The sequence below is a fragment of the Camelus ferus genome, chromosome 14 (assembly GCF_009834535.1).
Source record: "Camelus ferus isolate YT-003-E chromosome 14, BCGSAC_Cfer_1.0, whole genome shotgun sequence".
Lineage (NCBI taxonomy): Eukaryota > Metazoa > Chordata > Mammalia > Artiodactyla > Camelidae > Camelus > Camelus ferus.
Window position 1 is genome coordinate 51,825,914 of NC_045709.1, and position 72,089 is coordinate 51,898,002.

General features: G+C 36.5%; 1 long non-coding RNA gene across 1 annotated transcript; it reads left to right on the forward strand.

Moving 5' to 3' along the window:
* Nucleotides 1-8,667: 8,667 nt before the first annotated feature.
* On the forward strand, nucleotides 8,668-35,110 carry LOC116668710. The gene is made up of 3 exons (XR_004325943.1): nucleotides 8,668-8,811; nucleotides 24,764-24,770; nucleotides 35,101-35,110. It is a non-coding gene; the product is annotated as an uncharacterized LOC116668710 (long non-coding RNA).
* Nucleotides 35,111-72,089: the final 36,979 nt, after the last annotated feature.

The following is a 72,089-nucleotide window of genomic DNA, read 5'->3' on the forward strand; positions in this document are numbered from 1 at the left end:
CCTTGTCTTAGTTATTTATCTGGGACTTCCTGGCAAATACTCTGTACTTCATGTGAGTGTCACATCAGGTACACAAAGTGATCATTTAACTTGGGAATGGGGAGATTATTTGCTTTCCATTTGTTTTGCCAACAGCTATAATTGTATCTTAAAGTCACAGTTAACCATCAATAAGATCAATCACATGTTTCGAAGGATTAAAATCTCATTCTCTGTATGTACTTAAATGGACAACATAATAATGTTTATTCCCTTTGTAAGGACAGACCATTTTTTGAAAATTATTTTTTCTACCTTTTCTGGTAGTAAATATCACACATAATCATTGTAAAAAAGTTTTAAATATGGAAGTGTAAAAGAAAAATGTGAAACAATGTGAATTATCACGTGAAATGGGTGAAAGAGTAAATCAATAGCCACTTGGGAAAACAGTTTGGCATCTTTTAGTAGAACTGGAGACACATATTCCTGTTGACCTGACAATTCACTTCTAGGTATATGCCCCAGAGAAACCCTTACATACTGGGTACCAGGGGATACATGAAACAATCTTCTTAGCAGCACCACTTATAAATAGCTTGAAATTGTTAACAAACAGGATTTCCACTAAAAGTAGAATAAATTGTTGAATGCTCACACGTGGAATACTGTACAGCAAAGAAAACAGTGAACTGCTGCTACACACTACATGGACCAGTGTATAGAAATGTAAGTAAATGAACTACAGCAACACGCTGTGTGGAATACTGTACAGAAAAATGAGTAAATGATCTGCTCCTATATGCTATAGGAAAGCATTGCATACAAGTGGGAAATAACAAAGCTTCATGCTCCATGGAATAATATGCAGCAAAAACTCCAGCTGCATGATATTTTAATGTGGAATGTTGTGTATGTTTAAATGGATCAATCTCACAGACATACTGTTGAAAAAGGTGCAATTCACAGAAAAATATTCTAATTTATGACATTCAAAAGAACAAAACTCAACTATATGTGATTTAAAGATAAATACACAGGGTCTAAAGCTACAAAACAAGGGAACGGTTATTTTGAATCAGGCAGGATAATCTCGTCTTGTCAGTTTGGGAGGCTGTAACAAAAAAAATACCATAGACTGGTGGCTTAAACAACAAACTTTTTTTCCCCCTCCCAGTTCTGGAAGCCAAGAAGTCTAAGATCAAGGTGCCAACAGATCTCATTTCTGAGAGCCTGCTTCCTGGCTTATAGAGAGCCACCTTTTCCCTGTATCTTTACATGGCCAAGAGATGGCCTTTTTATAAGGGCACTAATCCCATTCTTAAGGGTTCCATCTCTCATAGTCTAATTACCTTTCAAAGTCTCTGCCCCAAATGCCATCATGTTGGGGATTAGGCATTAACTTATGACTTTTGGAAGGACACATTCAGTCCATAGCATCTTTAGACAGAAAGTCACATAAAGATTGTTTTAACTCAAAAAATGAGATATTGATAGAGTTGTGCTTGATATATGATATCTACCTAACTAATCATAGCATTTACCTCTAAATTTATTATCACAACATCTACTCAGACATAAATGAGAAAGGATACAAGGTTTTCTATGTCATGATAACATCATTTGAGAGACACTTAGAAAACAAAAGATGTATCAGTTAAACACCATACTCATCTATAAGTGACAGAAAATATGACTAACAGTGGCTCATCCTACACAACAAGAAATTTGGGTTAGCAGTCAAGTCTGGCACAGTGGCTCCATGATGCCACCAAGGACCAGGCCCTTGTTTTGTTCTGCCCCACTGTCTTCCGTAACACTTTTTTCTTCATGGTAACAAAATGGCTGCTCAGTTGCCAGGCATCATGGCCGCAATCTGGGCAACAGAAGGATGAAAAAACAATATAGCGTCTGAGTCTGTTTCAACGGGTGCCTGGAATTACAGCTGCTGTCTGGCTACCAGGAACACACAAGTCCAGCAATGAAGACAGCGGACAAGGGAAAAAGGATAAGATGAAATATCTGCACCCTCCTCTTTCAGAGGATGTGTTTAGAAAGGGATACAAAGAATCTTTTATATGGAAATAAAGTATCTTGATTTTTTAAAATGAGTGTTAGGACAAATATGGAACCCATTATCTGGATTAAAGTAACTGCAACCAATAATAATTTTTTTCTGCTCTCATTTTAATTTCCAGCTTTGATTCTTCATGTAGCCAGTGAACTTATACCCTTATAACCATTGAGAGGGCTGTGAGCAGCTGAAAGATTAGTCAGTTTCTCTTGGTGTAATCTCTGTCTCTCTCACTCTCTCGCCCCCTTTTTATTCCTATACTTTCTGGTTCCACAAACAAGTAGATGATGAGGTAATCGGCATATTCGGCTTGGGTAGGTAAGACTGGCAAAGAGGAAATGAGTACATCCAGAGTCTAGCTGTACCACCAGAATCCAGTTCTTGTTCCCAACAAACCAGTCACTCAATCCAGTTTCTACAACGTGATTAATATCCTATGAACCCAGATATTTCATCTACATAGTGGTCTTCGAGACTTCTCCTGTACCTTACTTTATAAAATAGTGATCTGCAGATGCACAAATTCCTTCTTGAAGGAACATGTATTGTAATTTCCACACTAATCACATCTCCTCTTCCAGGATACAAATACTCCTACTGGAAATGTACAGAACCCTTGAAATACTGGCAGTGCATACTTTAGATTTATCTGGATTCCTCCTCCTTTCATAAAGATTTAAAGGCATTATGACATGGTAAGGCAAATAAGGGATGTGGAGACAAACCCATTTTAAGTTCTAATGCTGTCATTTACCAATTGTATAAATTTCTGGAACTTTTTCCTCATCTTCTAAATCAGGACATTAAAGCCTATTCCATAGGGTGATTATGAGGATTACATTAAAAAATACGTCTCATGCTTCTCAAATTTCCGCAGAGAACTTTGCTCTGAGCCAGAAAAAATTTATGGTGCAGCCTCCTGGAACATAAATTTTATTCTAAGATTGAGGAGTGAGCGGAGTTCAAGTAATGTGACCCTTAAATAATGTAAAACATTGATTAGATAGTAAAACAAGCCTATATCACAGAGTTCAAATTCACATGAACATCTAAATTAAACAGAAAACTTCAAATAAATCTGCCTTTCAGCCATCTGCCCCAACTTTCATGCTGTTCTTCTGTTAGATATATTTTGGTGACAATTTTTAGAAGCCATGTATGCACGCCTCGTGCATTGTCAAACACTTAATAGTTGTTCAACAGCAGTAAAGATAAAATCTCATCTAGGTAAAATTCCTTTTTTTTTCAGTGGACATTCCTCATGAAGTTAGCATTGCCCATCACACCACCTGTAGTACATCCACAGGGAGGAGCAAATAAGTGATAATCCACAGACAATAAAGCAAGCATCTATGTGACACAACCAATAACCCTTTGAACCTGAAAGACTAGGAAAAGAAGGTCATTCTGGGGTATTAAGAATTTTTTGGAGAGTTGGTAACCTGAGGCAAGGCCAGGGCTAATTGTCCCATGCAGTCATTAGCTTTCTGAAACAGCTACCCATAATCGCCTTACCAAAATGATGTGCACACACACTGGTGATGCAGAGAGACAGAGAGCCTTGCTAGTAAACTCCTCACCTGGCAACTTGGTGCATAAGGAGGAGGAGAAATGAACACCCTTCTCTTTTCATCATCTTCACCCATATACCAAATAGCCCTAGGTGAGTCTCAGTTCTGGCAATAGCTGTAGAAATCATAACATTAGAAAGTTATAAAAATTTTAGCTGGATCAACTCATCATTTTTTTTTTTATTAAACAGAATGAAGCATTTTAATGAAGCAGAAAATAAAGGAAAACACCAGAGAGTTTTGTAGTTAGTGAGAGTAAACATTGTTTCTAGAAACTTTTGTTCCAATCACCTGTGAACTGGTTCCCTATGGGTGTACAGGCAGGTCCCCAAGTAAAAGGAATTTTGTATTGTGGGCTGCAGACAAAAAGGCTCAAAAGCCCTTGATGGAAAGTACTCTTTGATTTTATAGACAATGGAACTAAAGCACCAAGCATTTATAGGCTTTGCACAAGCAGATCATGAATTTTTGTTAACGTTAGGCCTCAGGGTAGCACTCAGGTCTCCTGATTCATTCCAAGTTGATTTTTCTGTTTTTGCTAAATCTTTCTGCCTTGCCAAGGGATCAAAAGCCTTGAAAACCTGTATTTTATTCCTTTAAGAGATACCTAATGATATGTAAATAAATAGCCAAAATTGTCCTGTTAAAGTACCTACATTTGTAAAAAAAAAAAATATATATATATAAGGGACTATGTTTGTCCCCAGCATGTTTGTCCCTTTCTCCAAAGAAGTTGTGGTAGGCAGCCTCTGAGACAGCCCCCAATGTTCCCTACCTCCTGGCATGTATGCCCTTGTGTCATCTCCTCCCCTTCAGTGTGAGCTCAACCAAGTGACTCCCAATGAACAGAACTGGGCAAAAGTGATGAGATGTTACTCCCTAAACTGGATGTAAAGAGAATGTGCTTCCATCTCGTTTGCTATTTCTTTCACTCTGATGAAGCCAGCTGCCATCTTGGAAACTGCCCTATGGAAAGGCCCATGTGGGAAGGAACTGAGGGAACCTTTGTCAGCAACCAATCCAACTACTGGTGAGGACCTGAACCCCAATAACAACTGCCTGGGTGAGTTTGGGATCATCCTGCCCCGTGAAGCTTGAGTGGAGATGGCAGCTCTGGCTCACACCTGGATTCCACTCTTGTGAGATCCTCTGAGTTTAAGGACTCAGTTGCCTAGGAATTCTGGACCCACAGAAGCCATAGATAACACAAGTTTGTAGTTTTAAGCTGCTAATTTTGGAACGTCACTTATTATGGAGCAATAGATAACTAATATACCATTTTTACCTATGGGGATATTAAAAAAATAGGAAAAAAAACCCCACCATGATGAGTTTTCCTCACTAATAAAAGGAATGGTTACAGTCACTCTTAACACAAATACCCTTAGGGGCCTGGTAAGAAGGAAAATGGAGAAAAGTGAGATAAATATATAGGAGCCTAAAATGTTAATACAGAGTTGACAATAAATTACTCAAGGCAATGGGATGTTATTTTCAATTTAAAAAAATATAAACAGTGTTAACAAAGATATGGAGATATTGGAAAACCTCATACATTGCTGATGAGAATGTAGAATGGTACAGCCACTATAGAAAAGGGTTTAAAGTTTCCTCAAAGAGTTAAACATAGAATTTTCATTTGGTCCCAGCAATTCCACTCCTGGGTATATATACCCAAGAGAATTAAAAACACATATCCACACAAATATTTGTATAGGAATGTTCATAACAGCATTATTAATAATAGTCAAAATGTAGAAGCAACCCAAGTACCTATTAATGAATGAAATAAAATGTGGCATATCCATACAATGGATTCTTATTCAGCCATAAAAAATAATGAAGTATTGATATATGCTACAACATGGGTGAACCTTGAGAACACTATGCTAAGTCAAAGAAGCCAATACCAACGGCCACACATTTTATGATTCAATGTACGTGAAATGTCCAAAACAGACAAATCCATAGAGACAACGTAGACTACTGGGAGTTAGGAGTAGAGCAGACGGGGACCATGGCATAACTGCGTAATGGGCCGGAGGTTTCTTGAAAATATTCTGGAATTAGTGGTGAGGGTTATACAACACTGAATATACTGAACATACTGAACTGCACACTTTAAAATAGTTAAAATTGTGAATTTGATGTTATGTCAATTTTATTTCGATTTTTTTAAAAAGGCAAAAGAGATGAGGGAATGACAGAGATGAGGGAATGAAACAAAACTGATAGAAAGGACTCTACCATTTATTTGTTCTCCAAAGGAGCTGCCCTGTTGGCTGGGGCAGTCACTGGTCTAGTAAGTGAGGACCAGCAGTGCCATACAAGCTGATATTATGAGAATTAACCCATCTAATTCATCATACTACCACAGCAGTAACTGCTTCCACATAGTAATATATCCTTTAATATAACCTCATTAAAGAGCGAACCCACTTCTTACTAAGTCGTCAGAACATTTATTCAACTTTAGAGTACATTAAGGCCAGAGACTTATCTCCTTACATTTCTTTCCATGTAGAATTTTATAGGGGTCAAACATTTCATTCTTTTCAAATTATTCCCCAGTGAGATTCTGTATATAACCACCTATATAGGAAATTCTTTGAAATGTTCAAGGAAAAATTACAAGTCTATCATAAGGTCATAAAAGGAGAAAAGAACATTCCTTGAGTGGGATTATCTAATCAGGATCTAAGAAGAAAATTTGTGTGTGATGTGAGTAATTTTGATATTTTTTAGGAAGGAGTACTCTGAGGCTAAAAAGGAATTTATTAAGTTCACAAACTTTAATATGAAAATATGTAGATTATAAACTTTCCCATGTCTAGCTCTGGGTTTCTTCTCAAACCCCATATCTGAACTATCTCTGAAACCATTTCTCTTGTTATAATTATAATGGCAATTCTTCTAAATTCTCAATCTAAACATTCACCATTTCCTGCCTAGGATTTAAAAAAAATAACCCTTCAACCTGACTCTGGACCTCAAGTCTGTCTGCTAGGGTTATTTTGTTCTAATCCTTACCCTCAAGTCCAGAGTGATTCTTCTAAAACATAAGTATGATAGGTCATTTCAAATATCCTATTTCATTACAGGCAGTGATCTCTTCCTGGGTCAATAAAACAATTTAGGGGATCTTGAACAAGACTTTACAATGAAGTATAGAAAACACTAGGAGATAATAAAAAGGAAAGAGGAGGGAATAAAGAAATAGGAAAAAAAGAAAGACAGTATTAATGGGAAAGACTTGTTTCCAGAAACTTTTGTTTCAATTACAATTTAAACTGTTGTTTAATTACAGTTAGTTAAGAATTTCTTACTGTCGGGCTCAAAAGCTTGACATCTACTGAACAAGGGAAAAGCAAGTTTTAGCCTGATTTACAAAACCTGTTTTTACCTGGCTTTTTTCTGCCTCTCCAGCCCTTTCTTTTTCCCATCCAGCCAGCTTTTTTTTTTTCTACTCCTGTGCCTTTGAAACTCTAAGAAATTCTTCCCCACCTTCTCTAGCAAATGTTTGCTTATCCTTCAAGAGACAATTCAAATGTTTTCTCCATAGAGAACTGCTCCACTCTTAGGCAGAAAGCAACACTACCTTTTTTTCCAGGTGGCCCTCAACCCTATTAAAAGATCTGTTATTACGTTGTAATCATCTGTGGATATTCTTGTCTAAGGCTTCTAAAAGGCAGAATTCTGAGAAAACACATATCTGACTTGCACTAAGTATTCAATAAATGAATATAAAATGTATGAATACACAGAGGTTAAATATTCTTCATATGTTTACATGCAATTATACTACGTTTTAAAAATTATTCCTGCAGAGCTTTTGCCACGTATGCCATAAGAATTAACAATTGCTTGGGAGCACTATTATCCATCACTAATTATGCAAGTTTCGTCTGCTCTTCACCCTATGGCTTACTCCAGAGTTTAGCATCGGTGTAGGAAATGTTCGGCACTGGTTCCACATCCAAGCACCCACGTTCAAAGCCAAGTTCCACCACTTCCTAGCTGTGACTTCAGGCACGTTACACAGCCAGCTTTTTGCTTCAGGCATCTCATCTGCTGATAATAATAGTAAGGTTTAAATTATTTAATGCCTATAAAGACCATAGAACTGTCCCCAGCACATAGTAAGAGGTCAATAAATATTAGCTATAGTTATTGCCCAAGTAAGAAGCAGAAAATCAATGTCTATAATTCAAGCTTCTGTGCTAATGACTTTCAATTTGAAAATCACTATTTAATTTACCTGATAACCCTATTTGTTCTCTCTGTCCTCAGCTACTTGATCTGTATGGTAGATTTTTCTACTATAGTCACATGGACCTCTTGTATCTCAGAGTCAGCTACTCTGGTTGCTAAACACTTACTTCTTTGAGTTGCTCGGGTTATCAGTGAGTCTACATTTTTTCCCCCCACTGTTTAAGGAATTTTTATTAAAGCAAGAATTTTATAATCCAAATTACGTTTCCTTGCTCAGTTTTCAATTCAGTTATTTAAAACAGAAGTGACATTCTGAGCTATTCCACAGTAAAGAATTACAAAATTAAAGAAAGGAATGCTTTACATTTTTGTACTTTGAAAATTCTTTTTCCCAGGGTCTGTAAAACATTAATTTGTTTTTATATTTTGCTATTTTTTTGTAGTTTTTTTGTTGTTTTTAAATCAATATATAATCTAGGACTACATTATGTTTTCTAGATCCAGCATTTGCTTGGTACATAAGGTTCAAAGTTTCCTTTCCTTTTTTTATTTTATATTTTGTAGTGTTTTTTTTCCCCCCATAATATTTAAGTTTTTGGATGTTTGGGTATTTTTCTTCGGTGAAGCACGAGTTTCTTTTTGTGGTCCCTGGTCAGTTTTAAGCAGCTGGACCACCAGTGGCTCTGTTAACTGCTTTCTGGGCAGCCTCTTTAGCTTGGTGGGCTTGTGGCACAGCTACAGCTTCATGAACTTTTGAACGGAGAGACTAGTGACTGGAGCATATGAAGAAGTTCTGAATTATCAATCTCCAACAACATGTCAGTGATTTTACCAGCAAGAGTAGGGTGCATGGCTTGAATTAGAGGGAAGAGCCGTTTACCCAGCATTTGCTTCTCCTCTTGTGGAGGGACACATGCCAACATGGAAGCAGTCAAAAGGCTCCTGACCTTGGACATGAACAGCAGGCTGTGTATGGTAACCTGTGGCTGTGCATTAAGATGCTGTTGAGGTTGGCAAACTCAGCAGCATATTTATACTGCAGAACGGTGCAAACAGCAGGAGTAGCCTGCAGCAGCAGCCGCTGCAGGACATGGACCCACCGTCCGTGTTGTCTACATTTTAAGACAAACCAGGTTAAACATAGTTCTCAGATATCAAGAAAAAAAATTTAGTTTTTTCACATGATGAGAAACAGACTCAAATTTCTTTCTTTCTTTTTCTTTTTCTTTTTTTTTTTTTTTTGTAAAAATGTCACCTTTTTGTTTTAGGACTAATGCTCATTGCCAGACTGTCATATTTATCAATCTGCAGGTGTTAATCATATTCTATTCTGTAGCCTGGGTGTTTATATATAGGTGTGTTACTTTGTGAGAATTCATTACTCTGAGCCCTTACAACTTGTGAATGTTATCCTTTAATAACAGTTTATTTTAGAAAAAAATGAATTTATTTATTCAAAATGATTAAAGCCCTTTAATGTTTGTCTTCTATGTCAGAGCTGTCCTGCCTGTGCCACAGTATTTCCAGTGAGAGAGCATTTATCTCTGTCCTCTCTGCTGAAACTCTTTCCCTTCATTAGCCAACCACACACTACTATCCACTCAATTCCCCAAACCAAAACCACAGACTAAAAATTGATTCCCCATCTCCTTTATCACCATGAATGTGCAATCAATCATCAAGTCTCATTAATTCCACTTCTAAAATATCTCTCAAAGCCCATAAAATGCCTTGTCATTCCCAAGGTCAGTACCCTAACCGTGGCTCTCAGCATTTTTCACATGGATTACTGCAAATGCCTACTGACTTAATCCTTGGCTCATGGTTGCCTCTAACACTTCCTCCACAATTCTGCCAGAGTGGCCTTTCTATGAATCATACCTAATCATGCAGTTTATATGCTTAAATGCAATGGATGTTTTCCCATTACCTACAAAATGAAGTGTAAACCTTTCGATAGGGTATATTCAAGTCTTCCCCAAATTACTCCATCCTACGTTTCCAAGGTCACCTCCAGCCATCCCCCACTCATTCACCACAGGTTCCTGTTACCTGCACATCTCTGACCATTTCCCAAGACTCCAGTGGAAGTTCACACTTTTTGGGCAATCATTTCTTCACTTCTCTGCTTAGCAAAATCCTGCTCAACTTCAAGGTTGAGTTCAAATGTCATCCCTTCTGAAGGTTTCCCTTACCTGCCTGTCCTGCATTTCCACAAGAGCATAATAACTTTTTGAGTATTCTCACTTCTCTAACACTCCCTTCACACTTTCAGTATAGTATTACCATGCAATACTGTAGCCAGTTGTTTACATATTCATTTATGCAAAAAGGGGGGGTGTTGATCATCTATTATGTGCCAGGGTCTCTGCTGATTCCTTGGAATTATCAGAAGGATAGGTAAGGAGTCTGTCCTGTTTTGCATTCTGTTTTGCTCTGAAGTTGGATAACATATCCTATGTATCTTTGCATGCTTAGGTTAGATTAGAGCCTAACATCTAACTATTAAATTTTCAACCGAATGTATGCTCTCTCAGGAATAGAGACTTGTACCATTGATGCCTAGAATAGAATTTGGCTCATAGCAGATTTATAATTAATGCAAGCATTAGAAAAGATTTAACTCAACCAATTTATTGATTTTGTTTTCCATCCCAATGTAGGTGCCTTAATCCAGATTCTGGATTATTTTCCAAATAATATCGAATAGTACCTTGCTAAATGAACTTAGCTTCTGATAATTCTGCCATTGAATTGAATGAGTGTTCTAAGAAAATTAAAGACTTGAAATATTCCTAACTGACATAAATCTTCTTGAGTTAAAAAGTACCTTGTTGAATTTCCAAAATTAAGGATAGCAAATAATCCTGATGATCAGACTTCTTAATGGGAGCCTCTGCCTTTTTTTCCCCTCAACAAGCATCACTGATCTCCTATGTTTGTAGACTCAGACCTACCCAGTTTTCAAAACAATCCACCTTAGACTAAAGCAATTCATCAGCAGCCTCTCCTAAATACCTGTGCTCTAATATGACTTGGATGGCCTCTGGTTGGTTACCTGTTTGGCCACTGGGTCACTGTTTCCATGTTCCTAGGCTATCCTATAATACTCCAGTAACCCAGTTATCAGTTGTGACTGAAACCTTGACTTGAAACAACTGGCATCATCTAAAACTCAGTTCCTTTCTTACAATTTACAGTTTAGGGACCAACTCTGCAGCAGAATCTGTAGTTTATCTCAGCATCCTATCCTGCTTAGTTCTAACTTCTACCCTATCTCTACCAGTTTATATTTCAAAGTTCTCATCAAGCTTTATGATGAAAATAAGACAAGTAACACTAAACTCGTCTAGTGTGATCTAACCACAGCCTCTATCACCCACTTCCTTCCAGTTGAAACTGTGCTATTGTTTAAAAATTAGACATCCATGTGCTTTACGGAATGCTTCTCAAACCACAGAGTAATTGAATATTAATTACTCCAAGGCAATTATAGCAGTTCCATTCCCACTGGCATCCCTAGCCAATGAGACAATCTGTTGGAAGGCTTCAAGGAAAGCATCCCTTCAGGGCCACATGAGGGACTTGCACCTCTCTGACTTTGAAAGATGCCATAGAAGACATAATGCCTGAAGCTGCAACAGTCATCTTCCCACCATGAAAAAAGAAAGAAAATTTCCCCAATTCTGAGCTGGGGTCTCACTGAATTAACCAAATCTGTAAGCTTCTACTTCACCTTCTTAATTTTTCCTCATTGTATAAGTCAATTTTAGTTGGGTATTCGCTATATTTACATATTTACAGGAATATTTCTCCCTGTTCCTCCCCACTCAGTGCAATGATAAACCCTAGAAAAAAATACAGAAGGCAACCAAAAGATGTGTCTGAAGTCTGGTAACGAGAACTCAAACTGACTTAGGACTTCAAGACCAAAGGAACAAAACAGCAGTCAGGTATGTTATTTCTCCCCTCCAATAGAAGAAGATTGCCCAGACTCAGAATTTCTTTCCATCATCCTAGCAGTGAAGGCAGCTCAGGTAGACCCATCCTCTCTCAGACTCATCAGGATCCCCATAGAAATAGCAGACAATCCCTCATCACCCACAAGAATCCATGGGGAGCCCTTTGTAACATTTAGTGACTAGGGCAAAAACTTGGATGACTCTCCAGAAAACTATAATGAGTGAGAATAAAAGCCAGTTTCCAAAAGTAACATATAATATGGTTCATGTATATAACATTTTTGAAATATAATTTTAGAAATGATTAAACAGATTAGTGGTTGCCGAGAGTTTGAGGGGGAGGGAGAACTGGGGGAGGTGGGTGTAGGGGTCCTTGTGATGATGGAACTTTTTAATATCTTGACTCTGGTGGTGGATACATGAGCCTACATGTGTGATAAAACTACAGAACTACATATACATCTACAGATGAGTGCAGGCTAAACTGTAGAAATATGGATCAGATCAGTGGACTGTATCCATCCCAGTATCCTGGTTATGATTCTATACTAGCTTTGTAAAATGTCACCATCAGGGAGAACCTGGTAAAGGATCCAGGGGTTCTCTCTGTATTATTCTTTACAATTTCTCATAAGCCTACAATAATCTTAAACGTCCATGTTACAAAATTACACGAGGACCAAATAAAACACGGTGGAACCCTGTTCTTCAGTTTGTCACCCTCCTTAACAGAATCTCTGGATGGTCAGACTAGTTCCAGAAATACCTAAGAAACACACGACCTCTCTAGTTTCAGACCCTCGATAAACCACTCAACCCATCTCTTCACAACAAATGTCTAGAAAGGTCTAGTAAACTCTGAGGAACCTGTTGTTTCAAACTTTTTTATTTTCTTTTTGTCCATCTGTATTTGGCCTTCACTTGCAACATACAAACCAACCCTGGTTCCTAAGGATGGCAAGGCTATACTGACAGTGTATCATCTTCCAAATTCTAGGTATTTTGGGAAGCAAAATTTACTTCTGGGAGAGGGGAAAAAAAGCCAGGGGGATAAAGTGATAATGAAGGGAGTTTTCAGTGAACACTACAGTCATGAATAAAACCATAAGGTGCTGTGCTAACTAGGTGAAGGAGTTGCCAAGAAGTCCTTACAAAGATGATACTGTGGATCAAGCCACATGCAGCTTATTCAACAGCTACTCGTGTTATAAAACATTCTTCATCTTCCACTTGCAGGGACATTAGTCATACCCACGTCAATCAAAGTTAATACTGAAAGTCATCAATGCATGGAGTTGCAGAGAGATGTGTAAGTATTTCGCTTTTCTAAATATTTTCAATTCTGTAACTCTTCTCCATTCCTTTGACATGTTTCCCTCATACCTCACATGGTTTGAAGGATAATGGAGTAGAACACACCAAAGAGCTCAGTGTCAGCGACCTCTTGTATGAATTCATTTCTCCCTCATTCCTGGAAGTTCAGGGGAAGATAGCCCTCATACTTCAGGAGAGAAATTGAACAGATAGGATTTGGTTCTCCCCAAAGTTCATATATTGAATTGCAGCATGAAGAACGTTATTCCCTGATATTACAGGTCCATGACAATAACTTTACAAATAATGGTTTTCTTTATGAAAAGTTATATCATAAGGCCTACTTTGTTATTCTGTAGCTAAAATACTTAATTTTATTTTTTGCTCATTATTTGATCCATTTATTTTCCTAAAGAATCTGTTTGCTTTTGCAAGTTGCAATAGAAATAAATAAGGCAGCAACCTGGATAAACCTAGAACAGTAAACTTTTGTTGCCCTTGCCTATGTGGTCACCTTAATATTTTACTTTTTTGTTACTACACAGTGCATGGGCCCAATGGTGATTTAAAAGATCAGGGAAGAATCACATTGGAAGCAAAGAGGACAATTTTCACTTGGAACCATGTTTTTGACTGAGAAGAAAATACAAAAGAAGAACTGTTTAATTCTGCTTAGAATTGTACATAGGTCATACTGCCCCTTAGACCCCTAAACCTAAGTCCCTGTGGTTATTCAATTTATGACTTTTTGTCAATCTTTCTCTCAGTTTATTCCTAAGCCACTATTGACATCAGATCCCAAAACTGGATTTATGAAAAAACCCAAAGGGCGTGTTGATACCTGTTCCAGGCTGTCAATGAAAGCCACCTTTATGAATATATTATACCCATGGCAGAAATTCATTTAGAAAGGATAATATGGAACCAAAAAAAAATCCAAAAGTGATGTAATTTATTTATGAATTCAGCTAAAAGACCCATAAAACCAAACTACTCTACCTAGTAATTTTCTGTCTTTGTATTGTTTATTATAACTTTCTGGTTCACTAGTGCTGCAATATGCCACCATTACTTAAGCTATATCTTTAATTAAGCATTAATAAAATATGAGTTGGATAATTATTCCAGCAATTTTATTACATAATTAGTGAACAAGTGAACATGAAATTGCACTATGAGACGTTATATAAAGTTTAGTATGTGCATATGAGTAGCTTAATTCAATGACTGAAACAATCCTCACAGCAAAAATAAGGATTTTTCTGGGAGTTTTCTTATTTCTAGAAATAATTCCCAAGAAGGGAATGTTTCAAAGACTTGGCTTAGAAATTCTAGAAATGAAAATAAGTATGTCTGTCTGTGGTTTTCATTCTGCCCTACTGTCCAGGGTCTTCTGATCATCCCCCTCCCTCTAAGAGCCACCATACACAGCACAACAGGTCAGAGTACACCTTTGTTACAGAGTAGGCACCGAATTCAAAGCTACAGGTGATTTAAACTACATGCCCAGCCATCCCTTTTTGGTGCTGAGGCTGGCTCCGCAGCGTCCAATTAATCCAGTCCCCCCTTTCCTGTTTACCTCACTTTCTGTGCATTAGAAAACATGAATACTTTAATGATGTGATAAGAAAATACTCATTAAGCTAATTGCTGAGGGAATTGAAATCAGTGTTAAAGGGAACATCACTTTTAAAAGCAATGACCAGGACACACAACAAAGTGAGTGAGAGGAAAACAATCAAGTGAAACATAATATATGGACAAGCCCAGAGTAAATCAGGTGGGGACTGCCTGGGTATTCCTTCTCTCACTGATTTGACTTTGTTAAAAATTGTTATGTTTGGTTCTCTTTCTAGAACACCAAGTCCTGGTCTATTCGCATATATCTATCTTTTCTACAGGATAAAAACAAATTTTAATTAATTAATTTAGCATTATGATTATTTCTGTTGGTCCCTTCTCATTATTTTCCTTTTTGGAGGCTTTTATAGTTAGTCTTACTGTTCAGTTTTCCAAATAAAATTTGTATAATTTTCTCATGTTTGTTTTAATTTTGAGGTTTATTTTAGCTTCATTTAATTTATAAATAAAATTGAGAATTGCTTTTATAAAATTTTATAGTTTGGGGCTTCTCTAAGAACAAGGTATAGCTTTCCAATTTTTAAATACATGAGTAGATGTTTCAGGTTCTCTTTATTTAGAACTTAAACTTTTACTGTTCAGTTTATTTTTAGGTATTTTTATTGAAATCTGGTTTATATATATTACATATAGTGTGGATGTAATACATGTGTGTGTTTGTAGCTAGAACTATTATTATATTTTATTCTCTTGTTTCTAATAGGTTTTCAGTTGATACTTTTCAAGTATTTAGACACAATACTTGCATATAATGATGTTTTTAACTTCTAACATTTTTACTTATTTCTCTTAGGTCCCATTGCATCAGCTCATAAGTCTAGAGAAATAAAAATTTGTAGAAGAATTAAAACATATTTTACTTCTTATAATTTCATAGGGATGTCTCCTGTTAACCATTAAGCATAATGGCTTTGTTTGATCTATATATACCCAGAATTATAGAAAGGTATATACACACACATTTGTGACTGTGTGTATATATACATATATACATGTATACACACACACACATATATACTTATGATATGTATACATATGGTATATATAACTGTCACTTAATTTATAATAAACACATCAGGGAGGAGTATCTACTCCTATAGGTTTTAGATAAGATAGAAATTGTTTCATCATATACTTTTGGGAGAATCTATTGAGGTGAATATATGATTTTTTATTGATTAATATGGTTAATTATATTAGTGTAACTTCTAATACTATTGTATCTTGATCCAAACTCCATTTTTTTGTGCTTCATTATTCTTTTACAGTATGATGAATTCTATACTGAAAATTATTCTGTAGTATGGCTACTTTGGAAAACAGAACAGAGGTTCTTCAAAAACTTAAAAATAGAACTTCCATATGATCTAGCAGTTTTACTTTTGGGTATAGCTCTGAAGGAAATGAAATCACTATCTTGAGATCATCTGTACCAACATGTTCATTGCAGCATTATTTACAATAGCCATATGAGCACACAAGAAGTTGGCTGTCTGCAACCCAGTAGACGGCCCTTTTACTAGAACTCGACCATGCTGACTCCCTGATCTTGGACTTACAGCCTCCAGAACTGTGAGAAGTCGATTTCCGTTGTTGATAAGCCACCCATTTTATGAAATTTTGCCATAGCAGCCTGAACTGACTAAGATATTAGATAAATTCCCATTTCTTATCTTGGTCAAACCTCTGTGGCATTTAGGCAATAACTATCAAGGTAAAAATGGGTACCTTTTTGACCTTAAGCTTCATTTGGGGGAATTTATTACAGATAAGACTAAATGTGCTATAAAAATATTTATGAGGCTATTTTATGAAGTTGTTCACAGTAAAAAGATTTGAAACAATGAGTTTTTACTGGGAGTTAAACTTTTGTTCTTAGAAAATTGGGAGTAAGATGAATATAACCAAGTTGGAAGAGAGATTTAATGTTTATGTAATCATCATCTCCAAACTCTGTAACACAAAGACGACCTGAATTGTAGCTTCCTGCATGTAAAACTGACTTTGACTTCCTCTTGTGAAATCTCTGACCTTGGGCAAGCTACTCCCATTCTCTGGGCTTCAACTTCCTTGTCCCAGAAATGGAACACAGTCTCAGTTAACCCCAAACATCCCTCTTTTTCTAAAATTTTATGTAAACCCTTTATTAGATTAGCTGATTTCCTTCTGAGCATAAAGGAAATTGGTGACCCAGTGAATCCCACAGGAAACAGCAGCTGCATACACACTGGGTGGATGAGATGGGAGCTGGCTTGCAGAGGCTACCAAGAAAGCAACCAGCACAGAAGGAAGCACCAGAATGAGGGCCTGGTCAGTTAGAAAACAGCTAGGACCTCAATGAGTTAAATGAGGGCAGAAAACCCAGGGTGGTACTCATCAAGATGTGGGAGACACCAGAAGAAAAAGGGCAGACAGAATTGATCCATTTGCTAATAAAGAACTGGGATCAGAATGACTTAGTAATTCCCACACATGCACACACACATATGTAAGTATCAGATAACAATAGAATCAGAATGATATCTGTATTTGTCAAGCAGCTGCCAAGTGTGTGCTTAAAAACAAAAAACAATTTTAGGTGCTAATTCGCTCCAGAAGAACACCATCATCAGGATCTTTAACATTTTGCTTTGGTTCCAGCAAAACTGAACTGATGAGGCATCCAGGTATTTAAATGAAATCATGGCTCTAATTGATTAAAAGCAGAAGAGGAAATGATGCTATATAAATACACTTACAGTATAATGACATGTGAATTAACATAAAATAGGGAAGACTCCATATTCCCAGTCACAGATACCCAAGCTCTGTAGGAAGCACTGAGGAAAGTGCTTTCTACACAGATGCCCCTCTCCCCCATCACCACCAGGACAGGCACAGACTGGTTAGATACCTCCATTGTTATTCAAAACTGGTTACCAGGAACAGTTGAACCTCTAAATGAAGCTCACAGCAAGTACAAACTATAAAAAGCATTCGCTTGTCACTAAAAGAATAGGAACAAGTTTAGCACATCTACTTTTCCACACTTCAAGTTTTCAAATGAGACTGTAAGGCGATTATCAGGGGATTTTGCAAGAAGATAATGTTCCCTCTAAATCTTTTCATCCAGGCATGATATACAAATGTGCACTATATCTTTTCTGTAATTAAGTAAACTGTTCTCTTGCTTCATAGATATTCAGCAACAAATGACACCTACATGATCTTTCTGGGGGGGGGTAAATTAGGATTTATCTATTACCAAGTACATTCTTGGAAAAATGGACATTTTAATTGATCTTTCTGGTAGTAGAATAATTGAGAAAATAGTTTATCATATTTTTTTTTACAGATCCCTTTTATCATTGTTTTGAACTCTAGCTATACTGCCAAAAGGTGACATTACATTTTGCTACTTTGTCATCTTGCCTCAAGAGAAAACATCTGCCTGTTTAGTCAAAAAGGAATGTGAAGTGTCCGAAGGAAAAAAAATGCTAAATATACATATATATATGTATACACACATATATACATATATATACATATACACACACACACATACACACATGCTCCTTTAGTAATGCTACCACTAAAAGATACCAGTTCTGATAATATTTTCAAATGTAATATAAGATAACTAAAATAAGATAGAAAATTGTCATATATAACCATAACAGTTCTGTTGGCAATCAGCTTCTGAGAACGTATCATCTGCCAGTGCTGACTTTGAAACTGGGGCACAAATATCATTCCTGCCATCAGTGAGACCCTAATCTAATAGTGAGGATAGGTGTGTAGATTAAGAAAAATTTTAGTAGACTATGAGATTGACAAAAATACTCTACATATGTGTAAATGATTCATGCCTATTGGTATATGATAAGTGAACAGAATATTGTTTTAAAAGGATCTAATGGAGTTCACCAGGACAGAAGGGAGAGAGAGAGAAGGTAATTCCTGGCGGTCAGAACCTCATACACAAAATCATGAAGGTGTGATCACAGTCATGCTTTCGAGGACCTAGATCTTTGCCAAAAGGTAAAATTTGGAAGTAGTGATAGGAGATCAGGGCTGGTCAAATGAAGCCAAACCTTGAATCTTAATGTAATTAGGAACTTGGATTTTGTCTTGAGAGAAATGAAGCACTTGTAAAGCGTTTTCAGCAGAGGAACAGTAAGATCAAGTTTGCTACCAAGAGGCAAATTAGTTGCAACTAAGTAAGTGCCTCTGATTAGAGGCCAGAAGGGTAATGAGCAGTCACATTGTAGCTTCTGAGCTAGATTTCTCCCATCTTACCTGTGTCTTACTTCTGTTTTTAAAATACGTTTGGTTCAAACTGCAAAAATGATAGACTAAAAAACATAAATACAAAACAGAAACAGACTCATAGACATAGAATACAAACTTGTGGTTGCCAAGGGGGCGGGAGGTGGGAAGGGACAGACTGGGATTTCAAAATGTAGAATAGATAAACAAGATTATACTGTATAGCACAGGGAAATATATACAAGATCTTGTGGTAGCTCACAGCGAAAAAAAAAATGTGACAATGAATATATGTATGTTCATGTATAACTGAAAAATTGTGTTCTACACTGGAATTTGACACAACATTGTAAAATGACTATACCTCAATTAAGAAATGTTAAAAAATAATGATAGACTAAAAGGGTATATGACAAAATTTCCTAGGCAGTTTTGTCTGTAAGCCACCCAGGGTCCCTCCCTGCAGGTAACTGACAGGACTATTTTTTGCCTGTTCTTCCAGAGATATTTGTGCACAAATACTTTATTCCCCTGCCCCATTCAATTTTGCACAAACAGCTGCATAGTCAACATGCTGTTCTGCATTTTCCTCACTTAATATCCCAGAGATATTGCTTTATTCATACATAAAAAGCACCCTCAATTTTTAACCACTGCATATATTTTCCTATGTGTGTTTGTGTGTGTGTGTGTGTGTGTGTGTGTGTGTGTGTGTATACACACACACCATAATTTAACTGGTTACCTCTTGAAAGATAGATTGCTCCACTGTTACAATAGATACAGTTGCATATGTTTTATTTTGTACATGAATAATTACATCTAAAGGATTCTGTTGGCATCGTCTATTGCTGTGTAATAAACTACCTAAAAACTTAGTAGCCTTAGCCAATAATCATTGCTATATCTCACAATTGTGGGTCAGGAATTGGAAAGCTCGGTCTGGGAGATTCTTCTGTTCTATAATGCATCATAAGTGGTCACTTTTTCCTATTCAGCCTGTTGGATAGGTTGGTTGGATGGTCCAACATGGCTCAACCACATAGTTAGCACCTCGGCAGTGATAGTTGGAAGGCTGCACTCAACTGGAGTAACTGCCTAGAGTTTAATGTGACCTCTCCAGCATGGCCAGTTCAGTTATTGAACTTCTTACATGGTGTCTTGAGGCTTCCAAAAAACAAAGTTAACTCACCTTAGTCTAGTCCTGCCAAGGAGCATCATCTGAAAGTCCAGGTTATTGTCATCCATATCAAGTCCAAGTACAGGTGGTACCCTTCAGTGCACTAACTTGAGTATGGTTCTCCTTGAACTGATAACTTGTGAATGAAAAAAAAAAAAAAGGAAAGAAAGAAACTGTCTGGCTGTCACTCCTATACTGCACCATCCCCCACAAATGTACACATATACCCAATACACAATGGCAATACAGAGACCACATAATTGCAATGGACACTCTAATTCAAAACTAGGGGAAAAGGCAATAACAAAAAATATAATCTAAGTAATCATGGCAAAGGACCCAAATAGACATTTTTCCAAAGAAGGTATAGCCAGCAGCTATATGAAAAGGTGCTCAATGTCACTAATCATCAGGGAAATGAAAATAAAAACCACAATGAGATTATCACTTCACACTTGTTAGAATGGCTGTCATCAAAAAGACAAGCAGTAAACAAGTGTTGATGAGGATGTGGAGAAAAGGGAACCCTTGTGACCTGCTGGGAGGGAATGTAAATTGGTGCAGTCACCATGGAAAACAGTATGGAGGTTCCTCAAAATGTTAAAAATGGAACTACCATATGATCCAGCAATCCCTTTTCTGGTTGTATATCCAAAGGAAATGAAAGCAGGGTATCAAAGAGATATTTACACTCCTGTGTTAACTGCAGCATTATTTACAATAGTCAAGACACAGAAACACCCAAGTGTCCACCAAAGGATGAACAGATAAAAGAATATAATATATATAGCAGTATACTATTCAGCCATAAAAAAAATCCTGCCATTTGTGACAACATGAATGAAACTTCAGGGCATTATACTAAGTGAAAATAAGTCAGACAGAGAAAGACAAACTGTATGATCTTACTTATGTGTGAAATCTAAGAGAAATAAACTCACAGAAACAGAGTAGGCTGGTGATTGCCAGGGAATTGGGGTTTGGGGAAATGGGTGAGGGTAGTCAATGAATATAAACTTCCAGTTTTGAGATGAATAAGTTCTGGAGTTGTAATGTACAGCATGGTGGCTATAGTTAACAGTATTGTATGCTTGTAAATTGCTAAGAGTATAGATCTTAAATATTCTCACTAAAAAACAAAGGTAACTATGTGAGGTAATGAATGTATTAATTAACCTTACTGTGGTAATCATTTCCTAATATATACATACATGTATCAAGTAATCACATTACACACTTTAGACTTTTACAATGTTGTGTGTCAAATATATCTCAATGAAGCTGGAAAAAAGTAGGGAGAAAGGAAAGCACATGTTGACAGTGTCTTGATTAGGGGCCAGTTCTAGTCTCTAGAAATGTTCTCTGACTTTTGGCCTTACTCTCAAGGTCCTGGGAATTCACCTCTTAGTCATTTTTTAATTTTCCATAATAAATAACCTATTTTTGCCTCTTAAGTAATCTTTTCAGCTTTCTTTTTGCTCTTAGACAATTGAGGGCTCATAGTTTTTGTTTTGTTTGAAATATTTCTGTCCCTTTTATTCCAAGTTGATGGTACTAATACAATTCTTTTATAAACTTTGTGGGATTCCTATCAATCTTTGTAGGGCTCTCTACATTAGATAAAAACCATATCACAAACCTCTCAAGAAGGCTTTCTTGAGCTTGGCACAAGAGTCGGGATGCTAAGTTGAAAATAACTTTAAATTTCCTACAAGGTGTTTTGTCTAGTTGATAGCTTCTATGAGACATGCCCTTAAATCTTCATAGTGTCATAACAAAGGGTTTTACAGGCATGTCCTTGAGATGATCTTTACCCTATGTCATTTCTTAATTTGAGAGCTTTTGGAGAAACTGGGAATGAGAAATATTTATTTTCAAGGGACAATATATTTTGTCTAACCTTTTGTCTACTATATATTTTCTCTAAACTTTACTTGAAAACTGAATTTTTTCTTTTGTCACTCATTTCCCTTTACCTGTACTTTAATATATAAAGTTTAAAAAATGAAATGGCACTTTCAACATTATTCTTGGACAGTGCCTCAGCTATATTAATTAGTTAATTAGTTACATATTCATGTTATCATAAGTGACAAGTTGTCAAATTTCACATCAATACATTAAAAAGTTGCCTTTTTTCCCTAGCCTCCAATAAAAATTTCCTAGCCTTCTTCCAGCTTTTACAAACAGGCTCCACAAGGCCTTTCAGTTTCTATCTCCCACCTGGTCCCAAAGTCAATGCAATATGTTTTAAGTTTTTGCTGTGGCAGCACTTCATGTTTGTGTATCAAATTCTGTATTGGTTATCCACTACTGTTAACAACATACCCTAAATGGCATAAAGCAAAAATAACTTGACTTTCTTTATCAGTTTCAGGGGACCAAGAATTTGGGCAGGGCTGGATAATTCTGGGTAATTTTTTTCCATATGGCATCCACAGAAATCTTTTGGCAGATGGGCTGGCCTATACGGTCCAGAATGGTTATGCACATTCTAATTGATCTCTATGTTCAAAGTAATTTCTATGAAAATTCTAATAGAATTTGTGAGAAATTTAACAAACTGATTCTAAAATCTATTATAGGATAACAAAGATGCAAGAATAGTCTAAACAATGAAAAAAATATAGAAAGGTAAATGCCCCTACTAAATCTCAAGACTTACTGTTAAAATACAGTAACTAAGACAGTATGTTATTAGCATACAATTTGACCAATAGAGCAGAATAGGGAGGCCAGAGGCAAACCTGAGCTTATATGGAGATGTATATGTATATATTAGAAGAAACACTGCAGAAAAAAAATCTTTCAATAAATTGCCCAATGAAGATTGGTTATCATAAAAAACTTTCCCTAGGAATTCTACCTTAAATCATACACAAGCAATCAACTCTAGATACACAGGGATAAAAATACAACTTATAGAAAAACACAAAGGAAAATTTTATATTACTTCCAAAGTAGTAATGATAAAAGGGAGAAAGCTGTTTAATGTGCTTGGATTTACCTTTTGTTCAAATACATATGTATACACACATACACACTAGAAAGAGAAATGACAACCACAAAGTTGAAGTATTTGAGACACATATAATTCACAAAGTTTAATTACCCAAAAGGAGTAAGTAGATAAGCAGATGGATTATAGAGATGGCAGCAGAAAAACATTTCACCTATTATTCAATAAGAAAATGTAATCAAAAATGACAAAAGATATTGAACAGTAAAATCCTGGATAAGGACCGTGGATGATTAATTTAAAACAAGAAGCTCAATCTTATTAATAATCAAGGAGGTTTCTATTAAACTCACAATAAGTTATACTTTTCTACTCAATAGATTTGCAAAAATTATTAATTGCAATATTAGGTGTTGAGGCTTGCAGAAACAGGAACTCTAGTGCAAATATAAATGAATACAACCATCTTGGAAATCAATTTGATGTTATCTTACAGCTGAACATTCACATACCTCAAAATCCAGTACCACCAATACCAGGTATAGGACAGTGTTACTAAAAGTATGTTCCACAGACAGGTACTGGTTCTCAAACTGTACATTAATAGATGGCAATAAGATAAGAAGCTTACACCAAAAGATTAATAAGCACAATGCTTCCTTCTCTGAGGAAGTCTGAAAACAGCAACTTGGCTGAATTAAAGAGTGGACCTTAAAGACACAGTTGTTTTGTATTTGATATACAAGCTACATATCTCATTGTAGACTGGCATTTTGAATAGCACTAACCTAAAATATTGGTGGTTGATACTCATTAATGGGATATGAATGAAATTTGGAGGGTCACAATTAGCTTCTTTTTAAAAATGAAATAAAATAGAATAAAATTCAGTAGAATACATATAGTAAACGGAACTGAATAAAATATAACAAAGCACATCACACTTTTGTTTCAGATATAAAAGTACATGCATCCCCCAACACATATACATGTATTCATACAAACACACACATATTCTGGGTTGTTATACAAAACTTATTTCTTCTATAGGTCACTGCAAAAGAATTTTGAAAACAATATTCCTAAAGAAATCCCAGGTATATGCTCTAGAAGATGTCTAAAAGTATTAAAGTCATAGAAAATATCTTCTCCAACTACAATGGAATGAAAATAGAAATCAATAATAAAAGAAAACTGGAAAATCACAAGTATGTGAAACTTAAGCCACATATTCCTAATTAACCAATGGATCAAAGAAGAAATCACAGAGAAATGTGAAAATAATTTGTGATGGAGACTAAGACACAACATACCAAAACTTGTGGGATATAATGAAAGCAATACTCAGAGGGAAATTTATAGCTATAAATGTCCACATTAAGAAGACAAATGTTCAATTAATAACCAAATCATCTCACTTTAAAAAACTAGGGGAAAAAAAGAACAACTTAAATCCAAAGTAAACTGAAGGAAGGAAAAATATTAGAGAGAAAGTAAATGATATAGAGAAATAGAAAAATAGAGAAAAATCAAATGTTGATTTCTTAAAAATCATCAATAGAACTTACAAATATTTAGCTAGACTGAGCAAAAAAGCAAGAATTCTCAAATTCCTAAAAACAGGAAAGAGGTGACATTACAGGCACAACAGCCTTATAGAAATAAAGGTAAGAAAATAGGAAAAATAATTAAATGTCAACAAATTAGATCTTCTAGATGTGATATATTAGATATGTAATATGTAATGTAATACATTAGAGCTAATAAACAAGTTCAACTAGGTTGCTGAGTATAAGACCAATATTCAAAAATTAATATATTTCTATACATTAGCAATGAATGATCCAAAAATAATATTTAACAATTCCATTTCTAACAGCCTTAAAAAGAACAAAGTACTTTGGAATATATTTAATAAACTGTAAAATATACACATCAAACTACAAAATGTTGTTGAAAAAATTAAGACTAAATAAATGGAAAGACATCCCATGTTCATGGATTGGGAGATTAACACTGTAAAGATAGCAGCATTCCACAAAGTTGATCTACATATTCCATGCAATCTCTATCAAAATTCCAATTGCCTTTTTACAGAAATGGACAAGGTGATTCAAAATTCATATAGAATTACAGGACAATCAGAATAGTCAAAACAATCTTGAAAAAAGGAGAACCAAGTCAAAAGACTCATACTTTTCAATTTGAAAACCCACTACAAAGTTACTATAATTGAGATAACATAGGACTTGCCTAAGGATAAATTTATAAGATTAGAATTAAGAATCCAGAAATAAACCTATCTATATATGGTCAACTGAGTTTTGACAAGGGTATTAAGACCATTTATATTAGTTTCATGTTGCTGCTGTAACAGGTAAACTGGATGGCTTAAAATAGAAGTTTGAAACAACACAAATATATTCCATCACGGTTCTAGAGGCCAGAATTCTGAAATCAAGGTGTCCACAGGGCCTCCTTCCCTCTCTTAGCTCTAAGGGAGAATCTATTCTTTGACTCCTAATTTCTGGTGGTTGCTGCCTTCCTTGGCTTGTGAGTATGTCACTCCAATTATCTGCCATCATCTTCACATTGCTTTCTCTGTGCATCTGTATCTTCTACTATTTTTTATAAGGACACCTGTCATTGACTATATGACCCATCTGGATAATCCAAGATAATTCTATCTCAGGATCCTTAATTAAATTGCATATGCAAAGATTCTTTTTCTGAACAAGGCAAAATTCATAGGTATTAGAGACTAGAACATGTAGTACAAACCTACAAACCATTTGTAGGTTTACCATTCAACCCACTACATCATTCAGTGGTGAGAAGAAAATTCTTTTCAATAAATGGTGCTGGGAAAACTGCATATCCACATGGTAAAGAATAAATTTGAACCTCTCTGTCATACCATACATATATAACAGCTAAGTCAAAATGGATCGAAGTCATACATTTAACAGCTAAACCTATAAAACTCATAGAAGAAAACAGACATGAATTTTTATGATAATGTATTAGGCATCTATTTATTAGAATAGTCTTCAAGAGGACAAGCAGCCAAATCACAAGAAACCCAAGGGGAAAAAAAACAGACAAACTGGAATACTTCAAAACTAAGAACTTTTATGAGTCAAAGGGTACTATCAAGAAAGTGAAAAGATAACCCACAGAATGGGGTTTTATTTGCAAATTATATATCTGATAAGGCTCTAGTATCCACCACATATAATGAGCACTTAAAATGCAGCATTAAAAAGATAAGTAACCCAATCTTAAAATGGTCAAAAGACTTGCATAGACATTTCTCCAAAAGAGATACACAAATGGTCAATAAGTACATGGACAAATAGTCACTATCATTAGTCTTCATTGGAAGTACAAATCAAAACCACAGTGTGACGCTATGTCACATGCTGTAAGTTAGCTATACATTTTTAAATGGGGGAAAAAAAGGAATGACAAGGATGTTAAGAAATCAGAACCATGATTCCTCACTGGTAGGATAGAAAACCATGCAGTCACCTTGTAAAATGGTTTGCAGCTCCTCAAAAAGTTAAAAAGAGAGCTGTCATGTGACTTAGCAATTCTACTTCTAGGGATATTCTCAAAAGGATTAAAAGTATATGTCCACACAAAAAAACTTGTTCATGAACATTTATAGAAGCTTTATTCATAATAGACCAAAAGTGAATACAGCTCAACTGTTTATTAACCAAGGAATGGACAAAGAAATGGCGTGGTATCCATACAATGGAATATTATTCACCCATAAGGAAAAAAAGTACTGATCCTTGCTACAACATGAGTGAACCTTGAAAATATTATAGTCAGTGAAACAAGCCAGACATAATACAAAATGTTCAAACAGGAAAATCCAAAGACAGAACGGTTGCCAGGACTGGGTGATGAAGGAAATTGGGAGTGGTGGCTAACAGGTAAGAAGATTTTTTTTGGGGGGGTATATATGTCTTATTGAAGTATAGTCAGTTTACAATGTTGTGTCAATTTCTGGTGTACAGTATAATACTTCAGTCATACATGAACATACATATATTCATTTTCATATTCTTTTTCACCATGTTACTACAAAGTATTAAATATAGTTCCCTGTGCTATACAGTATGAATTTGTTTATCTATTTTATATATATTAGTTAGTATCTGTAAATCTCCAACTCCCAATTTGTCCCTTCCCGCTTCCTACCCCTTCTGGTAACCATAAATTTATTTTCTATGTCTGAGTCTGTTTCCATTTTGTGAATAAGTTCATTTGTCTTTTTTTTTTTTTAAAGATTCCACATATAAGTGATATCATATGGTATTTTTCTTTCTCTTTCTGGCTGACTTCACTTAAAATGACAATCTCCAGGTCCATACTAGTTGCTGCAAATGGTATTGTTTTATTATTTTTTAGGCTGAGTAGTATAAATATATCACAACTTCTTTATCCAATAATCTGTCAATGGACATTTAGGTTATTTCCATGTCTTGGCTATTGTAAATAGTGCTGCTATGAATATTGGGGTGCATGTATCTTTTTGAATTAAGGTTCCCTCTGGATATATGCCCAGGAGTGGGATTGCTGGAGCATATGCAGCCTACCCACGTAATAGAAATAAAAGCAAAAATAAACAAATGTGACCTAATTAAACTTATAAGCTTTTGCACAGTAAAGGAAACCATAAGCAAAACAAAAAGACAACCTATGGAATGAGAGAAAATATTTGCAAAAATGAGACCAACAAGGGCTTAATTTCCAGAATATATAAACAGTTCATACAACTTAGGAAGAGAAAAACAAACAATGCAGTCAAAAAAAAAAAAAAATGGGCAGAAGACCTAAATAAGCAATTCCCCAGTGAAGACATACAAATGGCCAATAGGCACATGAAAAAATGTTCAATATTGCTAATTATCAGAGAGAGACAAATCAAAACTAGAATGAGGTATCACCTCACACCAGTCAGAATGGTCGTCATTAAAAAGTCCACAAATGATAAATACTGGAGAGGGTGTGGAGAAAAGTGAACCCTCTTACACTGTTGGTGGGACTGTAGTTTGGTGCAGCATTTATGGAAAATAGTATTGAGATTCCTCAAAAGACTAACAGGTAAGAGTTTTGTTTTGTTCTGTTTTGTTTTTGTGGTGATAAAAATGTTCTGGAATTAGGTAGCAATAATGGTTCACACCTTGGGAATTTACTAAAAAGTAAGTTATATTCTTTAAACAGGTGTATTTCATGGTTTATGAATTATACCTCAAAAGAAATTAAAATAAATGTAAAAATAAATGAACTACAGCTACCCACAACATGGATGGAAATGTATAACAATAATGTTGAGTTAGAAAAATTTATGTCATAGAAAATTTCCCTTTTTGTAAAACTTAAAGGTGAGAAAATCTAAAAAGCAAATAAATAATAAAAATAAGATTCAGGAATCACTTTAGCTATGGCACTAGTCCAAAGAAATATGCAAAGTTAATGTTAAAGCTTTTGTTATTAAGTATGGTAAGTGTACAAATATTAATTTTATAAGTATGCTTCTTACTGAATATAGATACTGTGGTATGCTTCAATTATTATGTAAGAAAAATATTTAAGTAATTGGCGTTTCAATTTCATGTGGCTGGGGAAAGGCTAGTGTCACGAATAAAAACAGGGATGTTAAGAGTAGATGACCTGTCATTTCATGACATGGGTCAGCCTTACTTTCTTAGTCAATCTGCCCCACCATTCTTCCTATAATAATCATTTCTGATTACTTCTGAGTCACCAATCTGTTGATGCCCAGCCAACTGAGTCAGGAGTTGGGCTTTTTATAGACCTGCAGCATCAGAAGTGAGTCATCTACTCAATTTTGGCACAGTTCATTTCAAAATTATCTCCCACCTCCTCTCAGCTAAAATTAATCTGCCTAATATTTTATCTAAGCCTGCATCATTGATACTATGCTATGTTTAATGATTAAATTCTTCATTCCCCTAAATCATGATGTCCTGTGATTCCCTATGTTGAATGAAAGCATTTCCTGTGCTTTATGAAAAAGATTTAATGCTGGATTTGAGTAACATCCTTGCTCAGATTTCAAGTGAAATTGGACTTTCTTAGTTTAGGGTATAACAGTCATGTTGAAAAAAATTATTGCAAAAGAAATTTTTTTATTATTATTCTTGGGGTTTCTTGGAGTTTTTTGTTTTTAATTCTAAAAGCTCTTTTTATATGACTTTATCTTAAGGAAGATCTCACAAGAAAAGAGGTTGCACTAAGCCTTCTAGGTTATGGGAGGAACTAAGGAAGAGACAAGTAGGTTAAAGAAAGGAGAATGAATGAATGAATGAATGAATGTCCCAATTCCTAGCCTTGGGATTGAACATCAAGTGTGAAAACTTGATGAAACTTATGCCATGTGAGCTTGCAGACTCTCTCTCCAGCAAAGAATCATTTAAGTGGTGAAAACTGTCAAAGAACTGTTTAAAGTCTCTGGAAATGGACCCAAGGACAAGCAATAAATTGAGAATTATTTATTCAAAAATTTACAGAATATCAGTAAGAACAGTGGTAATCTGTGGCATTTGAGCCACAAACTGCTCCTATCATCTGTCTCCCACTTCCTACTCAGTTTTTCAGAAGGTTTATGCTGGTTGGATGAGGCCCAGAAGAGGCTGGCTACCTTCTTCCCAACTCCCCATCAACTTCTCAGTTAAAAGTCAATTGTTTCACGTGGGTCGTTCCCTTATAGCCAACCCCAAGAGATTTCAGAAGATATAGTCCAGGAGGGTACAGCCTAGAAGATAGGGTCTCCAAGATCTACCCAGCTCCCACTCATAATATAAAAGATGTATCAAGGTCAGTTATGTCAAGCCATGAGCTGCTGGCCGGAGAGACTAGGGCTTCCATTGTCACCCCTTCTCCCCATCATCTACTCATAGGGCAGAAGTTCCAGGCCACTTAGGTTAACGGGATTGCCATTCCCCAAGCTCCCTCTTAGAACAAAGGAGTCACTCTGGGAGATGTAGACCTATCCTCTCTCCCCTATTCAGCTCCAACACAGCTAATAGAGCTTCTACTTAGTGGGGAAGCAAGATGAGGACTGTCAGCTCCACAGCACTGCCTGAGGCGGGCAACTTAATTTGGAATAAAGAGTATGCAAATTTTTGCCTAAAGGCATTCTCCCTTCACTAGAGATCATAGTAGTATATAATTAGAGAAGCTATTGGATATAAATTGCAGCAAACAAAACAGACTCGCCAGAAATTTAACAAGGAATGACATGAGAAAAAAGACAGAAAAAAAAAGGCCCTAATAACATTACACTCATACCTAGTAGTCTGGAAGACTGTACACATATACTAGGGTCAATCCACTCTGGAGCAATTGGAGGATTATTAATCCCTGGCTAAAAGCAGTGCAGATTTGAAATCTTCCTGAAGTGGATGGAAGTCTTACTGGCTCAAAAGGTTTAATCATAATCCCTAATCAGTCACTGGCTGAAGACTAACTGGTGTCGACCCAGGAGAAACTACTAGGATTCCAAGTTTAAAATTTTAAAAGAGAAAAAAATTCTAAGCACTAACATCAGACATTGCACACTTTAGGAGAAATAGACTGTGCAGAATTAATGCAAGCAATCCACTAAACAAACAAACAGGCAATAATAACAAGTCACAGGGTGACACAGAAACAGATATATTATACAAGATATCTAATTTTTATGAAAAAGTGAGACATTCAAAGAAACATGGAAATGTGACCCATAAACAAAAAAACGAATCAAGCACTGGATAATACTTTTGAGGGGCCCCATATGTTGAACTTAGCAGAAAAAGATTTCAAAGAAGCTATTAGAAATATATGCAAAGAACTAAAGGAAATCATGCCTAAAAAATTAAAGGAAAGCAGAATTCATTAAATATAGAAATTAATAAGTATACAGAAATTACCAAAAATCCAAATGGACATTCTAAAGTTGAAATATACAACAACTGAAGTGAAAAATTGCCTAGAGTGAACATAGCACATTTGACCTGGTGGAAGAATGAATCAGAAAACTTGAAAAAAAATCAAGAGAGATTATCCAAAATGAAAAAAATAAAAAAAATAGAAAGAAAAAAAAAAAAGAATGAAGAAAAAAAGATGAACACAAACTCAGGAAAGTTTGAGGCACAATTGAGTAGCAGCATCTACATATATCGGAGTAACAGAAGGAAAGAGAAAGAAAAAATATTCAAAAAAATCATTGCTACAAACTCTCCAAATACAGTGATATACATTAATCTACACATCCAAGATCAACTAGCTCCAAGTAGGATATACACAAAGAGATCCACGTTTAGATAAATAGTCAAAGTGTTGTGAGCCAAAGAAAACAAGAAAACCTTAAAAGCAGGAGAAAATTGACTCACCACCACATATAATAGGACTAAGTTTAATTCTTACTAATGTAATTTCAAAGAGCAAAGTTGCAGATAAAATTTTAGAAAATAATTCTCAGTGAGTGGTCAAAGGAAGGGATTGTTAAGACACTTTACAGCTATAGTGTGTTCTTGGGAGACAGTGAATTAATCAATAGTTTGTATTACATGTAGAATTACTGACTTTACACATTTATTTATTTTTAAAAGACTGTTTTGTTAACACGAATTGGCTAATATAGAATAAAAACCCTTTAGGAACTGTAACTGAATATTTTTACCACTTCTATGCAATGTAAAAGCATTTACATTTGCTTTCCTTGTGTTGTTTGTACTGAGCAAAAATCTTGAAAAGAATTTGAAGTACATTAATGTTGGCTTCAAGGCTATTTTTAAGCTAAAACTAATTGCTTATAATTGTCAAAATGTACTATAAATATAGCCTTAAAAATTAAAACATTCTAAAAGATTGTCTTTGGTTGCCTACTGACCAAATGATACTCAAATTAAATGTTTTCCAAAGAGTAATGTTGGCTACCCTTGATACTATTTCAAGTTCTCTTTGAAGCCACTTACTCTTGAGGACATTTGAAAACCCTTCATTTTCTTTTTCTGTGCTACCCATTCTGCAAACTTGTTGTGACCACCTAGAGTAGAAACTTTAAGGTCTTCTTCACTATAGCAATGACCCTAGTGACCAAAGCCAGAATTTCACTATCTGCAGAGTAACCCCAGAGTCTGGAATCTTAAGTCATTTTTCGCTCTGATGACAGACTGAATTCTAGAAGTTCATGGCTCCATAGTGTCTTCTTCAGATTTCTTGACTTAGGACAACTAGCTTAAAGATTATATCCTACCAGACAAAAGACACAAATAGGTAGCTTTTAAAAGAAATAAGATGACTATGAAACACCAAAAAAATTTCAATTCTACCAGTAATCGCATTGAAAAAGATCTTATTTTGTGAGTATTTAATTTCCAAGCATTTTAAATGATAGCAATGCTTTTAAGAAAGTAGAATAATGCAGAAGTTAGAGTGGAGACTCTGAAGCCTCATTGCCCTGCGTTTGAATATTCAGCCCATCTTTTATCAGCTGCGACTTAAGACTTTAAATCTCGTGCCTGTTTCCTCATCTTTAACATAGGCCTTCACTATTGTGAAGATGGAACAAATTAGAATTTGTGAACATTCTTATAACGTTGCTTAGGAGACGTTAAATAGCTCCATGAATGTCAGCTATTGGTAGAAGATGGAATTCCTATCAATTGGCACATGCTTTCTAAGAAGTAGTTTGCTCCATGTGTATCAAGAGCATAGAAAGTGCTTAAATTTTTCATGTAGTAATTCTCCTTCTAGGGAAACTATCCCAACAAAATAGTCACTAATTCAAACATTCATGTACAATACATGTTTGTTAAAGCAAGAATTCTGATAAATTGGAAATAATTAAAATCTGTAACATTTGGAACAAAATCAATAAAATTATGATATTTATAATGAACTTCTCAAACATAACTAAAATAATAGGATGGGACATTTACTACAGGCCAGGATAGAAAAATAAGGACCTAATTTAGTTTCCTACCTTAAATAACCAGAAAACTAGATAAGATATATGAAAAAATATTTTCCAGAGATCGGGCAATAGGCAGATCAGGATTATGATTCCTAAAATGGAAACAAATGAGGTTAAACCCTAAATTGCCTAGTTTCCTCAGAAGCCATTACCAGGCCATATTGTAGTGAGGAGGAATCCAAAAGAACTTCACTGTTTTGCTGAGTGAAGGTAATTATCAGAAAAGAAGAAGCCTTAAATAAGGAGAGCTCTAGAGATTTTCAGGGCAGGTGGGGGACTAGTCTCTGGATTAGCTGTGAGAGGAAGGAAACCTTTTGAGGCTATGGAAAGTAACACTGGAGAAGTTGGCAGAATAATTTCTGAAGCTCATACAGGACTGAGAATTTGGGAGGACCCCCCCCAAACAACAGTGGAAAAACATCAAAATGCATGGGAAATTTAGTAGAGTTGTCAGAATGTACCACCTTAGTAGTGGGAGTAAATTATCACTAGATTCAAGTGGTACATCTTTGTACCTCCCCTAACAAAGCTTAAAGGCTTTAAGATGTTTTAACCAATTCCAAGTAGCTTAACTGTGTACCATAATAGAATATCACAATGTGTGAAGTAACATAACCAAATTTATCGTCCCAAAACATAAAAATCTAACTGTCTGGTACCTAATAAAAGATTAAGAGGCATTTAAAAAAGCAAGAAAATACGATCTCTAATTGGATATACACCATTCAATAGAAACAGAGAAATGAAAGAGATTAATAGACAAGAAATTAAAACACCAGTTTATAAATATGCTTCATATGTTCAAGAACCAGTATAAGCCATGAAAATAATGAAAAGTGAAAAATGTAAAAAAGACACAAGTACAGCTTCTAGACACATATATAGCTTCTAGAGATGAAATACATAGTATCTGAAGTTTAAAAAGAAAAATACACAAAAGGGAATTAACAGATGAGACAATTCAGAAGAGATAGTGAGTCACTTGAATATATGTTAATGAAAACAATTAAAAATAAAACACAGAGGGAGAAAATGACCAGAGCATCAGTGAGCTTACAAGTTTCTACCATGTATAAAAATGAAGTCCCAGAAATTGAGAAAAGACAAGGGCAGGGGGAGTGTCAGAAATAGTATTTGAAGAAATAATGGTTAAAATGTTTCCAAGTTTGATGAAAATATAAATCCACAAATGCAAGAAGCCCAATGAACATCAAAAAGAATAATCTTAAAGAAAATTACACCCACTATATCATAATCAAGTTGCTGGAAACCATTGATTAAGGAAAATCTTAAAAGAAGCCAAAGGTACAAAGGTAAAACAGCAGACTACATGTCAGAAATCATGCAAGCTAGGAAAGAGCAGAGACATAACTTTAAACTATATAAAGAAAATGAAAACAATGACAGGCGTTGGCAAGAACGTGGAGATATCGGAAACCTTGCACACTGTTGGTAGAAAATAGTATAAAGATTCTACAATCTAGCAATCCTACTTCTGGCTATATAACCAGAAGTTTTGAAACTGGGATCCCAAAGGAATATTAGTACTCCCATGTTAATTGCAGCACTATTCACAATAGCCGAGATGTGAAAACTACCTAAGTGCCCATTTACAGAGGAATGGGTAAAGAAAATGTGGTATATGCATACAATAGAGTACTAGTCAGCTTTTAAAAAGAAGGAAATTCTGGACACCATGGGTGAAACTTGAGGACATACTAAGTGAAGTAAGCCAGACACAGAAACACAAATACTGCAGGATTCCACTTATGAGGTATCAAAAATAGTCAAATTCATAGAATCAAAGAGTAGAATAGTGGTTACCAGAGGCTGGGATGAAGGAGAAATGGGGAGTTACTAATCATGTTTCAGTTACACAAGATGAATAAGCTCTAGAGATCTTCTATACAACACTGTACTTACAGTGAGCAATAATAATGCACATTTTAAGATTTGCCAAGAGGGTAGATCTCATGTTAAGTGTTCTTTCTGTAAGAAAAAGAAAAAAGTATCATCTAGAATTCTTTACCCAGCCCCAACCCCTCAAAAAGAAAACTTCAGAGTTGAGGGTAAAATACTTTTAGAGAAAAAGAAAAAATAAAAATAAAAGATGAGAAAGTATATGACTAAGAGTCCTACACTATATGAAATATTTAAGGAAGTTCCTTCAGCAAAAGACAAGTGATGTGAATGAAAGTTCCATCAGTAGAGAGACATTCATAGTGCCAGAAATGGTGTATATATATATATATATAGGTTAACATTTTAAAGGTTTTTCTTTAGTTTATATTCTTTAAAAAAGATAATAGACACTTTAAAGCAAAAATAACAATATATTGCCAAGCTTACAGTATATGTAGAAGTAAAATGTGGACAACAATACAAATGATTCAGGGAAGAAATGGAAGTATATTGCTGTAAAGTATCTACATCGTATATGATGCAGTATAGTATTTAAAGGAGACTGTGATAAGATAAAAATGCATCTTGTAGATGCTGGGGAAATGGTTTTCCAAGTGTGGTCATGAAATCCTTGGTGTCCTCAAGACTGTTTCAGAGGTCCCACTAGGCCAAATCTAATTTCATAATACTATGTTATTACTTGACTTTTCCATTCTCATTCTCTTATGAACATACAGTGAAGTTTTTCTGAGGTTAATTCATGAAATTGTATAATGAAATATATCAACATTTGGAAGATCTGCATAACTTGGGGAACTAATGAATTTGAACAAAAGACTAATGAATAAATTTTTAAATCATGTATAGGTAAAACATACATTCTAAGTGCAATACATATCAATATGTTTTAGCCAACAGTGTCTTGAAATATTTTTGGATTTCACTAAACTTTTCAAAAACTGCAGTTTCCGATCTTGCATGTAAGGAGCTTAGAAGCCACCATTCCATTGTAACAAGTAAAAAGCGGCACAGACTGAAAAAATTCAACCACTCTTCTTGGATCTATATGAGACAGAAGAACATAGAGCAAATTGCTGCCTCCAAGACTCAAAAGACCAACAGGTAAATACAGAAAATAAGTTACTGGAGACTCAAGCAGAAACCATGGCAGGAACCAGTGCCAGGGCAGGGAAACCTGAACTGCAATTAACAAATTGATGGAGGGTCAGGGTGGACAATTTGAGAGTTAAAAACTTCAAGGGGGACCAGTTATAGGTGGGAGGTGGGGGGCACAATATTGTGAGCTCCCCTAGGAGGTTGATCAACTCCCACAGTAAGTATCAGAGAAAAATCCCCTTGAACTTCTAGCAGGGGGAGCAGAAGAGAAATCATTTTGAAAGACACCAGAGCATTCTTCTTCCTAACATCACCTGCCCTGAGGTGAGAATAGTTAACCAGAGCCCAATCTGATGGTTTAATTATCTGAGCCTAACTGACTTGGGAAAGAGAACCACCAAACTCCAGCTCATTGTAGCCATCCTGTCCCACTTAAGAAGGGAGAAGAAAACTGAAAAACACTTGCGAAGCTCACAGTCCCTAAGCATAGGCTTACATTTAGGTCTTTAATCTATTTTGAGCTTATTTTTGTGTACGACATGAGGAAATATTCTAAATTCACTTTTTTCACATGTAACTTTCTGATTTTCCCAGCATCACTTATTGAAGAGACTGTATTTTCCCCATTGTTGTCTCCTTTGTCACAGATTACTTGACTATATGTGTATGGGTTTATTTCTGGGCTCTCCTTTTGAGATATGTTTTTGTGCCAGTACCATAGTTTTGATAATTGTAGCTTTGTAGTATAATCTGGACAAAAAGCTCCTGGTACATGTGACACTGTTCTTTTTTCCCTCAAAACTGCTTTGGCTATTTAGGATCTTTTGAGGTTCCATACAAATTTTAGGTTCATTTGGTCTAGTTCTATGAAAAAATGTCATTTTGATAGGAATTGCATTAAATTCATGGATTGCTTCAGGTAGTATGGACATTTTAACAATATTAATTCTTCTAATCTAACAACATAGGGTATCTTCCCATTTCCTTGTATCATCTCCAATTTCCTTCACCAATATCTTATAGGTTGCAGAGTATAAGTCTTTCACCTTCTTGGTTAAGTTTATATCTAAATTATTTTATTCTTTTTGATGTGATTGTAAATGGAATTCTTATCTTGCTTTCTTTTCCTGATAGTTCATTATTAGTGTTTATAAAAGCAACAGATTTCTGTATGTTAATCTTGTATTCTGCAACTCTACTAAGTCCATTTATTAGTTCTAATAGTTTTTTTCATGGAGACTTTATATATATATATTAACAATTTAACTTCTTCCCTTCTAGTTTGGATGACTTTTATTTGCTTTTCTTCTCTGATTGCTGTGGATGGGACTTCCAATACTTTGTTAAATAGAAATAGCAAGAGTGGGCATCTTGTCTTGTTCCTGATTTTAGAGGAAAAGCTTTCAGGGTTTTTTTTTTTTTTTTTTTTTAACCATTGGGTATAATGCCAGCTGTGGGTTTGTCATAAATGGCCTTTATTATGTTGAGATATGCACCCTCTACACCACCTTTGTTGAGAGATTTTTACCATGAATGGCTGTTGAGTTTTTTCAAATGCTTCTTTTGCATCTATTGAGATTATATGGTTTTTATCTTTTGTTCATCTAGTGTGTCACATTGACTCATGTGCAGATACTTGTGTGATACTTATGTGAGCCATCTTTGCATCCCCGGAATAACTGCTGTTTGATCATGGTGTAAATGATTCTTTTCATGCATTGAACTTGGTTTGCCAATATTTTGTTAAGGATTTTTACATCTATGTTTATGATAGATATTGGCCTGCAATTTTCTTTTCATGACATGTCTTTTTCTGGTTTTGGTATTAGGTTAATGTTGGTCTTGTAGAATGAGTTTACAAGTGTTCCCTCACCTTCAATTTTCTGGAATAGTTTGAGGATAGGTATCAACTCTTCCTTACATGTTTGTTAGAATTTCCCTGTGAAGCCATCCAGTTCTGGACAACTTTTGATTACTGGCTGAATTTCAATACTAGTATCACTTTGTTCACTTTATCCACTTCTTCATGATCCTTGAGAAATCATTTTAAAATGTGAAGATACAGACTGAAACTAAAGGATGAAAAAAATATTTACCATTCAAACAGTAAAAAAAAGAAAGACAAAGTGGCTATATTAACATGACAACATAGACTGTAAAATGGAGAATTATTATAAGTAACAAAAAGAATTAAAAGGGCTTGTCTTAATTATGTATGCACCTAACAAGAGTTGCAAAACATACAATGCAAAAAATTGGTGAAAGGAAAAAGGGACAAATCCACAAATTATAGGCTGAGATTCAATACTTGTCTCTGTAATTGGTAGAAATAGTGCACAGAAAAATCAGTAAAGATGTAGACAACTTAAACAGCACAATAAACCAGAATCGTATATTTTAGTACAGACTTTTAAAGAACACCACCAATAATACACACATTCTTTTCAAATACATATGGAACATTCACCAAGACAGATAATATGATGTGTCATTATACATTTATCAATAAATTTGAGGGTTTGAATTCATTTACAAAAAATGGTCTCTAACCAGAATATTTAAATAGAAAGCAATAAAGGATGACAGAAAATCCCCAAGCTTTGGAAATTAAATGATATACTTCTGAATAAGATGAGATAAGGAAAAAAAATCCACAATAATTGGAAAATATTTTTAACTGAAAGATAATGAAATCACAACATGCAAAATGTGTGGGATGAAGCTAAGGTAGTAACAGGAAGGAAATCTATAACATTAAATGCCAATACTAGAAATTTAAAAAGTGACCTTAGATTGATGATCTAAGCTTCAACAATGGGAAACTTTAAAAGAACAGATTAAACCCAAAATAAAGAGATTGAGGGAAGAAATACAAATAAGAATGGAAATGAATGAAGAAAAAACAGAAGAACAATTGAGAAAGCAATATAACCAAAATCTGGCTTCAAAAGATTAATAAAATTGGTAAACCTCTAGCCTCACTGATAAAGAAAAATATGAGAATAAAAGAGGGGACACCACTACTGATACTATAGACATTAAGAGGATAAGAGGAAATATGTTGAACAATTTTATGATAAATTTAAGCACATAGATGGAATGGAGAAATTCCTTAAAAGACAATCACCAAAGCTCACTCAAGAAGAAATGGTTAATATGAATAGCCTTATATACATTTTAAAAATTAAATTAGTAATTAAATTCTTTCCCACCAAAAAGCCAAAAATTATACCCATCAGACCCAGATTAAATCACTGTTTAATTCTTTTCCAAACATTTAAGGAAGAAAGGAAACAAATTCTGCACAAAGTCTTCCAGAAAATATATAAGGGAACCCTTTAACTTATTTTACAAACAGAATTACCCTGTAATCAAACCACACAAAGATTTTAGGCTGTAATATTTTTGACATCGCTAAAGGACTAAGTATAAAAATTTCTTAAGAAAATGTATAAAAAGAGGAATGTACACCATAACAAGTGAGATTTATCCGAAAGTTGGCTTAAATTTTAAGAATCCAACAACAGGAACTCAAATTAAAACAGAAAAACCATATGGCCACATCATTTGGTACAGAAATAATGTTTGACAATAGTCAATACCCATTCGTGACAAGCTCTCAACATCCTAGGAATAAAAGGGACCTTTTCCACTCTGATAAAAAACCTATATCATAGTCAATTGTATAAAAACTATTCCTTCTAAAATCAGGGATAAGGCAATTCTATCCAAACTCATCACTTGTATTTACTATTACACTGAGATCTTGCAAGAGCAATAAGCCAGGGAGAAAAAAAGGTAGAAGGAAGAAGTACAACTGGCTTTATTCAAATATATAGTTTTCACATAAAAATGCCAATAGTATCTACAAAAAGATATTAGCTCTTATAAGTAAATTTATCAAGTTTAAAAGATACAAGGCTAATATGCAAATCAACTTTTATATAACAATTGGAAATTTAAAAATTTAAGTTATCATTTATAATATTAATACTACAACCTTTAACATTAAAGATAACAAAATATTTAGAAAACCTATACACAGAGTTTTATAAAATACTGCTGAGTAAAATTAGAGAAGACCTAAATAAATTTAGAGATATATCACAATAATGGATGGGAATGCTCTATATTGTTAAGCTGTCAATTCTTTCCACAATGATACATGAATTCAACAAAATACCATCTGAAATCCCAGCAAGATTTTTTGTATAAATTGTTAGGCTGATTCTAAAAATTTATTTGGAATGTAAAAGAATACCCAAAACAATTTTTAAAAGAGAAAGATAAAGTTGGAGGACCCAGGCCACCTGATTTCAGTACAAAGTGATGGTAACCATTGCTGTGTTACACTGAAACCCACACATACGTTGTCAATTGATTTTCAACAATGTTCACAATGCATGCCAATGAAGAACAGATAGTATTTTTAACAAGTGACACTAGTTTTGTATAAACAGACCTCAACACTTACCTCACACTGTAATTAAAATGGACCTTAGTCATAAATACAGAAATTTATAAAATTTCCAGAAGAAAAAACAAGAGAAAATACTTGCACCTTGGATAGGGAAAGATTTCTTAGGACAAAAAGAACAAACCATAGGAAAAAAAAAAAAGTCAAATGAGATATCAAAATTGAAAACTTTTGTTCTTCAAAAGGCATGATTATGAAAATGAGGAATCAAGCCTCAGACCTGGAGAAAATATTCATAGCACTTTATATATAATATTCAAGAGAAAATCTTTTATGTGGGGAAACTCTTACAATTCAATTTTTTAAATTCCAAGAAATTAAAATTTTGAGTAAATACTTCAAATAATATATTAATGGCAAGAAAGCACATTGTTATGTGTTGAATTGTGTCCCTCCCATTCTGTGTTGATGATATAACCCCTAGTACCTCAGAATGTGACTATATTTAGAGAGAGGGTCTTTAAAGAGATGATTAATTTAACATAAGGTCATTAGGGTGGCCCTAATTAAATTTGACTGGTATCCTTTTAAGAAGATGTGATTAAGACACAGCATACATAGAGGGAAGACCATCTGAAGACACAGAAAAGAGAAGATTACCATCTACAAACTATGGAGAGAGGCCTCAGAAGAAACTAACCCTGTAGACATCTTGGTCTTAGACTTCTAGCCTCCACAATTGTGAGAAAATAGATTTATGTTGCTTAAGCCATCTGGTTTGTGTTACTGTTATGGCAGGCCTAGCAAATTGAATACACACACGAATGTGTTCAATATCACCAGTTATAAGAAAAATGTAAACTGAAACATACTAGAATGGCCAAAATTAAAATAGATTGTCAATATCAAATGTTGGCATGGATATGGGGCAACTGAAATTTTCATATATTGCTGTTGGGAATGGAAAATGGTACAGTCCCTTTGGAAAACAGTTTGGCAATTTGTTTAAAATTTAAATATACACTCACCATAAAATCCAGCAATTTCTACTCTCAGATATTTACATAAGAGAAATGAAAACATATGTTCACTGACTCAGATTCAACTATTTATAGCAGATTAATTGATAATAACCCCCAAATGAAAACAACCAAAGTGTTCAACTGGTGAACAAACAAATTGTATTTTATCTATATAATAGATTACTAATCAGCAATTAAGGAAAATATTACATGTAACATTATGGATGAATCCCAAAACCCTTATGCTAAGTGAAAGATGCCAGACCAAAGACTACACACTGTATGTTTCTATTTATATGAAATTCTAGAAAAAGCAAAACTATAGTGACAGAAAGCAGATCAGTGGTTGCCAGCCCACCACCTCACCATCTGTGCTGTATATATTTTCTCTATCTCAAGGCTTTTGCTAACTCTTGGCTTCTCTGTCTTCCTGGTATCTTCAGATGTCATCTCTGTGTTCCTCATATCTCAAGATCAATCCCTTGAGAGCAGGAATCAGATATTTCCAGCTAATTATTTTTTGTGGTGATTCTAAACTATCACCTAGAACTTAGTGGTGCTTCCTTGGGAGGTAGAGATAATTTCTCCCTGTCCCTTTGAATGTGGGCTGTAATTAGCAACTTGCTTCTAACAAATTGCATGTGGCAGATAATATGATGTGTGCTTCTGAGAGTGGGACTTAAACGGCATATGCTTTCTCATCTTTCTCTTGGATCGCTTGCTTTAAGGAAAGGAAGCCAGTCGCCGTGTCATGGTAATACTCAAGCAGCCCTGTGGAGAGGCCCATGTGGAGAGGAACTAAAGCTTCCTGCCAACAGCCAGCGAGGAGCAGAGTCTTCCATTCATGAGCCACGTGAGCCAGCTGTCTCTGAAATGGAGGCTCCAAGCCTCAGATTACACAGCTCCTGCTACCATCTTGACTGCAATTCCAAACAACTTAAGCTACCCCAGAATGCGCAACTTCCAAAAAGTGTATGGTAATAAGTAACAATACTTTCAGAGAGTAGGTTTTGGGTACTTGTTTATCCAGCAATACTGCCCTTATTTAAGGGGAGTTTTATCCTATGCTTCCTCATAGACTGACTATCTTAGGGCACCCAGGCACAAAATTAACTCAAGAGTTTTCTCTCAGCAAGTACTCTGGGCTTGGAAATTTACCTCAGAGTGGAGATACAGATACGAAAGACCCCTTTATTGGGGAAACCAGCATTAAAAAAAAAAAAAGTCAATTAAAAAAGGCCTACCTTCCTTAGGATAATAATCTGCTTACTGTTAACCTTTAAAAAATCAGAAGCAATTTTCTTTCATACAAACATGACTCCAAATGAAGAGAAATTAGTTAATGATGAGCTTCAGAAAAGACTAGGGTTCCTGAGAGTTGTTTTCTACGATATGTTGCTTTGGGTTTCTAGGTTTTCCACTGTTAGCAGGCTCACAGTTAAAAACCTAAGTCAGTTCACCTTTTTGTTCTCTAGTGTACAGTAACTTTTAATCTAATTTTGGTCAAAGACATCTTCGTGAATCTAGAGTCTTGATCCTAATAAATACAGACTGCCACAGTGAATTATATGGTTTACTACATATTTATTACTTCACTGCATATATTAACTACTGCTTTGTAAATGAAGTTCTTTCAGAAAGTGATTCTGTTCCCAAGGAAGCTGAGACTTTAAATTCTAGTACATATATGGGGAGTTACCCATCCCTATTAAAGTTGGTTTATATAGCCTGTTCCAACCTACCCATTTATTTGATATAATTGATAAATTCTTGACATTAATAAGAACTTACATTGATACACACGAAGGGAGACTAGATTTAAAGGAAATCCTTATGATCAGTTCACTACCTTTTCCCGTACATTGTGTTTTCCCTTTAAGGAACCTCATTTTATTGGTGCATCAGAAGACTAACTCAGAGTGAAAGCACAATTGATCTTGGATCAGCAGCATCATTTTGTTGTATTAAATGTGGCAGTATCCTTCCCAGCACTCCTAGCTGAGGATAACTACAGATAGCCACAAAGACACCTTTCTCTTTACAGATAAAAGATTCCTCAGGATAGAGTGCATATGAAATGAACCTATTTGATGCTTAAGTTGGATCAGTGTCTCTTTTATGAAGGTGCTAAAGCATCTCATATGATTACTACCTGGAACAACAAGGCAGTGGGAATCACCTTAGAGGGCTCACTCCCCTATAGATCCAGAACCGAACGTCCCTAAGAATCCATAACTTACTTTCAAAAGAAAGCAAAAACAATGCTTTCCGACTTATTAAATATTCCTACTAGCTTAAGAGAGAAATTCCAATGGAGCTATTCTGGTTAGAGCCTCACCCTCATTATTTGGTTCCCAATGTATATTTTGCAGTAATTTCACCTTCAAAATACATAATAATAAGGATGTTGTGACAGTAACAGCTACCCACTGCAGCAAGTAGATAAAAATAAACCCTTTCATATAATTCTTACTGTTTAAAGATAAATATTTTTAAAGTTTCTGTTCCAAAGAAAGATACTTCCTTTTTCATTGGAACACAAAACAAAAGAGAAACTGCTACATAGACAATTGGCAGCACTAATACAGTGGGGGCATTAAATGACTGAACACCACCTTCAAACCTCTCTGCAACTAAAATTCCATGTTCAGGTAAAAAAAAAAAAAAGACAAGATGAATCCAGTTACTGTAATTCAGGTTAAAAAATAACAGTCTAAAATAATTAAAAGATTCTTCAGCAATTTACGATAATGTATAACCATACTCTTTCATCCTAAAAGACTTGCCTACAATTGTATTTACTCCTTGTTAAGGTGAAGTATCACTCGGCTTGAAACAGATGTGAAATTATCTTTATTAGATACTTTTCTTTGACGTTGGTATTTTAACACTGTGATTAAACCAGATGGAAGACAACTTTTTCCCCCTTCCTTAAAAAAGACAGAGGGGAGGAAAATAAAACACACACGCTCAACCAGGTACTTTCAGATTCTAGTTGCCATAACGACCGAGTCAGCTTCCATCACTAAATCATCTTTTGATCACCTTTACGGGTTTTTTTGTGTGTAACAAATAAAGGATTCATTTATTTCCCTTAATTATTTTCTATTGAGAAAATTCTCCTTTTTGAAAACAGCTCATTGTCTATTTTACTAAACAAAAGCAGAAGAGCACTATAGACTCCCCCTCAAAACTGTAAAGCACAAGGGCTCCCCAAAGAAAGCTTGGAAGTATTATATTGCACTTTCACAGACTTCTAATGGTATTTTTAAAGGGTATTTTGTTTCCATGAAAATTAAATACTTTTGGTAGCTTTACAATGTGAGAATTATCCACATATTTTTGTTTCCACTGGCCAATTCAAAAATTGTTTATGATAACACCAGCAAAACATATTGCAGTAAAATGTCTTCCTTCTGGCCTCTTTCATCTATTGTTTAATCTGTGGGTCTGAACACATCTGGAAAACAGTGAAATCAGTGGGAAGTGTGAGAAGCCGGTAACGAAGCAAGATGCTTCCTAGCAACAGCACTTGGGAAAAACAGGCTTGTTTGTCAAGTGGCCCCAAAACAAGAAATCAGGGAGCTCTGGGGAATGATAGTGGCAGATACAAGATGCAAAAAATAAGTTAACATTTACCTTCCCAAAGTGGAAGATTCAATGTCTGCTATAAACAGGACACCCAAACTGAAAAGAAGTCGAAAAAGCCATAATGGCCAAGTGTAGAGAACTTCTCACACATCTGTGATGAAGACGGCCAATTCGAGAGTGTGTGTCCAATTCATCACAGATTGTGACTTTTGTAAAATATCATTAAAAATGCAGTCAGAGGAGTGAAATTAGAAAGATGTTACTAAATGTAAAATCAAATTTTAATACTAGAGTCACCCAACATAAGATCTTTCTGCTTAAATGCTTAAAGGTTTCTTAAAACTTACCCTCAGTTGCTCTCCAGACCTCCATAAGAGCCAGAAACAGTTCAGAAACAGTGCTCGCGAAAGCAGACCACTGCACTTTGAATAGCGCTGGTGTAGAGCTGAGCTTTTAAAACCTACTGAGCATTGGGATCACATGGAGAGCTTGTTAAGGGCAAGTCCCTGAGCCCCACCCCTCAGAGAGCCAGAGTCAGTAAACCTGGGCACAGGGTCAATAATTAGCATTTCTAACAATCTCACAGGCATTGCCCACGTACAGGTTACCATGCTAGAGAGGACTTGATGCATTATGTGGCACCTGTGTCTAATGCTCTCTCTGCAGACATCCCATTATACTAAAGCATGAAAATCCTGAGAGTTAGATTGGGTAAGATTACCTAGGAGGAGAGGTTTAAAGCTAAGGCTTTAATTCCTCCAGTGATTCACCATCATTTTCAACACAAAAGGTAAATGCAATGGTTTAGAACCCAAAGTTCTTCGAGATGTGCCTCATTCCCCACTTTTGCCAGTTTTTTTTTTTCTTATTCTACAGTCCTGATCAATATGGAATTTATGCTTCAGACACAAGGAATTATGAGTAGACAGAAGCTGACAGGGAATCTGACAGGGAATCTGTTGGTTCCTTCTCCTGCTCTCCTGCTGCCCCACTTTTATCCCCTCTGCCCAGAAGGGCTCATCCTCCCTTCCCTCCAGTTCCTCCTCCTCTTTTTCTTTCAAAAAATATTTTGAGCCACCTGATTTTTGTAGGAAGTTTAAATAAGATCATGCATGTAGAAGGCGTGGTAAGGAACCAGCATACGGCCAGCACTTGACATTGATGCTGATGTAGACAATGATGATGGTAAAGAGAAAAAGCTTATATGATGATTAGGGTCGCTGACACTTGGTTGTGTTAACTACTGACTTTTAAGTCACCTCAATTAGACTGTGAAGCTTCATTGTAGGAACTGTGCTTTTCACACCAACATTTCCATTTCCTAGTGAGGTCTCTAGGATACGGGAAGTTCTTCATAAATGTTTGCTGACAGAGTGGCAAAAACCTGAACAGGTCATGACATACATCAATATTTAATCCTATTCTTTTCCCACTATGCCATGTTGCATCATTTGGTATTTCCCTTTTCCCAGCCTCTCTATCACAGTGAACCCCCCCCCCCCCCAAATTCTCTGTCATTTAAAATAATTCTTGGTCAAAGCGATGGATATGTTTGTTAATTTACTTGAATGATTTCAGACTTGTTAGAAGTGGCTAAACATTCATCATTCCTGTAAATGTAAGGGGGCTGTGGCAGCTGCTCAGGGGTGTCACTGGGCTCTCTCTTCGAGAAAGAACTTGCCCCTCAGCTGCGAGCAGTAGTGTCAGAAAGCCATCTCTGCTTCCAACTCAAGGCCACGGTCCTCTTAGACAGGCCCTTTTTGATAACAGTATAAGAGGGAGCTGGGTTTGGCTATGTCTGCCTAGTTCAATGCCTCTAATAAAGAGTTTTTAAAGCTTCCTTTGAGCTGGCAGGACTTCTGATCTGATGATAGTATGAGGTTCTACCTCCCAAGCCTGCTTCCTTCTCACTTTCCTTTTACAGATATCGGATCAGCAATACTGTCTGAAGATTTTCTCTTCTCAATCCTGCATCCCTCGCCGCTCATCTTCACAGGTGTTGCTTATTCCCTGTGTTGCGTACTTCCAACTTCATCTCAGGGTTTCCTTCCTAATAGACTGGAAGCATGAAAATGCAAAGTTATGCTTTTGGCTTTCTCAATGGGATGTTAAGCATGGAATCCAACTGGGATCTAGTCAAGATAAAAACCTGAACAAGATATAAGTGAGACCTGTAGAGCATGGCCCCAATTTATCTGAGATTAGGCACAGAGGTGGGTCATTGTGTCCTCACCTGCTGAGACACATGGCAGTCTTTGCCCTTCAGGGGGGTTCTCTCACTGCTGCTATTCGAACGTCACTCTTTCCATCTTCATTTCTCTCCATCATGTATCTTCCTGATGCTTTCAGACTCCAGAACCAATATCCACAAATCATTTGTCATCTTCTTTGTATTCAGAGAGGCATCTCTGGGTGAATAAAGGCAATTTTAGGTGCCTTCTCAACTATTTAACAACTGAGACCAGGAAGATACAGCCAAATTTTCTTTCTTTCTTTCTTTCTTTCTTTCTTTTTTTTTTTTTTTACAAACAAAAGCTGTAGCTGCATCAACATTGGAAAAAGTAAATTTATTCAAACACCTAGTAATAAATTGTGAGGACAGTTTGTACTAAATCAGTAGTTCTTAGTCTTTTGGAGTCTCAAATACCTTCGACTGTGACACAAAATCTATAGACTCAACCCCTAGATCAAAGCACTACTACTATTAGAATAAAGAGCTCAAGGTATTGGTTCTGCTATCAACCTTTCTTTTTAATCAATGTTTTACTAATAATCATAAGTACATACTAAGATAACATTTTGCTGCATGGATGAATGTTTTTCACTCCCAGTCATTAGTTTTACTTAATTGCTCTTCTACAAATAAAATGACTTTGAGATTCTGCCTCAGGGAAGGGAAGCTTCAGCAAAATAAATAAATTAATAAGCACACTAATACATAAAATATATATATGTGTGTGTATATATATATATATATATATATATAAATGTTTAGTTTTTCAAAGCTGGCTTCTTGGCTCAAGCAATACATTTGGAAGAATACCTGCCTATCCAATTTTTCTTTTTCATCCTACAGCAGATAAAAATTCCTAGTACACAGAGCGAGGGAAGCAAAATTAGAGAAGTCAGTTTATGTTGCTAACAGTGACACTTCTCATTCAAAGAGAAGAGACTGGGAGAACAACAAAAATTAAAAAGGGAATCTGTGCACTTGAATACAAGGTATTGAAACAAATAAAAGCTTATGTAAAGTGTCAAAGATTCAGGGCATTGAAATCTTCAAATCTAAAAATGTGATTCTATTTTGAATGGAAGTGATTCCCAATGTCTGACTTAGCTGATGCTGTATAGTAAGTATCCTTCCCGCCAAACAAAGTAACTTAAAACAATAACCATGGATGTAGTTCGTGATTCTGTGATTCCGAGAGTCAGAAACTTAGGCTGGGATCACCTGGTTGGTTCTGGTTTCAGCTCCACTCTCCTGCATCTTTAATCAGCTGTGATTAGTGGAGAGGGTGGGGAGCCAGGGTAAGATGCTTTGCTGATATTGTCTGGGTTCCTTCTCAAACGTGGGAACTCAGCCAGGATAATAGAGTTGACACAGCTCTGCAGCATGTAGTCAGCCACCTTCCAGCAAGCTCGCACTATAAACAGAGTCAGGGGTCTCAAGAGACGGAACAATAATGGGATACGTGAGGCCTCCTGGGGACTCAAGTTGGAACTGAAAACCTGTTACTTCCACTGCATTTATTGGCCAAAGCAAGTCAGAAAGCCAGTGCAGATTCAAGGAGATGGTAAAACGATTCTACCTCTTGATGAAAGGGGCTACAAAGTCACATTATAAAGGTTATGGACCAGAAAAAAGTGAAGGACCATGGCCATTTTTTGCAATCTACATCATTTAATATGATATTTGGATTAAAATCATCTTGAATAAAACCTCAACACTATCTGCCTCCTTATGGTGTCCTGTTTCATCATATCTCCTTCTTATAGATAAATAGAAAAACTTGTCTTTGGGGACCCAGTGAGCACTGTGGCCTTTGGAAGTATTAAATAGTTCACCATGGCATTGAGGTGCCCTGTTAGAGTCTGTGTCCTATGAAGTTCAATATCCACATGGGAACAGTTACAAGTACTAGCCTGAGACACCTTCCCTCCATAATACCTACAAGACATCTAGATAAAACCCCAAATTCTATCCCTTCTCTAACATTTGCAGGACCTTGGCTTCATGATCCTCTGTGTAGATCATACCCACATTCATGGACCTACAATCACTGATGTGTCTCTCAGTGCATAGGTGCATAGGTGCCACCATTGCCCCTTGGAGAGGCTGAGGAAAACTATAGACCCTTTAAAAATGCACATCACACATCCACACAAAATTTTGTATGTAATTTCAGGAGGTCCGCTGACTTATTGAAACCCATCCATGGACCTTCTAAGAGACTATGGACTCCATTTAGAGGAACATCCTCTAGATTATGGAAATAAATCTCTTTTACTAAGGAATTCAGCTAATAGAATCAGAGGCAGCAGGGGAGCGTAAGGGAGCAGTCAAAGGGACCCTGCAGGCAGTCACCAAACTCTGACTCCCTGAATGATGAATGTTCAGACATTATTTATTCTGGAAGAGACAGGCTCTGGTGTTTTCTTTTTAAACGTGAAAAAACAGAGGCAAACTCACTAAGTGTGATATCAAGATCAGTTACAGAATCACCACTTGTGATGAAGGCCGCAGAACAATCCCTTAGGCCAGACCCTTCTCTCTTTTAAGAAGGTAGAACTTGACGCTCTTTGAGTGGTGACCATTTTGAACCATGACACTGCTTCTATTAAAAGCCTTACCTGTTATATTGGTGGATGAAAGAAAACCATGCCAAAGACTTGCTTCAAAATAGTCCAAGGAGTTGCATATATGAAGCAAAATTGGCCACGAGTGTATAGTTACTGAAGGTGAGAGAAGCATAGGTGAGAGTTTTTACACTATTCTTTCTACTTTTGTGTATATTTGAATTTTTTATAGTAGAAAAATTTTAAAAGAGAGCAAGAAACTTCAGTGTTTATTTCAAAGGGAAAGGCAAATCCAGATAAAATAGAGGAGCCTAAGTGTATAACCTTCTTTTGAACCAGTCTGGAATAAAGAGATTTTCTACATCCTATCTTACTCTTTTCCACAAGACCACAATACCTTTTAGGTTCCTCTCTCTCATTTTAAAAATCTCCTTCCCCATTTTTTCATTCATTTAAGGAGGTTATGAAAAATGATTTCAGAATGATGAAACAAGTGTTAACACGTGGTTAAACCATAATGTATGTCACCTGGGCTCTCCCACCCACTGCTTTAGGGCTACTGACAAGTGAGACAGGACTCCCAGGATACAGGGCTAGGAAGCTCTCTGCTCTCAGCTTCTCACGTGGCCCACTGTTCTCCCTGTCTTCTAGACCACGTCCATCAGGCAATAAACACAAACACCAGTTGATTGACAGTGATCACAGGTTATTAATTCAGACCCTTGGTTTCTTTTACCTCCAAAAATGAGGCAAATTCCAGACCAATCTACCTAACAGGATTGTTTTGAATCACAAATTAAATAATTAAATAAGGCAGCTCTTTGTAAATTCCAAAGGCATTTGTTTCAAATTGTGTTCGATGGATTTGCTCCCCGCTGCTCCCTTCCCCACTATCCCCTGCCCCAACTCCAGGGCCATCCCCCAGGGTCTCTGAGCACAGTGCTCCCTCTGACCCAGCCAAGCCTCCTCCAGAGCAGCTCCACACTAATCTGTTCTTATATATGGGGTTCTGTGCGGAATTTCTTTGAAAAAGAGGGTGCTGTCTCTAATGAAAATGTTGAAAACTACTGCCTTCAATTTGTATGTTAAAGAAAAGGTTAAAAGTTGAGAGCTACTGCCAAATGAATATTGATTATGAGATAAAACATCCCTGGAATCATGGATCTTGTCAAAGAAAAATACAATTGGATTTGCAATATATATCTATATCTATATATGTATATATGTACATGTACATATGTGATACGATATGTATATGTATGTATATGATATACACATATGTATGAGATATATGTGTGTGTATATATCCCTCTCTCTCTTTACACATATGTATTTGCTAGATTGATTTCATGAAGAATTTTCTGGAATACATCTATGATATAAAGCAAGGTGGAAGCAAGCAAGCAAGCAGGGTGGGATAGAGTTTCCCAGGGAAGGCAAGCTATGAAAATTGCAGTGACATTCTGGAACCAGAATAAGAATTAGATAACCTGGGTTTGACCCCTAACACTGATGTTTAGCACCCATATGACTTGGAGCAGTTTTATGTGTTTGTGCCCAATTTCACCGATTGTGAACCATTAAAAATAACACCTGACTTCTTGGGTGGATTAAATGAAAATTGTAAATGCCTAGTATTCCCGTAAGAGACAAAAACATTCTAGGACGGGATAACCCTGCTTCCCCTGAGAAACTACTCTACTGTTTTTTTTTTTTTTTAATAACAAGAATTATGTAGCCATTCACATCTTCCACTTTGTTTCCCCTTCCAGAAAATTCAGAGCCCATTTGAAACTCAACTGTAACAACCAGGCTGACCCTTAGAGTCTTGGAATATGTATTTTTCCTTTCCCTGGTATTGGATTTTACTTTTAGTTGCATTTTCCCTGATCTCAATTTTCAGTTTCATCACTTGTTTTAACATGTGTGTTCTCATCTCAGCTGTTCCCAATCCTTTGTGGAGCGAAGCAGTGGTGGGGGAGGGGAGGGGAGGGGAGGGGAGGGAGGGACAGCGGGAAGGAGGCTGGGGAGAATCTTTTTTTCTATGAATGCTCAGTAAGCATTTGTAAAAGGAAAAGTATAGTGTGAATAATCTGGATGTCCACAGCTTCAGGAACTGTTGCATTGAGGTGTTTAATGAACAGGCTTTCATCTGTTGAGCGCCTTTCCTTCCCCAGGATGCTGCCCATGATGTGAGAGTCTCACTGGTAACACGGTCACATTATGGAGAGTCTTTTCTGGCACTTTCTGGAAGGTACCAGTGAGGACTGAGAAGAGCAGTCTTTCCCCTTCTTCTCTTTCTCTCTTTTTATCACAGTTTGGATTATTAAATATAATACACTGGAGCCTTGCTGTAACAACCAGTCTTTGCCACCAGCCACATAATTTATTTATGTACCTAGAACGATTCCTGTAAAACATTTATATACTATAGATGGATAGATAAATAGTAAGTGATAGCTGAAAGAAAAATTGTCTAGACCTCAGAGGAATCTAATAATTCAAACTTACTACAGACAGCCTGCAGATAGTTAACATATATAGTATTGATTATATCAAGATTTAGTACCCTGGAAAAAACCTCATACAAAACAACATTTTGCTATCACAGAGGTTTGGGAGAGAGGCAATTAAAATGCAAGAAACACCACTCTTGTTCCTATAAAATTTTACAAATATTTCTAGGAATGAAACCATTGTCTCCTGAGAATAGGTGTTTGGTTACAAATCTAGCTTCTGTAAAACCAGAGAACATTTTTTGTGTCATTCAAAACAAAGGCTATGTTCCCCCTGACAGCAATGTGGTCCATGGTTACCCCTCAATTTTTATCTTACAGCCCCATATACGTACCCACTGAAGAAGGTACCAACTATCATGTCCTGCGACAACACTGACCAAAAGAGGGCTTTGGCATTTCTGAAGACAGTGTCTTCCTGCACAGAAAGGCTAGATGTTATGTTGGAGCATAGTGGTCATAAATTGACACCACACATTTCTCTCCATTCCCCTCTGCATATTTCTGCTCTTAGTCTTCTGCCTATACAGGTGATCTCACTTGTCCTCAAAATTTCAAATATTGCTTTCATGTTGTGTCTTCCAAATTTACAGGTTTATGCCTGATTGCTTTTTCTCTTGAACCCCAAATTCAGGATTTCACGCTATCCAGAGAATACTCCCCTTGGATTTCCTAATAACTCGCCAAATTTAATTTGTTAAAAAACAAACTCCTCCTTCTCCGTTTCCCCCTTTCTCAGCTGCCTCAGAAGGTAATTGGTGTCATGACTCTTCCATCCCCCATTTGTTTGCTATCAGAGAATCACCTATCAGAAGCAGACTTGAATGCAGGGAAGTTGATGGGACATGAAGGGTACACTCAAGGTTTGGGTCCACACCCTGCATCTCCCAGATGGTGTTCTTATTCCCTTCTCTGTGCTTGCAGACTTCTGCCTATGCCTCTGTCAGAGAGGGTAGCTCACTACTGTGTGAGTATTTGATTTGTGTCTTTTCCCTTTTGGGGTTTGAGCTCCAAGGGTAGAGAAAATGTCCTCTGTCTTTGTGTAACGAGCTCCCTAGAGTATGTTTCTGAATGCACTGCTCTTCATATATTTGGAAAATATTTATTGAACACCTATTATGTACTAAGCAATGGAAATATAATTGTGAAGGTGATAGACTTTGTCCCCACCCTTAAGCAGCTAGGAACATAGCCCAGAAGGGCAAAATGCTGTCATTATGTAAGTTCAGATGCATGATAAGTGAGGGAAATAGGGAGAGGTTGGTAAAAGGGTCCAAACTTTCAGTTATAAGATGAATACGGTCTGGGGATCTAATGTATAACATGGTGACTATAGTTGATAGCACTGTATTGTGTGATTGAAATTTGCTAAGAGAGTAGAACTTAAATGTTCCTTCCAAAAAAAAAGGTAAATATGTAGGGTGATAGATGTGTTAATTAACTCAACGTGGGGCATACTTTCACAATGTATGTATATGTCAAATCATCACATTGTACATTTTAAATATCTTACAATTTTATTAGTCAATTATACCTCACTAAAGCTGGAGGGGAAAAGCACACGAGAAGGTGCTTAATCTCAAGGAAGAAAGAATAGAAAACATGGCTGGGACTAGGGTGAGGCAAGCTAGGTGATTAGAGCACAAAATTTAAGGAGGTGCTCACTCTTGGAGACGAACAAGTCTAGAGTCAGAAACTGAGAGTGAGTGCCTCCTTACATTTTCTTTTCTGGGTGCCTCACTCAGGTCCTGGCTCTGATGGAAAATTTATGATCTGCCTATAAACACTGAACCACTTGCAAAAGGATTCCAAGACAGATTGGTAGAGCCTTAGAAACCAGGATCTTCTATAATAGGAAGTTAAATACTTTATAGGATCTGGGCAGATTCCCTTCTATTAAAGGAGTGCTTGAGATATAAAGCATAATTACTTTAGCTAGATTAGTAAGTACCACCACCACAAATATAGGAATAATAAAAATGGAGTAAACAGATGTGCTTAGTAATGATATATGTTAAGTAGGAACTAGGTTACAGTACAATATTTAGGGCACAAGCCTCTAGCACTTCACCCTTTACTAGCTATGTGGCTATGAGTAATCTCATATCCCCTAGATACCTCAACTTTCTCATTGGGAAAATGGAAATAATAATTACACTCTTCTCATAGATAGATGTTCTTGGGAACGTTAAATGAGTTCATTACATAAAGGGCTTGGCACAATGCCAGGAACACTGTGAATATTCAATGAATAACTGTTGTTATTATTTTTAGTTATAACTGTTCTTAGCAGATACACCCAAAGTGTGCAGTTCTATGGAGATGATATGCTGAATACTGAGACTCTTAATTTGAGAGCAGAGATCTTAAGAACTAGTTGGGATGTTCATACAACTACTTTCAGGACATCCTACACAGACACTTAAAACTTTTCAAAGGATCACAATGGCCCTCAAGAAAAAAGGAAATCCAGCAGCATCATCATGAGTCATAAGATTTTGAAAGATCTGGTCTCAGATTGCATCTCCAGCTTCATTTCTTACCACTCAGGTGATTTGGTTTTAAGTGGGCCAATGAACCCTAATTCACTATATCCTCTTGTTTTATTAAAGTTCTACAAATATTGTCTTTATTATAGAGATTAAGGTAACAAAAATAAATAATATGTCATATTCTTTCTGTATCAGTTTCTATATCAGTTAGCTATTGCCATATAACAAACCACCTAAAATTCAAACTCTTAAAACAATAAACACTCATTATTGTGCATGTGTCAGTAGGTCAGCTGGGCTCACTTATGCATATGTGGTCAACTGTGGGTCAGTTTTTGGTGCTTAGCTGGCCATAGGCTTGTCTCAAATGGCCTTGGCTGGAACAACTAACCTCTCACAACTGTGGTGGGGTTCCAAGACAAGGAGAAAATGCTCAAGGCTTTAGGCTTGGATTGGTTTTCACAGTCAATTTCAATTCTGTTGGCCAAAGCACATTATAAGACCAATGCATATTCAAGACGTGGAAAAACTGATGTAATCTCTTGATGGAAGGAGCCACAAAATCACATTGCAAAAGGTATGGACACCATGTGAAAAACTGGGGCAACAAATTAATCTACTACAATCCCCAAATATAAACCATCAAAACATGAATAATGCATTTCCATTATAGCATAAAATGTTGAGGTCCTAGGTGAGATGACATATTTCTAACTTAAACTCAGTGTTTTAAAAGACTTCATCATAAGAAGCAATGGAAAATCACCATTTAAAAAAAAAGACAAATAATTGTTTTTCTGAATTCCTCTAAGGTTAAACATTTGGCTAGTCTTTAAAAATCTGCTTCTTTCTTCCTTCAGCCCTTTTCTAGGCTTCCTTTCCTTTTTATTTATTTTTTTGTTCAGTTTGTCTTAATGAAGTAGCTTGGCATTCAAGCAGCAGCAGCTCACTCCCAGAGACATCTATTGTTTAATATTAATGTTCACCTCAAAGTGAAGCAATATCCCACTGTCTTCCCATTCATTCAATGAGAAATTCTGTTTCTTAGAGAGAGGGAGGTAAGAGTGATGCTGCCCTCATTTTGTCCTTAGGGTGCAGGAGACTGAAGCGGGAAGCTGCCAGATGGAGGCGGGGAATTCGATCCTGCTGCCCAAGTCAGTGTCAGTTGCAAAACTCTAATCATCCAAGTGGGCAGGAAGTCACCTAGGCAATTCAGCTGGTGGGCGCCCATGTGAAAGGGAAAGATAATCATTAATGTCACTCCCGAGATGGGAAGGTCTTTACAGACAGAAATAGATTCCACTGGCACCTTGCATGAAGCCTACTGAAGTGCAGACAGTGATTTGTAAATGTTATGGGAGCAGTAGAGCAGACTTAAATTCAGCAGCATGTGATTAGCTGATAAAATAACTATTTTGTTGTGCTTTGGACTCTGTGAAGTAACACGACTTTAAATTTTGGATGACAAGTCATTTCTGCATATTAAAATGAAAAGCTTTTCCCAAGTACCACTTAACTCTGTGAAATTCTTTATATATAAATATTACTGGCAAAGAAAGGAAAAGAATAAAGTCTGCCTACCAACTTACCTACCTGACACAATGCTCTGGAAAATGAAACAATGTTCTTTCCCTAAAAAGGCTCTTTTGAGGATCAACTTCCGTTTCAAAGAAAGTAAAAAATTTGTGGATGATATGAAATGAAGTCTGCTAGGACTAAAGTTTGCCTCGATGCTCATCCATATTCTTAAATAGCAGTGCTCTTATATCCTTTCTTCACTGACTGAAGATAGAATTGTGGCTAATAGGGACTTTTTCATTATCTAAAAAAATCCTCAAAGCTCTAAGTATTGCTATATTGATGCATGTGGAAAATTTACATACATGAAAAACAGAAGCCATATTTCCCCTTGGTACCCAGATTTGTTTAGGCAGAGGAAAAAGGTTTATTTTTTTGTATCTTAATAAGACAATACACAAATCTTGATAAAACTTCAAGGCTTCTCTTACTTCCAACTCTTAATGTGCATGTATGATATAAAATGTCAAGAACTCAGTAAATGGAGATATTGTACAAATAAGTGGATGAAGGAGTGTATGTTTTTCAATAGTTTTTTAGGCTAAACATATGACACACACTGGATTGTTCAGAGGAGGGCACAATGTGATGTGTAGGTCAGCCTGCATCCTGGCTTCTGGACTACTTGTTCCTGTTAAATGAGTCAGATGAGATAACAAAAATATCTTTTTTTTTTTTGGTATGAAGTATGGCTGGGTTGTAATCATGCAAATATGACTCTAAATATCATACTAATATCAGCAGAATACTTTCTAATTTACAAAGCACGTTCTTCTTTACTTAAATATCAAATCCTTACAACATGAGGCAGGTGATGAGTGAATCCTAGGTACTTGAGATTCAAAAGATCAAGAGGGTCATTCCAGACCCATTGGTAAGTGGCCAGGTAAGGATCCCAAACTTGGCTGTTTTGGTTCCACATTTAGTTTCCTTTCTATTGTTATTATTCTGATTAAAAATTCACCCCCTCCCTACCTACTCCCCACCCTTCTGAAAAGTGATTAAAATTTTTTAATTGTGCTAAAATGAAATGGAATGTCTCAAAAGGAAGTGTCCAGGATAAAAAGCAAAGCTTCATTGTCACAGAAGTGGTTGTCTAATTAATTTTAATTAATTGTCTCTAACAACCTTCTAAGTAGGCGGGGTGAATATTATCTCTCCCGTGATGGGTGGGGAAACAGCCCTACTCATGAAGCATCATGAGGATATGCTGACCTGATGCCACTCTGCTCCTCCTGCCAATTAAGGGTGAGGATGTACCCTATCCTCCTTTTACCACAGGGCAAATCCCAGCAGGTCCTGGGATGAGTTGCTTTGGAAATTGGATACCAGGACCTTGTTGAGTAGGTTGTAGCTCTGAAAGTGAAAGCTGCATAAGAAAGCCAGCTTTCAACTTGCCACTCCTAAAAATACATCCCCGGATGGGGAAATTCCATTAACTGTAGCACAAGCCTTTCATTCCACAATTAGAGACAAAAATCTGAAGCTAATACCTCTCTGGAGTTGATCTACCCTTTGAGTTTGAGTTCTGAACATTTCTAGAGCCCTTTGGCAGAAGCCCTTTGGCAGGTCTCCAATACCCCGTAGATCTGAGTGAAGATTAAATGAAATAGTTTGCAAAGTGCCTGGTCTGATAGACAATGATTAGGTGCTCCCTAGGTGTCTACTCCTTCCTCTTTCCATTCCACTCTAATCTCCCTTGCTACTCCCCTCTTGAAAATGCTCTCTAGCATGTGGGCTACCCACTGTCACCTGAACTAACCCACCTCACAACTTTGCTCATGCTGGCCCCTTACCTCATATGTCCTCTCCCTGCCCCTGCTTAGAAAATCCATGTTCTACCTCTAATGCTCTCACTAAAGTTTTTTGTTTAGCTTCTCCCATCACTGGCCCCACCCCCTGGCCCCCAACTTCCTTCTGTTGATAACATCATGACAGCCACAGATGGTGATAGAGTCTGCTGATAGCATATATGCCTGTGAAGAAACTATGAGCTCAGTAAATATTTGCTGGGTTAAATTTAGGGGAAGGTATCAAGCTGATGGTGTCACCTGAAAAGAAAACAAAAACAGAAGAGGAAATGGTAGGAAAAAAAAAAGGTAACATATTTGACATACATACACTATTGCCTTGAGCCGTGTCTACAGGCATATTAGGGCATATTTTCATAAATTTCTCCAAAGTTCTTGTTTTCTTAGCACAGTAAAACAGTGGCTGTGGCACAATAAGAAATATGGCCGCTGTTAAGTGTTTGCATATAAGTGGGTTGACTAGGATTCTTTACGTTCATTTTATCTGGAGAAAAAATATTTTTAGGAGGATCAGTTGTTTGTTTGTTTGTTTTTGCTTTGTTTCATTTGGTGATGTTTTGTCTATTTGATTTTTTTTAAACAAAGAATGACAGACACGAATACTTCTTAGATCAACTATTTTGGATTATATTGTCTGTGCTGTTTTTTATGTATTGGGATAACTACTGGATCTCACAGACACAGAACTGGGGTAAAGATGGCCTGATAAACAGCCCAACAGGATTGGTGGGCTAGGGTTGTGTTAAAGTACATGTGCTTTGGAGCCATACTGTCTGGTTCAAAACTTGGCATGGGATTTTACAAATTGTATGAACTTGGGCTTCTTTATGCCTCAATTTTCTCATTTATAAAATGGGGTAATAATGGAGCCTAATTCATGGGGCCATTGTAAGAATTAGAAGAATTAACATTAAGCACATAGAATAATGCCTGGCATATAACAAGTACTATATAATTATTTGCAGTTATTATCTGACAAATGAGAGAAGTAATTTAAATCAGAACTGCCCTAGATAATCCAATACATATGGTTACTATATCAGTTACTCACTGCTATGTAAAAAACTCCCCCAGAAGTAGGGAGTAGGGGTTTAAAACTGCAACCACCGTTTATTTTATTTTTCCAGGTTCTAGTTGGTTCTTGCCCATGGGCTCTTGTGTGGTTGCAGTCAGACAGTGTCTGGGGATAGAACCATCTCAAAGACTTTCTCAGTCTCCGGTCAGGCAGAAAATACTGAGAGTTGGCTAGGACTTCAGCTGAGGATGAACGTCTATGTGTGTCCTTTCCATGTGGTCTGAGCTTCCTCAGAACTTGAAGAACAGATTCTGAGAGCAAGCCTCTTAAGACAGAGAGTGCCAAGTGAAAGTGTATTACCTTTTATGATCCAGTTCCAGAAGGCACATAGTGTCACTTCCACTGTACTCTGTTGGTCCACGCAGTCCTGTTTTAAGGGGAGGTGACAGAGATTCCAGCTGCTGACAGGGGTGGGTAAGGTCATGTAACAAGAGACCAAGTGGGATGGAAAGTATTGTTGAGCCATCTTAAAGAATTACAACCTGCCACTGTGAACCTTGCATGTAATAAGCATTCATTAAGTACTTGGTGAATTGCAAAGACTACAGAGTTGATGTCTTAGTTAAGAACTTATTGCAAGACACAGAAAACAACTCAAATGTATTAAACAAAACAAAAAACCAATTAAAAAATTATAATGTGTTTTCTTGAGGAACTCAAGGAAGTTATGCCTCTTGAGGAAATATTGCTAGCAACTATTAGGTTTACCTTCAAAATTTTTCTGAAATCTACCATATCTTACTGTGCCCACAACTGTCACTCTCATCCTAACCACCATCATCTCTTGCTTTGAATTACTACAACGGGCCTCCTAACAATTCTCCCCATTTTTCCCTCTTTGGTTCCTACTGTCTGTTCTCCATACAGCTGCCAGGGATCTTTTAATTATGTAAGTTATATTTTTATCACCTCTTTTCTTAAACCCTTAACATGGCTTTCCATCAAATTTATAAAAAACATCCAAAGACCTTCCCATTGTCCACCACGACCTTGCCCTTAGGTATCTGTCTGCTGTCATCACCAACCACATTCTCCTTTGCTGCCCATCTTCCCACTACTTTGGCCTCTTTGCTAGTCCTGGAACAATCTAAGCACGCTCCCACCTTGGGGTCTTTATTTTTGCTGTTCAGTCTGCCTGGAAAACTCTTTCTTGAACCATCATCATGGTTTGCTTCCTCTCTTCTTTAAGGATTCTACTCAGATATCTCCTTATCCCATAGACTTTCTCTGACCCATCATTCTCAATACCTTGGGTTTTAAAAAAATTAACTCATTTTTGAATTGAAGTATAGTTGATTTACAGTGTTGCATTAGTTTCTGGTGTATAGCATAGTGATTCAGTTATACATATATATATATATTCTTTTTCATCATAGGTTTTTATAAGATATTGAATGTTATACCCTGTGCTATACTACAGTAGGACCTTGTTGTTAATCTATTTTATATATAGTAGTTACTACATGCAGATCCCAAACTCCTAATTTATCCCACCCTACCACATTCCCCCCTAGTAATCACGTTGTTTTCTATGTCTGTCTCTTGCTATTTTATAAATTTCATTTGTATCCTTTTTTTCAATTCCACGTATAAGTGATATCATATGATATTTGTCTTTCTCTGTCTGACTTACTTCATTTAGTATGATAATCTCTAGGTCTATCCATGTTGCTGCAAATTTCATTATTTCTTTCTCTTATATGACTGAGCAGTATTCCATTGTATAATTATATCACAACTTCTTTATTTGATCATCTGTTGTTGGATATTTAGGTTGCTTCCATGTCTTGGCTATTGTAAATAGTGCTGCTATAAACATTGGGGTGCCTGTGTCTTTTCAAATTACAGTTTCCTTCAGATATATGCTCTAGAGTGGGATTACTGGATCATAGGGTAAGTCCATTTTCAGTTTTTAAAGGAATCTCCATACTGTTTTCCACAATGGCTGCATCAAACTACATTCTCACCAACAGTGTAGGAGGGTTCCCTTTCCTCCACGCTCTCTCCAGTATTTATCATTTACGGACTTTTTAATGATAGCCATTCAGATCAGTGTGAGGTGATACTTCATTGCAGTTTTGATTTGCATTTCTCTGATAATTAGTGATACTGAGAATTTTTTTCATGTGCCTATCAGCAATCTGTATGTCTTCATGAGAAAAATGTTTGTTTAGGTCTTCTACCCATTTTTTGATTGGGTTGTTTTTTGTTGTTGAGTTGTATGAGCTGTTTGTATACTCAGGAAAATGAGCCCTTGTCAGTTGCATTGTTTGCAAATGTTTTCTCCCAGTCTGTAGGTTGTCTTTTCATTTTATTTTTGGTTTCCTCTACTGTGCAAAAGCTTGTAAGTTTGATTAGGTCTGATTTGTTTGGCATGCAGCTGTCCAGCTTTCCCAACACTACTTGCTGAAGAGACTGTCTTTTCTCCATTGTATATTCTTGCCTCCTTTGTCAAAGATTAATTGACTGTAGGTCATACTGGGTTCTGTATTCTGCTACACTGATCCATATGTCTGTTTTTATGCCAATACCACTCTGTTTTTATTACTGTAGCTTTGTCTGAAGTCTGGAAGGATTATGCTTCCTGCTTTATCTGTTTTCCTAAATATTGCTTTGGCAATTCTGTATCTTTTGTGATTCCATATAAATTTTAGGATTATTTGTTCTAGTTCTGTGAAAAATGTGGGATAAGTGGATCAGGAATGCCAGGATGAAAACATATATATTTTTACAGGGTTATCAGATAGAGTCAATTAGGAAACCAAGAAACAAATATCATACGAATTCTACTCAACTTTCTCTACACAGATCCACCAGGACAGATGCCCTGAAGTTAGGGACCAGGACCAACCATAGTCTTGTTTAGTCATTAAGCTGGATCTGCCCTGAGAGCTACAGAGTCAGCCCTGACCTCAGCCATGCCTCCACGTGCACACACCCTCTGCTAATGCTGGACCTGCCCTAGCCATGAACCAGGAATCTGCTTGGATGTCCCTCATGAGCCGAGCTTACAAAAGCACCAGTGGTGTAAATCCACCAAAGCCACCTGGGACACAGCACAGATCTCAGCCCCACTTCTGAACTTGCAGGGCCCCAGGAAAGGGCTCAGATTTTGGCCCTGCCTGCTCCTGAGGGCAACCCATCAGCACTTGCACACTCCCTGAGCTTTTAGAAATGGAGCTGTGCTGGCTATTATGGTGGGGTCCTGCCCTCCCTTTGCATGTGCTCATTAACAATGGGGCTTCTATGGTGGACCTGGGCTCCACTGCACACACTCCCAGTTGCGACCCAGACCACACTCCAGCCCCTTCAGGCTGCCTCTGCACAGCCAACCCCAGTCCTCTCTCTTGGTTTGTTCTCTGAAGCTGAGTTTCACCACCCAGCCCCCTGCGTGCACCAGCAGGAGTGCTCTTGTCAGGTTTGGGAGCGCAGTGAGGTGGCACAGATCCTCTGTGCTGCTCTCTCTCTGTTCTGCCTGTCTCAGACCAGCTGGGCTCTCCTCTGAACCTCTCAAGCTCCCTTTCTGTTCCAGCTGATCTCCCCACTGGTGAAGGGGCTTCCCAGGGTGAGGGAACCTTTCCTCTTTTACAGCTCTCTCCCAGGGGTGCAGGTCATGCCCCCAATTCTTTTTTGTTGTTGTTCCTTAGTCCTACCCTGTTATATGGTAATCCTTCTTGCAATTTTGGTTTTATGAGATTTGCTGCTGCATTCACCAGGTATTCTGTGAGAACAGTCTCACATACAGATGTATTTTTGATGTATTTATGGGAGGAGATGAGCTCCACATCCTTCGGTTCTGCCTTTTGACCCGACCTCTCCCACAGGATCTTTTTAAAACGCTGATAGTATTTTGAACTTCTAGGGAAAACTAGACATTTAAATAGCATCACATTTTCCAATTAGAAACTAAATAAAGTTGCTTTCACCTCCCTTCCCTTCAGGTCTTCTAATTTCAATATGAATTAGAGAAAGTTGGGTAGAATTCCTATGATATTTGTTTCTTGGTTTCCTAATTGACTCTATCTGATAACCCTATAAAAATATATATGTTTTCATCCTGGCATTCTTGGTCCACTTATTCCACATTATTTTCCTGCATAAATCATGTCACATTCCATTTTATATGAGTGTGTGTGTGTGTGTGTGTGTGTGTGTGTGTGTGTGTGTGTTTATGGTCTGTCCCACTTAACTAAGTTCCAAAAGGCAGGGACTGTTTTGTTCCCAGTGCCTGCACTGCAGATGGTGAACATATATTTGTTGAATGACTGAATCAATGAATGTTTAAAATGGGTGCATGCTCAGCATCTCTGAGAGTAGCTTCAGAAATAATCGGAAACAAGTGCGTCCTTGCCCACAGATATAATACCAGATGTGGAATGTAACTGGCAAGGAAACATAAAAAAGGACATGGAGAAGGGAAGGAAAAAAAAAAAAACCTAGATAAATTGTAATTTAATTAAAAGATTTTTAAAGTGGTTTTTGAAGTGAAAAAAAAAAGTGAATGAAAGGCCGCAAATGGCAAAATATCCTTCTTTCTTATGGGTGAGTTATATTCCATTACATATATATATATACTGCATCTCAGTTATCTATTCAACTATTGATGTGCACTTAGGATGCTTCCATATCTTGGCAATTATAAATAATGTTGCTGTTAATAGCAGGGTGTATGTATATTTCTGAGTTAATTCTTATTTTGTGGTTGGCTTTAGTCCTTTGATAGCTATGTAAGTTTAAAAAGCTAAAGCTCTAAACATTCTTAGAAACAATGAACAATAAATATATGTAAATTTAAAATATATGTGCAGTAAAAAAAAAGATCTATCAAGCATGAAAGACATAGAAAAAACTTAAAAGACATATTACTAAATGAAAGAAACAAGTCTGAAAAGGCTACAAACTGTATGATTCCAACCAAGTGACATTCTGGAAAACGCACAGCTATAGGAACAATAGAAAGATCATGGTTTCCAGGGGTTTGGGGGGAGGGAGGCAGGGAGGATAGATGGAGCACAAGGGATTTTTAGGGCAATGAAATTATTCTGTATGATACTATAGTGGTGACTACATGTCATTATGCATTTGTCAAAGCCCATAGAATGCACAACATCAAGAGTGAACCCTAATGTAAACTATGGACTTTGGTAGATAATAATGTGCCCATGGTGGTTCATCGATTGTACCAAATATGACACACTGATGAGGGATGTTGAGGGTAGGGGAGTATACATGTGTGGGTGGGGAGGGCTATGTGGGAGCTCTGTATTTTCTGCTCAATTCTATTGTGAACCTGGAACTGCTCTGAAAGAATAAAGTCTATTTAAAAAACAAACAAAAAACCTAGATAAATTGTAACTTAATTAAAAGAGGATAAAAAATTGAATTATTTTTTTTATTTCAGAAGTAAGGAAAATAGATCCTCAGAGTCATAAACTCTTATAATTTTGTATGTTGCCAAGTCAAGTTCAGTATGTAGTAAGTATAAGGAAAACCCTCTCTCATAATGGTTAGTTGAACACAGAGTAGTGAACGTGCAACTCTATATTTATCATACTGTAATGCAAAGCCTTTTGCATAAATAAATGCCAAATGCTAAGACTATGAAGCCCACGATAAAGGATTCCAAGGATGTGAGACCTGTATAGGCATCAGCTTAGCGGGGACAGTTAAAAGCAAGCAGCTGATTCACCTAGTCTGGTTTGTAGCCACAGTGGAATTCGATAAATGTTGGAATAAACGCACACCCTTACTTTCCCCAGTAGGTGTTTATGGTGATTTCAGAATCTGGAATTTTCAAGAATAATATTTTCCCCATCTGCCTTTCCTCATTCTCTTCGCTTTGATCCTATGAACTTCTCCTACAGAAGTCTCAATTTTCTACACAGTTTATCATATTTATGAGAAACAAAAACTCAAAAATGACATATCTAAGTTTAAGGTGAAAAGATTCAGACATGAGTTTAGAAAGCAGTATTTTCCATTCCCAAAAGCAGGGCAAATCTCTACACACTATGGAGAGGAGGGAGGTTATACAGTGATTCCTAACCATAGGAGGAAAAGGAAGAATTTTTTTTTAATTTAAAAAATTTTATTGCATAGATCTGAGAGCAGAGTGGAAAGGACTTGGGACCAAAACTGTGAAATTCAAGAAAGTTGAACAAAATAGTTAAAACGTTTGTGTTCATACTTGGATGAGTGTATATCCCTGGGGCCTGACATGATAGTGGTTGAAAAAACTGAAATGAGAAATCTCTGCAGAGAAAGTTACCTTAGGGAGAGAGAGTGAGTGAATGTTTGCTGTAGGGTGCAGAATTGCTGAGAACTCCTTTATTTTTGAACTTGGAGGATTCAACAAATATTTAGCAGATATCTTTTGGGCTCACAAGCTCCTGTGGTCGGATAGGGATTGACAAGGATGAGACACAGTCCCTGACCTAGAGGGATTTAGTGAGTCCCAGGTTGTGGGATTTGTTTCAGTCAAACACCAATTTTATCTCAGAAGACCAGAGGACTCACAGTAAAGGAAAAATTCATCTAGCCCATAGCCTACTTAATGTCTCAAAATCAAACAAAATAAAATAAAAGCTGACCCTCACAGACATTGCTGTTAATCACAGGCATGGTCCTTAAAATATACTTTCTGTTTCTCTTCCTTCTTCTGTTAATCTGAAATATAAAACCAGCCATAACTTGGTGGCAAGTGGGATCAGCACCTATTAATAAATACTATTATTTTTCTAGATACAAGGAAATAGAAAATGACAAAATAAAAGATATCCCTTAAGGACATAAAGAGCATGTGTTTAATAGAAAGCAATATGAGGTTTGTAAAAGACTAGATTTCTCAAGGAACAGTCCTAAAGATATGAATTCTAATTAGATTTTATATGGAATGAAAAAAATGATGAACAAAACCAACTAGGAAAAGGGAGAAACAAAGACTTACACTTGTAACTGTGTGTGATGCATAATATTATTACCAAAACTTTATATTTCCACTCAGAATTTGAAATTAACTGATAACATTTATTAAACTCCTACAATGGACATGCAGACTAAGCCAAAGGTCCAGTCATAATCTTTAGGAAACTTCTATTTCTGTCATTTTTAAATCAATAATACCAGAGTTTGAGACAATACATTTTGCAACAAGAGGGGAAAATGTTAGAGTGATAAAAAGAAAACAGGAATTCTACCATAGATTTTTAAAAGTTTAATAAGTAATGATAATTTGAGTTGATGTGATGTTTCAATTTTTTAAATACTCCTTTTAGTAACTCAGTTGACAGGGGACAGAGCAGTGTAAAAATAAGGGCAGGTTTTTGAATCCCAGCTCTGTCACTTACTTGGCTTGGGAAAAATTATTTAAAATTTTCTGAATATTATTTTCGTCTCTTGTCTAGTGGGACTATACTGTTGAGCACAGTATTATCATGAGGAGTCAATGGAATAGTTTCGTTAGGTGCTTAGTATGGAGTCTGATCTTAAGTCTTCAATATATGTCATATACCATCCTCACTATTGTTGTTGTCACCAACATCATCATCATCATTATTAAGGTCTTCATCATTATTTGGATATATGGGGATTATAGCAGATAAAAAAAGGTAACATCCTTGGCATCTAGTGGTAATTTGAAAATGGTAAAAATTCTATCAGCACAAGATATATATTTGTTTGTGATCAATATGGCCCAAGGATAGATATCCTTACTCTTAGTTGCAAATGGGAAAACTAAGAAAAATCAAATGATTTGCTAAAGGACATGGAGAATTCATAGACACCCTGTGCAAACAGCCACTTGCATGGTTAGGTGTGTGGACTGTAAAACCAGAGAACCTGGTTCTACTCCCGGATTTAACCACTTTGTGATTTTGGAAAAGTCACTTACTTCTCTGTGCTTCATTTTTTTATCATCTCTAAAGTGAAATTAATGTCAGTGGCTACCTTTCAACATGATAACATACCAGTAAATCACACTTTTGATCGTGGTGGCAAAGGTATTTACTATTCACCAGATAGTCATGAGCTTCCCCCACATCTCACAGACCTTGGCAGTTGGGCTGTGTGTCTGTGTCTGATCAGTGGCTTGTAAGCGCATTGTCACTTCTGGGCCAGGGACTTTAAGACTGGTGGGAGGCACTCTACATCTCTCTTCTCCTGAGGTGATCTGGAAATTGCAATGTTGATATGGCAGTTTCACAGATCAAAAGAGCCTGGACAACTCAGTCACTGGGTGGAGGACAGCTTCCTTTGGAAGTCACCTGACCTCCATTAGAATTCCCGTGGGCAAGAAATAAAACCTTTGTTGTGCAAAGTCACTGAAATTTCTGATTTTCTTTTTTTTATAACAGCTTAACATAGCCTGTCCTGACTGTACAACCATGATGATAGTTCCAGATGTAAAGCCCACCTATAGTATGTGTATTGGGAGGTCAGAGTAGTGGGAGGAGTACCTTTGAATGAATTATAGTCCTAAGGCTATCGAAAAGATCAGGAAAAGTTGTATTTCCTTCCTTTGTTCTTCATATTTGACACTAGCCCAGATTTCTTCCTGGGCATGGCCCACTGAAATTACTGGCAGTAGTATCAACATGCAGTTAATAATGTGGCATCTATGATTTTTTATTTTGAGTCAGTTTCTCCTAATCATCTCCTTAGCCAGAAAGCAAGAATTAAAGACTCTGAGCCCTTCCAGCAGCCAGAACCAGGTAGTTCATCTTGGGAGAAGGGAAAGGAGATGTACATACAAATTAGATATGGTTATTCAGTTCCATAAAAATGGTCCTTAATTAGTTTTAGAACTCAAGTAATTATGGTGCCTTGTATGGAATAGCACTCAATAAATGTTTGATGGTGACAGCTATGATGTTGAGGGAGCATGGTCCAAAACCACTTAGGAATCTGGCAATAACCAGAACTTCTTAGGAAATAAGAATAAAAGTAATTAATTAAAATGTTTATTGGACATAAGAGCATTCATTATGTTATTCATTAAAATTGAAAGCTCTCTTATTATTTGATTTTAATCTGGGTTTTCCAACCCCACAAGGAATATCCTGTTAATCAAGGGACTATGTTAAAAAATTAAAAACAAGATCCAAGGAGCCCAGAGGACATTACTTTATGATTTGCAGAAAAGTCAGAATGCAAATTTCTCACTGCATTTCTTGAATTCTGTCAAAACATTCCATTTGGTAGCCTCCAAAAAGGAACAAACTGAATAATTCCTCAGAGATTGTGGTACCTAGCATAAGTGCCAGCAAATGCAGAGCAGAGTTTACCAGTACAGAGCTGCCTTTTCTTGACAGGGCATAGTTGCATATGTGACAACATGAGTCTATGCTTCAAGTAAGAACAATGCAGTTTTAAGGGGAAAAGTTCAGGGTGATTCCTGGATGCCTCCTGTGTTTTCTACTAGTGAGTGTCCCTGAGACTCTGTCTACTGACCTATTTACCAAATATGTGAACTACAAGGTTAAAGAATGAAAAAGTCACCAGGAATTTTAAAAGCTGCCTCAGATAAATCATGAATATTGGTACACATACAAGAACAAACAGCTGTTGTTTTCCAATGAGCAAAAATGAGGGAAGAGATCCTTCCCTGAAAACAAAAACAAAAACAACAGAACATAAACAATATGGATTAAGAAGATTCACTTATCTACCCTCTAAAATATATCCTTAAACTGTAGTTTAGCTTCATTTGATACAATTTCCTAAATCTCTTATGGATAATACAGTTTCATTATGCAAATGGTTTTGTTGAAGTATTTATTTTATAAGGCAGCCCGGGGCTAAAATTCCCCACTGAGTCTTTGCTTTAGTTTCCCAAAGAGACTCTCTTTCCATGAAATGCCAGGCCATGAAAGACTGTTTTTGGCTGTGATTTGTTTGAAATGGGGACTGAATATGGAATAAATATTCAATAAAGGGCCCAGAGGGAACCAACGTAGCTCAAACTTTGTATCAACTGATCCACAGGACTCAGCCTGATCTAACTGATCATTGAACTGATTTTGAGTGAGGGCCTGTTGTTAGAATGACAAATGGGGGGTTTGGGGAAATGGCCATGACCAGAGTTATTTTGAATACTTGCAACCATCTCCACAGGCACCTGTTAAAAGTTCACTGACAGTATACCTTTCAGGGGCAACATAGTGAGGGACATTACTCAGTACACAGATGTGGCTTTTCTGGTTTCAGCGATTTGTCTCGGCACATACAAGGATCAGAGAACAGAAAGGCAGGTCAGCACAGTCTGATGTTAACATACTGGTTATTTTTTGTTACGTGTATCAGTTTACCAGTGGATTAGGAGAATCTGCAACTATATGTCTGACACAGACCATACTTTATATGTTAAGTACTACAAGTCAGCTATTGCCCACTGATTTATTACTCTTTAATGCACCCTCTGCTTAACTAGTGCAATGGGGACTTGGCAGTCCCTTTCATTAGTGTTCCATAATAGAGTATTTATGATGCTACTGTTGACTCATGGAGATATACTTTACATTTCTGTATAGCAAGTTATAATGCCAGACAGACATAAGTTTCATGATGGGGAATTATTTTTTAAAAAGAGGTTTGATTATGATTACAACAATATAATCACTGCACAGAGGAAGTTAGCAATACCAAACTAGGAAGTTCTTAAGCCTGTAGAAAAATGCAGGTAAGAGGGGGTGTTGGAATGTTTCCTCAACCAGACTGATGCAGGGCATAAAGTCCCTGACACCCAGAAACGTGGTTAAGTAGGACTTTATAGGGTAGCTGTCTTTGAATCCTGAATGAAGAGAATTCTGAAAGCTTTTTCCAGTTATTGATTCTCTTCTAGGAAACCGGCTTTGTAAATTTATGATTTCACAGATACCGTGTGTCATCTTTTTGTTTTCTACAATATTCTGCTTTATGAAAAATATCACTTAGGATGGATTTAAATTAATTTTAATTTAAAAAAACTTAGAGTTTTATTTTTAAATTCTACTATTGTTTCTGGGATGATTTGCGAAGATTGATTTGCTTTATGAGGCCAGTGCAGCATCTTGCCTCATTACCTTCCATTTAGCTGAAATGGAATCATCTACATCGTTTGTATATAACATTTAAACCACCACTTATGATGGAAATGTTGGTCTGGCATATGGCCTTCCTAGTCACACTAGAATTGCAAAATAGTGCCAAAAGGAAGATATACTACATCCATGGTTAAAAATAATATTTCATATGTAGGTATAAGTCATTATCTGGAATGTTATTGTTCTGTTGTTCCTCAGATTTTTGTCTTAACATTAGTCTTTACAAGGTAGAGATTAATGACTATATTATCATTTATAAATAAAGAAACTGGGATATAGAGGGTTGAGCCATGATGGCGGCGTAGAGACTCATAGCTCACCCTCTCCCATAAATACACCAAGAAGAACACCTACTGAACTCTGGCACAGTGTCTCTCATCTTGAAATACAGGAGGATTCTCACTAAATCTGATAAACAACAAGCTTATACTATATAGCACAGGAAACCATATTTAGTATCCTATGGTTAAAAAGAATAAGAAAACGAATATATGTATGTTCATGTATGACTGAAGTGTTGTTCTGTACACCAGAAATTGACACAACATTGTAAACTGACTATACTTCAGTAAATATATATTAAAAAAAAGAGAGAGAGAGAGAAACTAGGATATAAAGACAGTTGGGACCTGTGAGAGCTTCTGACCAAGTTGGACAGCAGTTGAATTAAATTTCTTAAAATCCAATCCTTTGCTCATTTCACTGGCAAGATCATGTTGGATTGTCTCACACCTTCACTGAACTACTTTCCATTGTTTTCAAGTTGAAATGAACTACACGAGATCATGTAAGACTTTCTAAACACTGTCATTAAATTATAGTTAATAATTATAAATGGGTCTGATGTTTCTCAGGCCAAGTCCAAAATCAGGTAATACCACTTTCATAAACAGCATTCCTCTGCATCTTGTCCCTCCTCCTTAAGGAGGCTGCCCACTCCCCTTGCCCTGTCCCCCATATCTCAGCAGTTAGAGGGAGGCGGTCTCAGGTGGGCTCTAACTACTCTAACTACAGGATTTGCTTGATTTTCCTTCTCGCCTTCAGCTCCCATCTTTGTTTATGATGAACCCCAAGACAAATTCCCCTACTCTTGCACTCCAGTGTTTGCCCCCTTGCCCCAGGTTTCTGGCTTTTGAAGTCATGCTCTCTCACGTCCTTCAATCCAAACTCCCTCATTGTACCAAAGCCCACATGAGGCACAAAACTTCAGATGCTTTAAATGATGACCATCCCCTGGGACCCTGAAGAGTGTTACATCAAAGAAGGACCCTTTCCCCTACTACCTTTAAGTTGTACCATTTTAATAGCATGGGCTTTGGAGGCTGAGTGACTGGGTTCAAACCTCAGCTTTTCTACTTACTTATTACTGTGTTACCTTGGGCAAAGTTTCCTAACCTCTCTATGTTGCAATTTACTTCAAATGTAAATAAAACAAGACCTACCTCATAATGTTGTTGAGAAGATTTAGTGGCTTAAATGTACTTGGAACAGTACATGATACATGGTAAACACTCTAAATGTCAGCTTACTTGCTATTAAGTGTCAAATCAATGC